This window comes from Phaseolus vulgaris, chromosome 7 (assembly GCF_051622355.1).
Source record: "Phaseolus vulgaris cultivar YP4 chromosome 7, ASM5162235v1, whole genome shotgun sequence".
Taxonomy (NCBI): domain Eukaryota; kingdom Viridiplantae; phylum Streptophyta; class Magnoliopsida; order Fabales; family Fabaceae; genus Phaseolus; species Phaseolus vulgaris.
In genome coordinates, this window is record NC_143504.1 from 6,446,836 (window position 1) to 6,510,300 (window position 63,465).

A 63,465-nucleotide genomic window follows, 5' to 3' on the forward strand; every position below is an offset into this window, starting at 1 on the left:
TTTCTTAGTTTCACAACTTAGTGTTAGATCACACATTTAATATTTTTATTATTTTTTATAATTATTTAACTTTTATTCAATTATTATTTGATAATTTTATTTTATATTTACACAACTTTCTTAATATTTTACATTAGAGAAAAATATTATATATTTTTCACTTAAATACTTTATATATCATACTTTATTTGGTGTGATTTTTATTTTTTTTTATAAAAAAATACTTAATTAATATTCATAATAATAAAATGATATGTACGTCATTACCTGTTTCTTGATGGGACGAAGGAAAACAAAAAAAAATCATGTCCATTGAAAAAGAGACGGAGATGACGGTAAAATTTTATTTTGAAAATGAGAAAGAGATAGTTACATTTCTCCTTAAGAAAGGTTTATAAAAGAAGTAAATAAAGTATGGTTGTTGTGAAATAGTAATTTTTTTGATATAGAGAGAGGTCTCCTTATCACAATGCAAGATTCTAAATGACTTCTCATAAATTTTTCATAATATTTTTTTAAATAATATTTCTACATATAACTAAAAGTGATTATTATAAATTGAAAAAAATAATATAGTAAAAATTGAGAACATTTTTGTTTAAATTTGTATTAAATATTTCTAAATTTGATTCATGAACATTAGTTTATACTACTAGAAAATAATTGAGTAGAAACTAATTTTAAAGACAAAAAATAATTAGTTACTATAATGACTAAATTATTAAAGAAGATTGGTAAAAAAAAAAAATGAAGATGTCTTTATTCTCGTGAGTATATTTACATAATTTCATGTAAAAGAAATATATACAAGAGTGTATGGATACTTTGACTCTTCAAATTAACACTAATCACGATATTCTATTGTTATTAAATTAATTGTATATAATTGCATACAATAACGTATGTGGATTTTAGTTAGTATGTATTTTATTCATATTTGTGGAATATGTATAATTATATTGTAAAATGTAAGGAGTTTGAAAGTAATTTTAGAGTAAAAAATTACAATTAAATAATACATAAATATTTTATTTTTAAAATGAAAAATTCATATAAATATAGAAAAAATAGGTTTAATTTTAAAATAATCATAATTTTTTCTAGAAACACTTTTTTTTTCTATGTCTTCTCTCTAAAATTTTAACTTCATCATTCATCATACTGACGATCAAAGACTATTTTTGGATTCCTGACAATGAATAAAATAAAACATGATTAATTTTTTGTTTAGAGTAAGTTCCTTTCTGTCATTTTTTTCTTTAAGTCAGTTTTGAGATTTTCTATTTTACCTAGGTAAACGTGTTTTATATGTGGTACTTGTAGCTTCAAGAATAGTCTTTGTTAATTCAAGATTCAGATCATTGATTAAAATTTTGTGATACATGTTAGGCTATTTTTGAGTCTTTTGGGAATTGGAACTCCTTTTTCTTAATCGTCTTTCTAATCAAGAAAGTATGGAAACTACTTTTACCTTTCAATAGTATAATAGACTAGAAGATATAAATGAGAAGGTGACATGGTCACAAGTTCCAAATGTTTCTCTTGCATGGTTTGTTATGTTGAGTAAAATAGGTGTTATTTTGGATTGATAGGTTAATATAAACTTGGTTGATTGTTTGAATTTCAATGTGAGATAAATTTTGAATTTTGAATTTTGAAGTTTGAAAGTCTTGAAATTATTTGTTAAATTGTGAGTTCAACGAGAATAAAGTTATATTTGAGCACTTTAAAACTATAGACATCTTTTGATTGTATAAAAGTTGCAAAATTTTATATTGATATTGGGTAAAGACTTTAAAATTGTTTTAGGCTTCAATTGGGTCTGTTGAATAAGACTAAGTTTATGATATTTTCGCTTAAAAGAAAATAGAACAAAAGTCCTTGCTTAATCTCAACCCTATTTTTGCTTAAGCAAATGAACTTTTGTTCAAACAAAGATATTACCACTACTAAGAATAATCTCGGTCTTATTTTTGCTCAAACAAAAATAATACTACAACTGATCTTTGTCCTGACTATATTTTCTCTAAAAAAAAATATTTTTGCCGAAAGGGATGTCATTTTCGCTCAAGTTAAAAAGAAAAAATGTTTGTTGCTTTAATTTATTTACTTTTTATAAAAAGTTTTCATATTAGGCATGCTACTTGACATCTCAGCTAGGCTGACACCTTAAGTAACAACAATCATTTGCCATCACATGAAAAAAGTATTATTAAAAAAAAGAAAAAGAAAGAAAATACAAAAATATGAGGAGATTAGACCAAAACTCATATGTTAACAAAAGCGATACATAGGTAAACTTTACCTATTAATAAATAATTTTAAGAACAAACTAGATGAAAGCCTATTATACCAATTAAAGGATTCTCTATGAATAAATCCTAAATTAATCAACTTATTAGCACACGCATTTCCTTCACAAAAAATATGAGTAACCTTAAACCTGATTTTTTCACAGTAATTAAGACAAGTATTTCATTGATTATGAAGCATCCAAAGAACATTTGTCCTAGTAGTACATGTATATATATAATTGAGTTTATGTGTTTATGAAATTTTTGTGATATTTTGTAATTGATTTAAAAATCTAAATTTATGTGTGGTATAGTTATGAAGTATGTGAAAGTGTGATTGAAATATAGTATTTTTTAAAAGATAAATTGTTTACTATATCTATTGAATTAAAGATTGTTATAAAAAGATATATTCTCACTCTACTCATATAGATAAAAATTATTAATGATTATTTTCTCTGATACAGCATGAGTTGTTGCAAACTGGTAGGGCTGTAGGGTATACCTCTCAAAATATTTCAATGTTCAAATCCATTTATCATGCTGTATATTAAATATTCACTTACATTTATGAGTCTAAAATAATTGAGTTGAATTCTAAAGAACAAGGCCTAAATCGTTTCAAGGGCCTCAAGCATAAAATTGAACAAATCGTATTGAAAAAAAAAAATGAGTCGCGTGTACTTTTCGTAAATGAAGGAGATAGTAGTTTAACTCTAGTAATTGAAAAGACATGATCTTATTATTAGGATTAAAAGTATTTTAATCTAAAATTCATTTAACCAACACAAAGTTGTTAGTATATTATATACTATAAATTGTTGTCACACTTTAATAGAAAATATAATTTGAATCAACTTTTTATTGTCGTTATTAGTGTGTGTATAGTTGTTGTACTATCTAATAACACTGAGAAATAAAATTAACTGGAGGGGTAGAAAACGGAATGCTTCGTACACACGAATAACATATGAACCATGCATTGGAACATGATGCATGCATGCTTTTCACTCTCAACCTCACTATATTTAATTATGAACAATATGTCATAACCGCGACAAGCATGTATGGGGACATTTGAAATCATGCCCAACTATTTCAACTAACGTAAACAAACACTCCGTCATTCTTAAACAATAAAAATTACTATATATATTGTTAAATTCCTATAATATTTTTATAATTGAACTAAAAATAAAATCATCGACACTTATGCAAATTGATTGTTTCTACCGATTATGTATGTCGTTAAATTACAATAATTTTTTTTTAAATCCATCAGATAAAAAATTATATACATGTAAAGATTATCAAATTATCATTTTTCTATAAACATTACAAATAGTTTTTGTAAAGATATATAGTGAGAGCGAAATCTTTTTTTTATAAAATTTTTCCATGTTAAGTATCATTATGCAACTTGACATCTCAGCAATTGACACCTCAAGTAACAACAATCATCTGTCATCACATGAAAAAAAATATTATTGAAAAAAAGAAAAAAAAAAAAGAAAATACAAAAATATGGGGGACTAGACCAAAACCCATATGTTAACAAAAACGATACATAGGTAGACAATACCTATTTATAAAGAATTCTAAGAACATACTAGATGAAAGTTTATTATACCAATGAAATGATTCTCTATGAATAAATCCTAAATTAGCTAACTTATCAGCACACACATTCCCTTCGCGAAAAATATGAGTAACTCTAAACTTGATTGTTCCACAGAAATTAAGACAAGTATTCCATCGATTATGAAGCATTCACGGAACATTAGTCCTAACAGTAAATGCATCACAAACTAAGGCAGAATCACATTCAAGCCAGACACTAGTAAGCCCCATTTTTTGAGCTTCCTCCATAACATGTATAACTCCATAAAACTCAGCAACCAAAGTAGTTTGAACTTCAAGAAACGTTGAAAAAACACCAATAAATTTTATCATACTCCCACGAAAAAATACTCCCACGAAAAATACATCCATAAGTAGCAAGGCAAAATCTTTTGTGAAATCTTTTGGAAAACGTGAAATTTTAGTTTCATGTTTAGAAAATTCTAATGTATGTGGACCCTTCTGCATTCTGCAGGTGGTGGAAATCAATTGTACACTTCCACACCTTGAGAGAAGGTTCCCTTCTCCCTAGCTACAATGGTAAGGTTATGTTTGGTTTACAAAAGAAAGGCAAAATAAGATGATTCCTTATATATCAAGGATGAACATCGACTCTAATTAGCTCTTGGCTTTTGGCTAGCTTACAGAAACATGCATAACTAACTATCCAAGGACAACCTTTGTCTGGGAACAACGTTAGCCCTTAATACAACAAAAAATGCACACTCTAAAAAGACCATGCTTTGCTTTCATTAGACTTGATTTTGACAATTCAAGAATGAAAAATATATGATATTTAAACCTTGCTCTTCTGATGTGGGCATGGCCTCACTTCACTACTGTACAAACAGTAGACTGCTGGTGGACGCTTCCACCCCTATCCAAAAGCGCGTGTTAGAGATCCCACATCGACTAGAGATTAGAACCTTTCATTGTATATAAGTAGGTGCAAACCTCAACTTCATGAACCGGTTTTATGGGGTTGAGTTAGACTTAAAGTCCACTTCTTAATAGCACGTTTACTGTTGGTGTTGGTGTTAATGTATCTTATATGCTCCGAATCGAAAGTTAGGGAATGATTACTTAATGTTTTTTAAATATTTTCAGGAAATAACTGATATACAAATAGACCTTATTTAAAAAGGTACATAATTATCTACAGCTATATATTCCCCCTTTCCCACCCAAAATCAGCTATAAAACCTCCCTGAAAAGCCTCTGTCCAACCCCTCTTACTCCCTCCCTTCACAATCCTCTCTCTCTCTCTTATATTGAATTCTACGTGTTCCCTAAACCACCACTCCTCTTGACACAAAAAGGCGATACCATGTGTCATCTAACTCCCCACCTTCCCTGCAAAGCCGACTCAAACCAAGAGTATCTAGTTTCAATGAAAGTCCAAGAGACAGAGGAAACGAACATGACGATCAGCAGCCCCTTGATTCAAAAGGGTATCGTCACAACACCCCAGGTAGAGAAGAACTCAGCAGCAATGCAAACCCATGTTTTTAAAGAAGTGATTTCCATAGCCAAAATTGCTCTCCCCATGATCCTCACCGGTCTCTTACTCTATTGCCGGTCAATGATCTCCATGCTCTTCCTCGGCCACCTCGGAGAGCTTGCCTTAGCCGGTGGCTCCCTCGCCGTTGGCTTCGCAAACATCACCGGATACTCAATCCTCTCCGGCCTAGCTGTCGGAATGGAACCCATTTGCGGGCAAGCTTACGGTGCCAAAAAGTTCACCCTCCTCGGTCTCTGCCTTCAAAGAACCGTTCTCCTCCTCCTCTTCACTTCTCTTCCAATCTCTCTCCTTTGGCTCTACATGAAGCATATCCTTCTCTTGTGTGGCCAGGACCAGGATATAGCCTCACAAGCACAATCCTATCTTCTCTACTCCATCCCCGACCTCTTAACGCAATCTTTTCTTCACCCTTTGCGAATTTACCTTCGAAGCCAATCCATTACCCTGCCTCTCACCCTTTGCGCCACTCTCTCAATTCTCCTCCACGTCCCCATCAACTACCTCCTCGTTTCCCACCTCAATTTGGGAATCAAAGGCGTGGCTCTCAGCGGGGTGTGGACCAACCTCAACCTCGTAGCTTCTTTGATTCTCTACGTAGTCTTCTCCGGCACGCATAAGAAAACATGGGGAGGTTTTTCTGTCGAGTGCTTCACGCAATGGAAGTCGCTTCTCAATTTGGCCATCCCGAGCTGCATTTCCGTGTGCCTCGAATGGTGGTGGTATGAGATCATGATTTTGTTATGTGGGTTGCTGGTAAATCCCAGAGCAACCGTGGCCTCCATGGGGATTTTGATCCAAACCACTTCCTTGCTCTACATTTTTCCATCGTCGATAAGCTTCAGCGTGTCTACGAGAGTTGGCAACAAACTGGGCGCCCAAAAGCCCTCCAAGGCAAGACTTTCTGCCATAGTTGGCCTCTCTTGCAGCTTCATATTGGGGGGTTTAGCTTTGGTTTTTACCATTATGGTTAGGAACATTTGGGCCAGCATGTTCACTCAAGACATGGAGATAATAAATTTGACCTCATTGGTGTTACCGATCATAGGACTTTGCGAGCTCGGAAACTGTCCTCAAACAACGGGGTGCGGGGTGCTGAGAGGCACAGCAAGGCCTAAAGTTGGTGCTAACATTAACTTAGGTTGTTTCTATCTTGTAGGAATGCCTGTGGCGGTTTGGCTTGGTTTCTTTGCTGGATTTGATTTTCAAGGGTTGTGGGTTGGGTTACTTGCGGCTCAGGGGTCTTGCGCAGTGACCATGTTGGTGGTTCTGAGTCGAACCGATTGGGATGCTGAGGCTCTAAGAGCCAAGAAACTAACCAGTGTTGTTGTTGTTGTCGATGATGATGATGTTGACAGCAAGGAGGTTGGTGCAGAGAAGCCACCCAAAGCTGAAATCAAGGAAGATTCTTTATCATCATTAGCTGAATCAGATGAAGATAAACAATCGTGTGTTTAACTTTTAGTAATCTCGGTTTTTTGGACAGAAACAAAAACCAAAAGGGAAAAATCAAAGAAGACAGAGGGAGAGAGAGAGATCTATAAGGGATTTGTCTTTAGCTGTATAGGGAAGGAGAAGTTAGTGACAGAGGATGACTTTTTTGTTTTTATATAATTTTAAGATCACATGGGTGGATCGAGGAATTTAAATACAATAATGTTAAAAAAAATTCACGTAATTATCGTCGCTACCTCTTTTATTCGTCAATTCAAATCACTTACAATCAGCTGTTTCAGTTAATTGACTTGCACGTTATATGCAACTAATATTGCTTATTTAACTCATGCTGTTTCCTAAATCTTTTGTCTTCTTTCCTATGTTTGGGGTAAATAAAAAGCACTATACTGACAGCTACAAGTACACTATACATACTTGTTCCTTAATCAAACTATTCTACGTACTTGTTGCTTAACGAAACTATTCTGTGTTCTTCTGTTTCTAATTAGCAAAGTACAATAATAAAAGGATTTCAAGAACACCCATACTTAAAATATGTCTTTCACTTCACCCAATATGAATTTATTAATGTGATAAAACTGATTTGTAATTTTTCACATACTTTTATCAATTTGATGAGTGCAAGCTCAAGCACAGCTTTCTGTATATGTTTGGTAGCGTCAAGAGCAAACTCAAGTTCATTCCTTTGAGGAATTAGTCTTGATTTTCGACTCTCGGAGATTCAAGGGTAGAAGAAAGGAATATATTATTTATATCCATGTAATCTACGCTAGTGTGCAAACGCGTTTCTCTATTTTAATTTATTCTTAACACTAGCAGCCACTTTTAAGGCATGAATCACTCTTTGTAGTCACCCTGCACGTCAGAGGATATGAAATAGTGCATTATCTTACCAATGTAAAGTACATCATTTTTTCACTTTTCTCAGTTTATCACCCATTCAACTACTGATTTATTTCTGCAAAAGATTAAAGGGAAAATGAATCTTTCATCTTTCTCCGTTTCACTCCATTTTCATTTATATAAATGACTGTGTTTTAAAGCTACGATGATGTGTCGATGTGATTTGTGATTACAATTTTGAAAGAGAAATAGCGATAAGAAAAAGTATAAAGTGAGTGTGATAAGTGTGAAAGAATTAGAACTCGGACTAAAATCTTTGGTCCTACCATCACAATGCCATGAAACTTTAAGCTTATACAGATTAGTGCATTATTACGTGTAAGAAACTTTTGAGAAAACTTTGCACCTATACACATGGTTGATGACAGAATCACATAGAAAGCACACCAAAAGATAGACATCGAATTCACATGATTCGGTACCTCACGTTTACTACCACAAAAACACTCCAAAAACAAAGATTTATTATCTCAAATAAAGGTTAAGGTTCTTTACAAGCTCCTTGAGGGAAATTAATTATTCTTCACAGTTTTAAGACATTAGAAAATTGACACCTCTTCATTAAAGAACCGAAAGTATTCTTTTCCAGGAAAGTCCCAAAAATATTAATATAACAATTATGTGTATAAGACGAAGAAGGCAACAAGTATCCTCCTTGTACATATTATTTGGAAATATTGGTTGCTTTTAACCCAACAGAGATCCGAGTGAAATAAATTATCACGGATTCTGAGTCATTTCTGATTTGCGCCATTTGGCATTGCACCCACAAATATCTCATCTGCCGAATCTCGTTGCCAAAAATAAGATGGGGTTCATAGCAGAAGTGGGATCACGGACAATGTAGACTCCTGGGGTAGAGAGTTTGACCAATTGATGTAAGAATTTTCTATTTGTTCAAGGCTCACCATGAAAATGACATTAAATGAAGCACAATATATGAAAATCTGTGTTTCAAAGCTCAAGAGGGAAAACTTTTGTCGCCAAGTTAACAAGTCCAACTAGTCTCCCTGAGTCATTTTAGAAAGATAAGATTGTTTTTGTAGAACAAAATGTTTAGAGAACTTCAAATTCAACTCTTCCTCATGGGTAGGTCAGCAACCAGCAGAGTATTCTAAGCACAAAATAGGGTAACCATTGCCGGACGCCGGCTGGTAAAGAGACTTCTGATCACTTACTTTCCTATCTATAATCTATGGTTAATTTACCTTATTTGTCTCATCTGGTGTTATACTATTATTAATAAATAGAATAAGATAGACATGATTTGCTGTTTTATCATTAAAATATAGAATAAGATGCATCAGAAAATCAGGGATTATACACAGATGAGATGGCAAACTTTGTGGAAATAGCAAACTTTGCAATTTTATTATAAGGCAGAAAAATTATGATCAAAAGGGGTTTTTTTGTTGGAGATCTAGCGATCTACATGTAGTGCTGGAATATGGGAATCAAATTTAACCTGCTGCTTTCTTTTATCTGTTACTTTCTGGTTCTGGAAAAGATAGTGAAGATTTGAAGTAGTGGATGATAGATTATGCTAATTCCTTTTCTACGGAGCTAATGAGAAAGGACAAGTATATATGCTTTCAATATACATTTGGTTAGGTTTGGTTTGTCGTCCCTTTTGTAACGCTTTTTTGTGAGCCAAGTATTTACAAAGCATCTAATTATAAAGGTAATGAAATTTTAGTGAGGTAAATTGTAAAAAGTACTATTACAGGGTATCAGCTAAAATTTGGTGTTAGCAGTGGTTCTGGACCATGTGCCATAAAAGCAGTCGTTGATTTTGTTTCACACAATTCATTTTCATATTATATATATGGTCTTGTTCCGCCATCAAACGACAACACTCGCATGTTGTTAATCACAAGTTTATCAGTCACATGAGACTGACAAGGTAATGACGTGGACATTTTCCCATTTTTTAAACATCCTAAATGTTATTATACAACTTATGTCTGAAATCATTTAGTAAGACATAAGATTTAGCTTTATGATTTAAAACAAAAGTTATTATAAATAATAAAAATATACTTAAAAAGACTATACTAGAGTGTAAGAAACTATTTGCTGCTTGGGAAGATTAAGAAACACGTAGAAATAGTTTATTTGTTGACTTCTTTTGGTCCCAATTTAATATATTACAGAATAATACGCGGTGCCTATATATAAAGGAGTCAATTAAAGTTATATCTATATAATATATTTATCAGATATATACGACGAAGAAATTCGGTCCAATGATTGCTTCGAGCGGGTTGAAAATTTACAAATTGATTATTAGATTATTTGTTATGATGGTGCATGCACATAATTTTAGTCATTTCGGCATGCTTCTGTGCAATTAAAAGCCTTCCAATTGAAATTATGAACATTGTGGCTAGATATTCTCACCCCTTTGAGCAAAACAACAAGGTATATATATATATATATATATGGAGTCCAATTTATAACTAAAATGTAATGTAAGCGTGTGTAAACATCATTTTAGTACTAATAAGTTGCTAATTTAAGATTTATTCATAAATAATCATTTCATTGATATAATAGATTTTCATTTAGTCTGTTCTTAGAATTCTTATTAATAGGTATAGTCTACCTATGTATTGTTTTTGTTAACATATGAGTTTTGGTCTAGTCCTCCCATATTTTTGTATACTTTTTTTAATAATACTTTTGCCATGTGATGACAAATGATTGTTATTACTTGAGATGTCAGCCTAGATGTTAAGTAGCATAGTTATGCCTAACATGAAAACTTTTTATAAAAAAAAACATCATTTTAGTGTAAATTAATTTCACATTTTTAAAAGGAAATTGATAATTTGAATTTAAGTTTTTTTTTATCTAAAATTAAACTATTTTTTTATGTATTCTAAAAGTGCAAAAAAAATGTAATATACGTTCGTGAACTTGTATGACATATAAATATATATTAAAAATAAATAATAAAAGGATAGAATAAATAACTTATGAATTAAATTTAAAATAGAAAAATTAAATGTTTTACTTGGTTTGAGTGAAAACAAACTTAAACACCTATTATTGAGGAATAGATGAAATATAATGTATGACTTTTATTTGAGCATATACCTATATCTTAAAATATCGTTAGTCCATATCTTCTAAGAGGGGTAAAGAACAAATTAATCAACATATAGTTGTGATTGATGTTGTGTGTGTTTAATCAACACATTAAAGAAGAGTCAACCAATTGTTAAGTAGATCTTAAACAAATTGTTTGTTGTTGTGTGTTTAATATTTATTTACAATACTTACAAGTCTAAATTTATTTAGTTCGAAACTAATATTATTATCTAAATTTCATTTTTTATCCTAATAAAAAATACAACAATAAAAGGTCAATTATTATTTATATTAATAATAAAATGGATGAACCAAATTTTTAATAAGAAAAAAAAGTATTTTTTTCTACCAAAATAAAAATCATACTACTTAATGTACAATTAGTTTAAGTTAACCAAAATGTATCACAAATTTATTTTCACTTTTATCTTAATCAAAAGATTAATTTCAATTTAAATTAAAAATTTAAATTCAAATTCTATGTAAAAAATGTAAAAAAAAATTAAAAGTAATATTTGTAAAGGCCCCTTTAATGTAAATTAAATTGCATTAATTTTTTTTTATATAATCACAACTTTAATGAAAAATAAATTACGCTAAAAGTTGTATTCACAAACATTTTTTACTTCAAAAATAATAAAAAATCTAAATTTGTGCTTAGATATACAATTTATACAACAACAAAATTTTAAAATCGTGTTTCAAACTATGACTTTAGCATTAAAAATAAAATCATATTTTTAGATACTACTTACCTATTCATGTAATTATTTTAAGAAAATGCCAAAATCAAATGAAATTATACCATTTTATTGATTTTAACCACTGTGTATTAAGAAGTGGATTTCAAGCTTAAGTCACTTTAATCTCTATGAGTGGTCCAATAGCGATGCGATAACAGGTGACCTGATAAGTCTAACAAATACTTAAAATGGCTCTATACCATATTAAGTAGTAAATTTTAAACTTAATTAAACCTCATAAAACTCACTTATGAAGTAAGATTTGCACTCACTTATAAATAATGAAATGTTCTAATATCTAGTTAATGTGTGATTTCCAACAATGTGGACGTGATCTAATTATGCACTTAGTAAAGAGAAAACCACATAGAAATTAAAGAGAAAGAGAAAACCGTCGTTAAAAACATAACATAATTACAAAATTGTCAATGTTTTTTTACAACAGTTTTCTACTAACCGTTTTTATGAGGTCGTGGCTTTCATCTTTTGTATTAGTGAATGTCGTGTAAGTATAAGAATTGTATTTGGATGGTTTGTGTATAAATACTTATAAAAGGACTTTTATTTTAAAGTAAAATTAAGTTACATATATAAAATTTAAAATAAACTCTCTGAAAAAGATAAATTATTTTTACTTCTTAAAAAAAATCAATTTTAGCATGTATAAACTAATGGTAGTTTATGAAATATTATAAAAGTTTTTGAGAGTTTCTATTCTTAAAAAAAAAAACTTATACTCTTAATAAAAAAACCCTTAATATTTTTAACTTCCAAAGACAATATATATATATATATATATATATATATATATATATATATATTTAGTGATGTCATGAACGGCAGAACGGCTTTAGCTGTTTTCCAACTGCCAAAAATAAGACATTCAACTTTTAAATTCATTTATTTGTACATTCATTTGTCTTGGACGGACTAAGTAATATGTTTATTGATACTAAAAACGGTCGAATTAATCAAATATAATATAATATTCCTTTCATTTTTTATGTATCATTTAAGGTCGTTTGTTATTCTTATTTTTTATTTTAAAGTTTAATGTAAGATTTTTTTATGAACTAAGAAATATAATATTTTTTTGACTTTAATAAAATATTTGCAATTTTTTCATTTTATCATTTTAATTTTTACACCACTATTTCTATTAATTAAAGATAAATGAAAGACAAAATTATAAATAATAAAAAATTAATTAATATTGTTTTTAATTTTGAAAATAAAAGTTAAATAAAAATAAAAAATAAAAAAAATTTGAAACTTAAAAAGAAATTGAAAAAGTAAATAGCAAATACCAATTTCAAAATTCCCCATGGCTAAAATCCATAAATTGTTGAACAGGGTAAATAACAAAAAAAACAAGTATTGAACTAAGCCTCCTTAAGATAGTGAAAATCCATGAGATTGTTTTGTCACAGCAATTAATTAGAACTTCACACAAATGCAAATCCTACTTTACTCATTGAAGTGAATTAACTCACATTTTGACAGATAAGAATTATCTACCTACTAATTTTGACAGATAACTCATATCAACAATAATACATTGGTTAATAGAGTTTTTAGCTTTTAGTTTTATGTATTATTGTTGACCCCAAACTAAAAACTACATGAGAAAACTAAAAACTAAAAACCTTAAACTAACCAATGTATTGTTGTTGTGATTGATGTATATTTAAAGAGGATGGTTGATAAGTTGATTATGGTGTAAATTATAATTAATTTGTTTATTGTTTGTGTTTAATGTTCATTTACATGATTTATAAAGATAATTTTTTTTTTCTACTTTAAAATCAAGATTACTAATTTCACTCTCAATCTTAATATATCACTATAACAATTAAGAAAATAAACTACCAATCACATTCATTATGAAATAAACGAATTAGTTCCATATAGGTCAAAAGAAATATTTTATCAAAACAAAAATTATAATAATGCTAATTATCCATAAGAAAAAAGAAGTGATAAACATTGACTTTCAATACGATTTGTTATTGCACACCAATGTCAATTTATGAATTGAATAAACTAATTAACATCAATCTTGATAACGTAATCCATATTTTATTACTTTGACCCCTATTTCTAAGTGTTTAATTTACATCAATCACATTACGGACTATTTTTATATTGTGAATTAATTAATGAATAATCATATTAAACGTTGACTTTTATATTAATTATCATAAGAAGTCAATAAAATTAGTATTGATAATTATTTGTGTTCAGTATCCTTGCATGTACTATTTTCTTTGGATTGAAGGTTTAGAAAACTAGAAGATGGATTAGGGAAGTAGTAGTACGTAAGGTATAAAGATACAGAGAGAAAAGTAGTAGAAGACGCAAATGTGTACGTAGATGAGGATCTGAGGTACCCTTTAAAGCTGAAACCAAAACGTGATGTTTTGACTTCTTTTTGCGAACTCGAATAGCCGCAATTGAGTTGTCAACTTGGACCTCTTGTGCTGATGAAAAGCCAAAATTTGTATCTCTATTTTTTTTTTCGACACAATTTCGTATTGTCAAACATTAAATACAAGCCTTTCTATTAAAACCTGAGTTTAACATGATGTGGTGGATGTGTCCCTGCTAGTTAGACACAATTGCCCCTTTATCTCTCTTCTTTCTGTCTGTCATCCTTTAACTTATTTTACTATGACTCTTTAACCCTAAAATTTTCAAGGAAATCATCACAATGTATAATCTTGAGTTTGATTATGTGTCTAATATAAATGGCCAGTTCTTCATCCTTCGACCATTTTTTATAAGTGAGTTTATTCGGTAAGAAAGTATGTGACGTGGTAAACATTGGTACTGTAATGATATGGCAAAAATAAGGAAGAGAAAAATAATTATATTATTAGTTGTTGTCTATAGATCAAACGTCTAGAAAGTATATACATAGACTAGACTATACATGAGATCATCTAACTCATAACTAACCATCATAATCGTTTAACCTATAATCAATAATTATGTTCATATATTATTCCTAACATTTCTTATAAATTAATGGTTAGATCGATAACAATCATAAATTTATCATGATCTATAAGGTCTCAAAAATAGGTTTATGAATAAATTAACAATTTAATGACGAGTTAAAAGATGAACTAATTTTACTTGTTTTTATTGAATATTATAACAAATAAAATGAATATCAAGTTTGAAATGTTTTTATCTCGAGTGTAATAGAGGATTAACAACAAACAAAACAACACTAAGCTTATCAGAGTAAATATTTGGAACAGAGGATGAAACATGTTACAATGAGAAACGAACAAAGTCATTTGATTTCAACAAGAGTCGCAACAATACTTCTACATTCTATCTCAGTATTGCTACGGGATATCACATTCTACTTATGATAAGACCAAGAGACAAGATTGAATCCAAAATAAATACAATAATCAGTAGTGCATTTGCAACCATCAACATCAGAACCCCAATCATCATCGTTAAAGCCAAGAATATGAAAATGTTTACTTTGGCAAATGAGAATACCATGATCTATGAATCCAACAATATAATATAAAGTATGTTTTAATACTTTCCAATGATGCTCCTACGGACAATGCATGTATTGATCCACTTTTTTAACAACATAGGCAAACTCTAGTGGCGTGATCAAAATGTACTATAAAGCTCCTACGAAAACACGATAAACGTGGTTGTTGCATGTAAATTTTCTCCTCTAAATCACCCTTTAGAAACACATTATCAATATCAATTTGCCGAATTGGCCAACGAGACAAAACAAAAAGTGTTAAAATTACACGAATGGTGGTAGACTTAACCAAAGGACTAAAAGTTTCATAACAATCGAAACATTTTGTCTGAATGACGTCCTTGGCAACCAACCTAACCTTATGCCTTTGAAAACTTTTATCGGTATTAAACTTGTTTTTAAATACTCATTTACAACCTATCATAGTTGCACTAGAGGAAAGAGGAGCAAGAGTCCAAGTATGATTTTTAAGGAAAGCTTCATGATGCATGGTTTTATACTAGTATAGTAAAGATAACGCTTACTTAACAGAAGTTGGTCCATAAGGAGAACAAGAAGTAGTTAACGTATAATGTTCCTGCTAGGGAGATGGGACCTAGAGAACTGTTGAAGTCTTCTTCTCCTTCCTTCGGTCGGGCAGGTGGCTGAGTGATGAACTGGGATCCTTCTCTTCCTTCTGCTTATCTTTCGGCACTCGGGACTCGGTCGTCGGGTGAACACCGGATGGTGGGGGTACCTGCGAAGGCACTCCGACGCTCAAGTCAGTAAAGCGGGTGGTTAGCTCTCAGGTAGGTGAACAGTAATAATGACATACCTTACTCCTTGAAATGCGTGCTATTTATATTATTCTAGTGGGCCTACCTTGTTGGGCCCGTTTATCGAGGTGGATACCGCTTAGGGTTGCATTACCTAATTCTTGATGATGGATTAACTTCACTGATCTCGGTCTGAGCGTTAATTGTAATGGGGTTCGGCCATCGGCCAAATTCCCACGGTGCGGGTCAGCCATCGGCCAAATCCCTGTGGTCTTTGGCGGTTTCGGCCAAGCCTTCTAAGGTCTCGGCCTCTCAGCATAAGTCTTCAAAGGCTTCGGCCTCTCGGCACAAGTCTTCAAAGGCTTCGGCCTCTCGGCACAAGTCTTCAAAGGTTTCTGCTCCGGCCGTTCGGCCAAGTCTTCAAAGGTTTCGGCCCCCGGCCGGTTGGCCAAGTCTTCATGGTCTCGGTCAGGCTGACACGGCATCGGGCAGCCGGGTGGGTCCCGATCTCTTCCCCGTACCGGTACATATAAAGTTTTGGTTTAAAAACACCAATATTAGCCCTAGTAACCATAGGGTGACTATTTAAAGTAATTTGAGGATTGATATCATCAGTATTGAGAGTTTCAGTAGGAGATTAATGATGCTATTAGTAAATCGAGGAGGTAAGATAACATAACAAGGACTATAATCAGCATTAGATATAAAATCAATTTGCAAGAAAAAAAAGTTAGTGGAAGTTAATATAACTATTGGAATTAATTTAATTAATGGAGGTTTTTTTAACCTTCGTTAAGTTCCAAAAGTTATTTTTTTAACCTTCGTTAAGTTCCAAAAGTTATTCTAAAACCTCAGCAAAATAATAAAGGTTTTTATAACCTTCGTTAAATTTCAAAGGTTTATTTTCAAACCTTAGCAAAATAACGAAAGTTTTTTTAACCTTCGTTAAATTCTAAAGGTTTATTTTAAAACTTCAGCAAAATAACAAAGGCCTTTTTAACCTTCATTAAATTCCAAAGGTTTATTCTAAAATCTCAGCAAAATAACGGAGGTTTTTTTAACCTTCGTTAAATTCCAAAGGTTTATTCTAAAACTCAGCAAAATAACAGAGATTTTTTAACCTTTGTTAAATTTCAAAGGTTTATTATAAAACCTCAACAAAATAACGGAAGTTTTTTTAACCTTAGTTAAATTCCAAAGGTTTATTTTAAAACCTCAGCAAAATAACGGAGGTTTTTTTTAACCTTCATTATATTCTAAAGGTTTATTCTAAAACCTCAGCAAAATAACGTTTATTCTAAAACTCAACAAAATAACGGAGATTTTTTTAACCTTTATTAATATTCAAAGGTTTATTCTAAAACCTCAACAAATTAACGGAAGTCTTTTTAACATTTGTTAAGTTTCAAAGGTTTACTCTAAAACCTCAACAAAATAATGAAAGTTTTTTAACCTTCGTTAAATTCCAAAGATCTATTGTTGAATCTCAATAAAACACTCCAGATTTTTCAAAATTCAATAAATAAATATAATTAAATTTATTTATAAATAAATAATTAAAAATTATATAATTTCAATATATTTTATAACTAAATTCTCTAAAATTTTGAAAGTGTAATTTTACATTACAAATAAGTTTTCTAAAGTTTCAAAAATATATTTTAAATTTCAGCAAAATAACCTTGGGTAATAAGTATTTCAACAACTAATCTTGGATTATAATTATTTCAACAATATTTACATATTTCTTATGATTGATGGTAGTTGGTTTATATAATTCCCAGTTTTTTTGTTACGAGCTCATACTTTAAAAAACATTACTTATTTTGTTTTAACTTTTGATGTACGTATATTTTATGTGCAATTTTAGTTTTAGTTATAATTGTTAATATTTAATTCTCATAATTTTGAAATATTTTAAATTAAGGTCTTATTTTAAAATGCATTCAATAATTAATTCACTGTGAAAGTGAAAAGTAATAAAGTTAATTTCTCCTTGCAATATGTTCTTGCAATTTTTGAAACCCTCCTAACTAAGAACACATATGACTTTGAAGCCACATCTAACAAATAATGCAATTATTTAGGATATATAAAGCAGTGATAAACACAAATTGTTGTCGAGTTAGGTAACGATGGCTTGTGACCCAAGTTGGGATAGTAAGGTGATGGAAGAAGCAATATTGGAATAGGAAGAAGATAATGTCTTACTTAGTGTTTCTTCTGCTTAGATATAATAGTGTGACTAAATTGTGATTCCTTGCTACGAATGCCATTGGCAGCCATTGAGCCTGTGCTGGAGAATAGTGTGTCTATGGTGGAAGAGAGAAGTCAGGATGATTGGAAATGGTGGGAAACGAGGTTGAACGTTATTTCAGACAACAAGTCATTCTATGAAAATTTTGAAACTCATGGTATTTAACGGAGGTTTTTAAATCCATAGTATTTTACGGAGAATTTTTAATTTATGGTATTTTACGAAGGTTTTTAAATCCATGGTATTTTACAGAGGTTTTGAAACTAATGATATTTTACATAGATTTTTAAACCCATGATATTTAACAGGAGTTTTGAAATACTTTTTTTGAGATTTAAAAAACTTAGGAGAAAAACTGTAATCCTAAATAAATAACTTAATAAATGTTTTAACTCTAAATAATATAAAAATAAAATCTCATTAAATTTTTTTTTTTATTGTATTGTTTACATACGTCAAAAGCTATATGTAAGTTTATCTAACTCCATAACCAATAACTAACTGAATTTATAAACTCATGTGTTTTCAAAATGTTATTAATATTACATTCATCTTAGTTATTAATTATAAAACATATATAATAAAACGAAAAATATATAATTAAAGAAAACTTAAAATATAGAAAAGAATTATTATTTTAAAATTTGTGGATTTAAATTATATAAAGATTGAGGGATACGTTGTGCATGTGAAGGATTCCGAACATAATGCCCTTATTTAGGAAAATAATATTATGAGTTAGTTTCTTATACGAGACGGTACACCTCAGAGTTATGCTTGCATTAAAGTAACACACGTGCAGAATGCAGTTATGTGGGCAAGCACATGCTCATTACTCATTGGTGTGTTAACTGCTCCATACCGCCCCAGTGTTAGTTCGTTATGAGTAGAATAAAGGAATCTGTCACTAATATTCTTGAAGACCATTATTATAAATAAATTTTCCAAATAAAACCAATGATTAATAGATTTTAATTTTTTTCATAATTAATTAGATATTAATTTAAAAAATATTTATTAATAAAAAAATATTTTAAATAATAATAATAATTTTAATATTTAAAATAATTTTTAATTTAACTAATATAATGATTAATTATTTTTTGTGTTTATATAATAACTTTTTTTTATATTTGTTAGCTTATTCTAATTTTTATGTTTGTTTTATAATTATGAAAAAAATCCATTAAAAAAATAAACAAATGACAATAATTTTAGAATTAGAAGTTTAAATAAGAGGGAGTGAATTATTTTTAAAAATAATTTATTTGAAAGTAATTTAAATTTATTAAAGTATCTTGTTCAACAAATACATAATTGAATTTTATATTATATATATATATATAATATAATATGAGATTTTTTTTATATATTTTCAAAACACATGTATTTTTGTTTTTCACTTTTATTTTATTTTAAGTAGTGGTAAGAGGTCATAAAAAGACAGTAAAACAATTATATTTAATATGATACATTCCCTTCACATTTCAATTAATATTTTTCTTGCATATTATAAAATAATAAATATATCATTTATCTAATTAATTTATATTATATATGATCCTACTATGTTCAATAGATATGCGGTAGTTGAAACAATATATGTCATATATATAGTATATGGATAAATTATTTTATTTTCAATTAATTATTTTATCATTGAAATAAATGAGTCACTCTAATTATTTATGAGATCTCATGAAATTATACAAATATCTGATTTTTTATCCTACACCTACTATCTTGATTATTTTTAAAAATTACACTAACACTTTTTTTTTTCAAAAACAGACTATAAATTCTTAAATATTTTGAAAAATATTACACTATAAATATTAATAAAATAAGTATTTATACAATTTGATGGAATTTTTTAAATTGTGAGAGTAATTTTTTTTTCTAAAAAAATAATTGGATCTCTTTCATCTCGGATTTATTAGAATTTTTCTCCCTCAATTGTACGGATAACAAGTTTCATTGTTCTATTATCATATTTGGAATTTCAACTGTCAACTTATTTCCGTTTTATTTAACTTTATATCCCTCTCTTTAAGTAATAAGATTATATTATTATAATATTAAAATAATTATTAAATAAAAATTAATTTTAAAAATAAATAAGAATTAGTTATTATATTTATTATATTAGATACTATTTTATATATTAAAAAATTACTAATATCTAAATTATTTATTATTAATAAAAATTACTTTACATATAATTCTTTTAATCTTTTAAATAATATGTAATGTAATCATTAACTAATTATTTTATCTTTAAAATATTGTTTTTAGTATAAATAAAAAAAACTTTAAAATGTCAGCTTTTTTCTAATGTATTCTATTTTTTAATCATAAATTATTATGTAAATTTTTTTTTCATGATGAATAACTTGAAAGCCAATCAAGAATAACTTTTTTAATGGTTAAAAGTAGTAAAAGTGATGCAAATTAAACTCATTTATGAAATGTCATGTTATTAATTTCATTTTTGTTTTTCAAGAATGGTTCAAGAACATTGGTGTGATTTGAGCAAAATACTTCTACTTTGCGTAATTGTTTGGCAAGTGTTGCTTATCTTGGAGACAACATAAGCATGAATTACAGCAAATTTGAAGTCATCATCATTAGGTCAGCCAAATTGATAGATACTAGATTTCACATACCTAGTTATCAATATTGATAACTATTATTAACTATAATAATCATATTTTTGCTTCTGCTTTATTCCTAGAATAATGCTATGTGCTATAGGTTTATAGGTAGTCTTAGGCACCTAATATATGTATACAATTAGGAAAAAAATAATAGGAACTGATATTGGAATTCTCCATGAAATAAGGCACATGCGCGAAGTCAAAGGATTACTAAAAATATAATTTCATATTAATTAAGTAAATTAGGTTAAAAAATTAATTTTAAGAAATATATTTGTTAATTAACTGTAATAATATTTTTTTTAAATAATGTTTAAATTTAAACATTAAAATATTCTTAAAATATGATAAATAAGATTAAGTTAATTAAAAACTTATCATACTTTAATGGATTAGTTACCTTTCTAGTCTCATTATTTATTTATTATATTCAACTTAATCTTATTATTTATAAAAGTTTCAATTAAAAATTTTAATATTTAAAAACACATTAAGTAAGATGTCTCCTTCATTCAATTACTTGTAAAATAGTCATCTACATTTTAATTTATAGATAGTTAATTTATAATAAAAAAAATTATAATTTATAAAATTAATATTAATTTCAATATATTTTTTTATCGGCAAAAAAAATAAAGAATAAATTAAAAAGATTACTTGGAGTGTGTTAATCCATGTACAAAAGAAAAGACTTCAGGCATAGCCCAATACAGAAAACCTATCAGGTGGTTTTAGAACGCCTATACATTCATCTTAGTATATTCCTCTTCTTGAAAACCCCTTACACTACAAGAAAATCATGAAATAGAAATCAATTTTTAAAGACCAAAATAATTAGTTACAATAGTAACTAAATTTGAGATCATCTTAGAAACTAAAAAAAAAATAGTTTATATTATTGTTAAATAATTTCTAAATTGGTATCTAATTAGCAACCAAGGTTTTAACCACCAATTATTTAGTTTCTAAATTTGGTAGCAAAAACCTTGGTTGCTTTATCAACTATTTAACAATAATACAAACTAATTTAAAAACATTTTTTTTTTAGTTTCTAAAATGGACTCTAATTTAGTTATTATTGCAATTAATTATTTTGGTATCTAAAAATTGGTTTTTAATTCATGATTTTCTTGTAGTGTTACTAAAGCTTTCTAGCTTACCAAAATAGTCACAAAACACTAAAATCAAATAGAAAGCTAGAGGACTATTCAACACTAAGACGCCCCTTCCTACTTTGATTTCCCTTACTACATGAATGTGATGAAATATGGCTACCAACTTTGTTAGCTAGCTACAACCTATGGTATGGAATTATCCTCAGTAGCCTTCTACGAATCCTGACTTTGTTAATGTTGCAAAAGTTTCCCTCCCCTCTTATATGCAATTCTTCATCCTTCCGATTTCCTGCAACATCAGAACATAACACCTTCCTCAACAAATAAAACTACAGCTTATTTTTCTTATAAGGACATATTAGTGAAAAAACAATTAGAAGTAAGAGGAGTAGCAACATTGGTAACTCACCTAAAAGAGTATCGTTTTTGGAGTTTTTAAGTATATGATTGGATTAAGAGACCAATTAGAAAAGAAAGTTAGAAAAGAAGAAGGTGATTGTTGTCAGCTTACTCTTCAACCATAATCAGTTTTTGAGTTGTGTCATATGTAGAATTTTCTCGGTATATACAATCTCATTGTTTGAATACAACAGACTTTCTATGATCTCCATTCGCTCATAATGTTTATAGGAATTATTATGTTCGACAAACTAAATACCTATCCATCTAAAACAAGAGTTTGAAGCAGCTAAAGTTATAACAAAATCAAGAAACAAGTGATTTACAATTTTTACATCTTGAAAATAATGAGGACATAAAGTACTTTCTAAATTAACCCCCTAAGGTTAACCCTCATATGAACTTTGCCTATAAATAGTCCACAAGTTAGGATCTGAGCATTGGGAGCAACTTTTACAGACCATAAGTTTTCAAAAAGTTTATTACTTTCGTCCTTAGTGTCATTCCTAAAGATTTTATAAATCCTTACATAAGTTTTTCAATAACTTATAAAAAGCGAATAAAATAGAATAAATCAAATTTTCACTATAATTTAAAGTTAACCTACTCACCTCATCAAATTTTGGAAAAGACAACTAAAGTATATATCTGATTTTAATTTATGGGTAAGGTGAAATTTATTTTACTTTATCTTAGCACTTGTTGAAAAACCTGTTCAAATCAAATCATAATTATTTTATCATTAAAAAGAAAAGGCAATATTTAGAGTTTGTGCATTGGACCACAAACCCAAGTAAGCCAAAATGTACCTAAATGTTCAGGTACTATTACATTTAGCAAGCTAGTTATGATTTCTTAAAAGCATTAATGTAGAATTATATTGTAATAAAATAAAAAGAAAAATCTGAAAAGCACTAAACCCTAATAAGCCAAAATGTACCTAAATATTTAGGTACTGTTTAACTTTAACCACCCTTGAAATCTGCTAAGAAAACTTACACGTTTATACCACTGTAGTGATTTATTTAATTATTAGTATAAGACTTTCCACCCTCATTCTCACCCATAGTTTCTGAGAGGCTACAAAGATAGTTGAAATAATTAATCCATGATTCTAGAATTAGAAGTGCATACGATGCATGTTGAATGTTGTAATGGATGGTGTTTTTCACCAGTGGAAAGGAGACACGACCCGAGCATTACGCGATAAGTGGCAACAACGTAGGTAGTGGCTTCCTTTGATGCAGACAAAGTTAGAGAGGTTTGGAACGTACATGGGCAACTAGGAATGGTGGTGGATAAGATAAGGAAGGAGTGGAGTGGATTAGGGTGAGTTGACCTCTGAATGTGAGACAGGTGCCCTTTTAGCCTTTTCATTTCGTGAACCAAGAATCCCGTGTCATCTTGAAAGCTGCCCTTAGCAGGGACGCACACACAACAACTAAACTCTTTCAACTTAACACCTTTCTGCTTTCTTTATGCGAGTTAGGTTATAGATTTTTTGTGTTTAAATAACTTCTATTCTTCATCTCTAACATACATATAAGTTTATTTATATTAGAAAATGTTTCACAAAAGGTGGTTTATCCTACCCTTTCTAGAAGCAAATAGTTACTGATAGTTAATATCAGTGAAAAAAAATAGGTTTTCTTTAATATTTCTTCTAAAAAAGTAAAGGACACTTTATTTGTTAAATATAAACAAATATTTTTCATGTCTTTTAAATTAAAAAATCCAGTTTACTTTAAATATTAAAAAGAGTAGAGTATGTTATTGTTTTGGAAAAACTGTATGCAAATATCTAATATAAATTAGAAATTATAATTAGTTAGTTTTTATAATTAAATGATAAAAATTAAAAGAGTTAAATATGTAAAATAATTATATTTCCTTAAAATATTAAAAAAAAATTTTATCCCATAAAGTGAGGATCTTAAGTTGGGATGACATCAAGAACAGGCGTGCATGTTTTAATATCTTCATCTTCATTACTTTTGTATAAAAAATTTGTCTTCACCGGATAAAAGATATATATTTGTACCGTGTTTGTATTGTCTTTTTAATGTTCTCAATATTAATTAGACAAACTTTTACAAAATAATAAAAATCACATGAAGTAAACATGATATTATCAGTTAACTAATATCAAAAAGATATATATTTTTTTCTTTAATATCAAATATCGAGAAAAAAATTATAATTATATAAATATTAAATTAAAATACTAAATAACAACTGGAATTTTTTTAAATAATTATATAAAAAGAGTAAAAATATCAAATGTCTTGATTTAATGAAATTGAGGATTTTATTTTATAAAATACATTAACAAACTGAAGAAAAAAAATGTAATCAAGAGAGGATCTAAGTAAATTTTGTGAATATAAAATGAATTGAACTGTTATGAGAGAATGTATATTTCTGAAAATGAAACAAAACTATAGGTTAAAGAGACTTTGCGGATAAAAAAAAAAACTATAGGTTAAAGAAAAAAAATATAAGTTTTTTTTATGTTACTCATTAAAGTATGAGTTTATGCAATTAAACACTTTAATTTGAGAGTCAAATATTTTTATTGTGAAAAAATAAACAATTATTAAAAATAAGTATAAATAATTAAATGTGTGTCTTGAAAACTATTTGATTTAATAAAATTGAAGTTTATAATTCTTGTAATACACCATTTGATTAAAATCAGATAAAGAAAAAAATGTGTAATTAAAATTATAATAAGAGAGGAAATACTTAAAAATATGAGTAAACTTTATAAATTTTGAATAAAAAAATGAGAGAGAATAAAAATAATTGTGTAATGGAAAAAAATGAGTTTTAGTAAACAATACACTACACGAAAATCATGAAATAGAAACTAATTTTTAAAAACCAAAATTTAACTATATTTTTATAATTGTTAAATAGTTTCTAAATTGATATTTAACTATAACAACCAAGGTTTTTACTACCAAATTTAGAAACTAAATAATTTGTAGTTAAAACCTTGGTTGTTTATTAGATACCAATTTAAAAACTATTTAACAATAATATAAATTAATTTAGAAACTATTTTTTTTTTAATTTCTAAAATGGTCTCTAATTTAGTTACTAATACAACTAATTATTTTGATCTTTAAAAATTGATTTCTATTTCATGATTTTCTTGTAGTAATAAATATTTTTTAATTAAAAATAAAGACAAGTAAATGAGGACAAAAGAATATTGAAACAAGGACGAGACATATATACATGCTTATTATCTTAACCTTTACACTCAAATCGAATATTATCCATAGTAATATTTATATACGATTACTATAAAAATTCACTGTTTAATCAAGACAGATTCGAACAACATTCATATTTATTTAATTTGCTTTAGACACCTTAATCACTCTGAATCTTAATTAAAAAAAAAAACCTATAATAACTTATTTTTGTAGATATTTTGGTCACTTTTGAAGAGGCATATTTTGACGTTTTGCATTGTTTTTCTTAGGAATTGATACGAGAATAATAGAAGGGTAGAAGCTTGGACTTCTTGCTTAACTTACAAAGATTATCTTCTCTGACCATCATCGAAAATTATATTATCAGATATATACAATTTTTTTACTACTTTGGACAACTTTTGGTCATCACTAACTAATCAAATGCCTTGTGTGTCATAAATTATCATCAATAGAGTTCATTGGATAAACTATATGTTTATCCATATAGATCCAACGTCATCAACTAGAGTTTATTGGATAAACTATATTCTTGTTATAAAAAATTGTAAGTGAAAAGAAAACAGTGAAAGGAAAAAATTATAAAAAAAATTGGGGTATAAAGTGAGACCTAAGGATAAGTTTTATTTGACTTCTCTTCAACTTATTGGGTTTAAAAGCATGATGATTAAAATAGTGGGTAAGCAAAGAAAGCATAAACTGACATTAGTTTTCATAATTTATTTCATACATACACATAAGGGATAAGGATATGTATTGAAAGTATTGGTTCAATGGTTGCAGAATTTGATCATACTCACGCACACTAGACATATTAGAAGGTTCCAACTTGAATATATAACTCGTGAGCATTGTGGAGTGGATTGTATATAGTTTCCCTATCAAGCAATAGTATTCAAATCATACTGTGAAGAGTCATGATCAACATGCTGGGTGTTCCCGCACATTCAACCAAATCTTAATCAGTTTTCTGTCGGCTGAACACGATGCATGCAATATTTTTTCTTTATTTTTGGTTGGAGATTCCACATCGACTAAAGATAAGAATATTTCATCGTAAGTGGGTATAAACTTCACCCCATGAACCGATTTTATGGAGTTGAGTTAGATTTAAAGTTCACTTCTCATTACATCAGAGTCATTTAAAGTCTATCCTAGCGTGTTTGTTAGACTTATTAGGTCACTAACATACAGTTATCGGATCACCCATAATATGTTATTCCACACACGAATTGTCACTCTCGACGTGAGGGATGTGTTGAAGATTCGACTAATAAACTTTATTAAGATGTATTTTAAATAATATTAAACTTTAAAACTAACTGACTTTATGAAATTAACTTTTAAAATAAAATTTGAACTTATTTATATATTTATGAAATGAATTATTGTTTTTTTTATATCTTTTAACGTTGTGAATACGAGTGTCTACAAGTTCTTTTTAACTTTTCAGTCAAATGGTCAGCATAACATGTGTTAGTTTTTTATTTATCTATCGTGTTGTATAAGTGACTTTAAATTAGAATCTAGAGAGGGTGTTTATCTTCTTTGAAAGATGTAACAAAAGCAGTGCTGCGTGTAACTTCTTGTTGATAACGTCCTAAGACTTTTGAGTTGAAGCATATTATCCATTGATAGATGCATGTCTGCAATACCAGCGGCAAAAAGTTACGTGTTCTGGTAATCAAATCAACATGCACCATCTTGTTTAGATCGATCAGAATATACGTTAGAATAAAGCAAGCACCATTTTTAAGAAAAAAAAAGAGCAACTAAAGGACTTCAAATTCCAATTCTACTTTTTCGTATGTTAACACGATGGATTTGGATTGGATCAATATTCAAATATAAAAAGTACTTGCAAGTTTTTTCTTCAGATCAAATATGTGGATCACTTATCTTGCATCTCCAGATAAAGATGAATTATGGTTAAAATAAAATTAAAGTTGCAGGTTAGATTCTTATATAGTTTTCCTTTTTGAAAAAATATTTTGACATTAGTTATACAGTTTGCCCGCTGATGATGGGCCTAAGATACAAAGTGGTTGGCAGATTCTCCTTGCACCATATCATTTTGGACTGCATCTAATATACACATAGAAAAAAACCAAAATATCCTTAATGAAATAAAAATTAGGGTTTAGGTAAAATGTGCACCCAACCCACCCAGCAGCCTTGCACCCTTAATTTTTCGGTGGTCAATGTGAGGCAGCCACAGAAGCTTGGAAACTTAAGCACCTCCATTCTTGTTCTTGTTGTGACTGTTGCAGCAACGGAATTCGAAACGAGCAGAGGCACCGCGACGACATCAATTGACATTCCCAAAGATTATCGCTGTGACATTCTTCTCATTTTACACTTTCAAGATAAAAGTGCGAAACAAACTGGCAACCTCAAAACTCACCTTCTGCGATTTGTCTCCTTCTCTGGTGGTTTCGCCGGTGGCTTCAATCCTTTTCCGGTGACTTCATCTCCTTCTCCGGTGGCTTCATTTGCTGTCGTCGTAGTGTCTCAATGTTGCTTCGAGTTCCGGCAGCCATAGTGACGGCAAGAATAAAAATGAAGGGTGCAAGGCTGCTGGGTGAGTTGGGTGTGGGTTGGGTGCACATATTATCTAAACCCTAATTTTCATTTCATTAAGGATATTTTAGTCTTTTTTTTGTGTATATTGGGTGCAATCCAAAATGATATGGTGTAGGGAGAATCTGCCAAAGTGCTTTAGTAAATCTTTTGTACATTTGTTTTGGACCCAGATGCTTGGGTTCCTGATTTTAGAATAGAGCAACTGCTATTTGCACCATGTAGTTTCTTCTTCACCTCTATTGAAGTGTTGGAAAAATAAAACATATTTATGTTTAGATTTTTCGATTGTATAATTGAAAAACATGTTTCATGTTTCACAATCATGGTAAATATATTTTTGGATCCAGAAATATATCTTAAATTACGTAATGAATTTTTGAATTATTTTTAGATAATATAATTTATAATATATTTTTGGAATGCGTAATTAAAAAAATATTTTTATGTACAATTTAAAATGTTTTTAGATTACACAGTTTGAAAATATACTTCAGATTGTATAACATTAAATGCATTATTGGATTAAGTAATTCATAAATGTATTTTAGACAACTTAAAATAAATTTATGGATCACCCATTCTAAAATATTTCCTACTTATTAATAATTGAGAGATTTCCCACAATTATGAGATGCAAGAGAGGTCGTAAAATAAATTGCTTATATAATGATAATAGGGTTTTTCCGTAACTATGGACCCAAGAATAACCCATTTATGAGTTTATTGTCGTGGCCTTTCTTACAAGAGTGCTTCTTCCTGCACCTCCATCCCTTCTTCAGCCACCCCCATAGTAAACGTGCTTTTACTATTATACCCCTCAGTAAAATAATATTAAAAATGTAAAACTAAACCTAATTTTACCCACCCACTTTACTATCTCTGGTTCCTTTATCAGCAGCAGAAGGGTGCGGCGGCACCCACCCCTCCATTCACGTTCTTTTTCTTCAAACAGCGGCACCCACCCCTCCCATTCACGTTCTTTTTCTTCAAACGCCCAGTAGCCTCCATTCTCGCCCAGCAGCCTCCATTCTCGTCCAGCAACCTCCATTGTAACTCCAAGCATTGAGCCTCTTCATCCAAGGTTAGTTCCAGATTGTTTTTAAAGGAATTGTATTAAAGCATGCACTGTTTTTTGGTCCGCATCACAGAAATCTCTAAAATCTGGTAGTGTAGTTAGGTTCTGTATTCAAGTAATCCGGTAGTATTTTTCAATTGTTCCAAATCCGGTAGTCTATTTTGAATAGTTCCGGATTACATAGGTTTCGGATTATATAATCCGGTAGTGATTAATTAGTTATATAATCCGGTATGTATTTTTTAATTGTTGGTTCCGGATTAGACAATCCGGTATGTGTTTTTTAATTGTTGCTTCCGCATTAGATAATCCGGTATGTGTTTTTTAATTGTTGGTTTCGGATTAGATAATCCGGTATGTGTTTTTTAATTGTTGGTTTCGGATTAGATAATCCGGTATCTGTTTTTTAATTGTTGGTTTCGGATTAGATAATCCGGTATGTGTTTTTTAATTGTTGGTTTCGGATTAGATAATCCGGTAGTATTAATTTTAGGCTAATCCGGTAATGACTTTTTTTGGAGTTTCACTTATGCAATCTTGTTTAGTTTATTTTGTTTCCAGTTGAAAAACTTTTTTTTAGATTATGTGCCATGGTTCACCTATGACAGATATGGCTAAAACAAGAGGTGGTGGATCTCAAGGTCATGATCGAACAAGACCAATGGCATCTGTCCGTAGAGGAGATCGAGGTGTTGTGGAGGAAAGAATTGGTGATGTTAATATTGATAATGACAATCAACAAGAATTACATGATGATAGGCAAATGGACCAGAGAGAAGGGTTTCCTGGAGGACCTTCTGATATGTCTTTGCTGGTAAATTTTGCTGACCATGTTGCTGTTAAGCTTTGGGATGGTGAGGTAAGAACAAAAAAACCTTCAATTAAATTGTTTTTGTTAATTATTGTTTAAATTGATTTAATTATATTAAATATATACAAATTTTGTATTAAGATCGGGGAGAACTTAAATTGGTATCCCACGGTAGGAAATTACGTAAATTTGGGATGCCTCATGCTGAGATTGAAGTTCTTATACAAAATTCTGGATTATTTAGTCTGTGCAATATAAGCTATGAGGTGGGGGACAGAGGGTTGATTTCAGCCTTTGTTGAAAGGTGGCATGCTGAGACAAACTCCTTCCACCTTCCTATAGGTGAGATGACCATCACACTTGATGATGTGTCATCTCTTTTACACCTCCCCATTTTGGGTCAATTCCCTACGTATGTGCCCTTAGAGTACAACGGAGTTGCAACTATTTTAACTGAGTTATTAGGGGTGGAGGAGACTTGTGGGAAGGCTGAGATGAGGCAGTGTCGAGGCGTCAACGTACGATTGAGTTGGCTTCGAGATATATATGCGGAATGTTGCGCTCAAGAGGCTTGGGAGTGTGCTGCTAGAGCTTACTTGTTGCATGTGGTTGGATGCACTATTTTTGCAGATAAAAGTGCCACATCTGTATCTGTTTCGTACTTGTTGTTATTCAACAATCTTCGTATGTGCGGTGGATACGCATGGGGAGCAGCAGCACTTACACATGTATATGAGCAGTTGAAGGATGCCTCCTACTTTAACAAAAAGCAGTTGGGCAGTTATGTGACACTTGTTCAGGTATGAAACCATACAAATAATTAGCAATCACATGTTACATTCCATAATTTTTTGTATTAAATATTTTATAATTAATATAATAGAATTACGCAAGCATGGATTTATGAGCACTTCTCGGGCATGGGAAGAAGGGATATTAATCCCTCATATGACGAGGTACATCCACGGGCAACACGATACATTGTTGCCCATCAGATTTGTGCGGTTGGTGATGTGCGGGTGCAGTTGGATGGGCTCACACACGATGACGTCATCTGGACTCCATATGAGGACCACAGATTGAGCAGGCCATTTGAGACCATTTATTTATTCTCGGGTCACCTACGATTGGGCAGCTTATCACAGAGACATATGCCCGAGCGTGTGTTGCGCCAATTTGGCTACGAGCAGAGCATTCCACCATCACCGATGCCGACTGAGAGTCCTGGTGCACATGTCATTGATCAAAGGTGGTTGCAATTTGATCACTACTTGGTGACAGGTTTGACAGCTGCTTCTAGTCCATCTACATGTGTTCCTGAGTACATGTCTTGGTTCAGGACGGTGTCACACCATACATTCGTAGAGGTAAGCTTGGAGATCAACCCAGTGTTGTACCACGTCATCGCCTTCGTAGTCCAAATGCTGAGCAGGCAGGTCTCTCGTCTCAAGATGAGCGTGCACATTCGGTAAGTTTTTTTTTATTGTTATGTGATTAAACAATATATTTGAGAAGTTTAATTTATTTTGAATTTGGTGCAGGGTATATTTAGGCGCATTGTTAGTATTCTCCAACGCATGATAGATTGTCGTCAGGTCACTGAAGGCACTGACGCATATGAGAGTACAGAGGCAGCACTGCATTTAGCCCAAAGCGTGACAGATGACGGGGCGGTGTACACTAGACGATCACGTAATGTTCGTGGACGTCGTTGATATTTTGTTTTATTACATGATTGTAATAATAATAACTTTGTATGTGTACAATATGGTTTAATTAATTTATGTTGTAGTGTTTGCTATTTTATTTTTATCTGACATAAACACCAATTCATTATGAATCAGAAATGAAGTAATAAATTATAAATCAAAAGTTAAGTAATAAATTATGAATAAGAACCTCACATTATAAATTATGTCTACATCAATCGTCTCCAAGGTTCACATATGTCGGACTAATACTAATTAATTGGGTAAAAGATTGCATCCTACCAACGTAATATGATGACCATAACCTTGCCTTTGGGTAACAATGTGTACACCATAAAATGTCAGCGGTAGGTATGGGACAATCATCAACCATTTTTACCTGCACAAAGTGTGAATCATATACATGACCAATACATAGTAATCGGTGTAGACCAACATCGGTAGGGGGTGCAGTACGTAATGGGAAAATAGTAATATTTTGTTTCAAAGACAAACAAACTAAGATAATATTGTATCTGCTTGCTATTAAGTATCCCATATCCGGTATTGTCATCCATTTGTCAACACTAGCCTGCAAAATACAATAATGAAATTAGATAGCATACAAGTTCAATTAATCAATGCACATGACTCCTATGAATATACACTTACCACTGACAACTCATCCACTAGTAGGGATCTCTTGATATGTTCTACCCGTTGATGACCACCTAATAATGTTGCATATTCTTCACGCCACTGAGATATTTCTTTAAATAAATCCATTCTGATAAGTGGCCATGACTCTTCACCCATCCCCAACAAAGAGGCAATAGCACGAAACCCACAATGTCCATCTGCTTTAACATCTATTACATCCAAAATATAAGGGTGACATTTCGGATGAAATTGATTAAGCATGGGAATTGCATTGGTGTTGGCCGTCACCTTAACCTTTCCCTTAGGAGTCTTCAAAGATGATGAGCTATCATTTACAATATGGATGCGATCTACATGCTCAAAATATGAAGGGATGCGTTTTGTAGACCTCTGAAATTTGTTTGTTTGACTCTTTTGGGATCCTTTTGTCTTGACTACATTAAGTGGTGCACATAATGTTGTCATGTCTGGGTAGGCAATTTCACGCAACTTATTTTTAATTGTCACTTTGCCACACAGGTCAACCTGTTTGAACCGGGATAGAATGACATCCCATTCTTGTTGAATTGACAACTCAGATGATGAATCACATTCAGATAAATCTGAAAAGCTTAGTCTCGTCCACATAACATGAACTTCACTAAGAGGAATGACACCCATAGCATATCTGGCTAATTGACAAGCACATGGTAATCCGTGAGTCCGTCTAAGTACACATCCACAACATTCACTATCAAACCCCACATCATTGACCCAATCAAACTCTTCAGCAATGAGAATCAAAGCATGTTTAGATACAAAGCCAACCAACATCTTGTACAACTGCACATTGAATGTGTGTCCTATCACATGTAGACTCATTTCAAAGGATGCCTTGATTTCATTATGTTGAAGTATAATAACATGCTTGATAGCATCCCAACATGAGCACAAGTCTCCCATGCTATTTTGTAATATTCGTTTCAAAGACCGATGAGCTGATTCAACCCTGTATAAGTATAAAACATAAAACAATTAGACGTTATAATGAATTAAACAAAGTAAAGGCATTGATATACCTGTTTGATGTTGTATTTCCCAAATGCATTAATGAATCTGTCCAACACTTTACAAATTTTTCTTTGTGCGGAATAATCCATGTGTTCTTCACATATTCAACAAGTAATGGCCACGGTGAACAAATAGTTTCAAAACTTTTAACAAACTCATCAAATTGAGCAATATCTGTACAATCAATGATAGTCCTCCATGAATCCATCACAACTTCCCAAGCCTCGACAGAATCAACCAACATTTTACACTTTGCTTTAACATTCTTATTGATATGAAACCGACAAAGAAGGTTTCTTGCTTTTAGGAAACACAATATTGATGGCATTCATCAAAGCAAGATCTCTATCACAAACAATGACTTCAGGCCCCACATGCGATGTCAAAAGTGACCCTCTAAATTTTTGTAGTGCCCATATGAAGTTCTTTTCCTTCTCGCTAGATAAGAATGCAAAACCAGCAGAAAAGGACAAACCTGTACAAGTCACACCAACAATCTCAAGCAAAGGCAGTCGATACTTGTTTGTTTTGTAAGTCGTATCCATCAAGAATACAATGTTAAATGCATTCAAAAGTTTCACACCATCAGGATGAGTCCAAAAAATATCACTAACAATATTGGAAGACTCATGACACGTACTCCAGTGAAGATAGTTGTCACGGTCTAACAACATCATTAATTGTTGTAATTCAGTTCGTGGTCCTCTAACTGATCTCTTGTATGAGTATCTTGCATTGTATACTTGCTTTATTGTTGTCATATTATCCTCATTATTCTCCTTCAAAGTACGTAGTATGCTACTCGGTTTAACCATGCTTTTAGTCATATCAACAAGCATGGAATGTTCATTCGCTTTTAATCTGCCCGCATATGGATGACCAACTAATGTATCATACAAATCATGATTATGAGTACCACATATTACCTTAAGTACCCAACCTTGACCCTTTCCAATAGGTTTACCTCGCAATTTAAAGGGACATTGACATTTTCGAGTACCAGTTACAGTAACCTCCAAACCATCCTTATACTTTCTATAACTACCCCCCCTTTCACAACCTAACAAGACATATGTTTTTCTCCCTTGCTTCCCATTTGCTATGTCAGACCTAATAATGACAATCACAAAACCAAGTCTATAAGCAACCCTACGGACCCATTCAAGTAAGTCTTCTCGCGAAGGAAAAACCTACACAAAGTTATTCCAACAATATTACAAAAACACTTCTTCAAATTATAAAGCAATAAACATAAATAGAATGAAATTTTATTCACCTCATCTGTTGTAAAATGAGTACCATAATCCTCTTCAACTAATTCATGTTGATGCACAGAATTCATTAATTCTTCCATATATATCATTTCTACTTCATCCGATCTTTTTGTAATCAATCCAACCTCCATGTCCATACTTACACCTTCATTCATAAAACATAAATTTCTATTTTATTCTAATTTTCATAAATTCAAACAAGTATGCAAAATAAAAACAACATTCAATTACCCTTCCGGATAGTGTAATACATAAGTAAAATAGTACCTTCCATATTAGATAATCCGTAATGCATTTCACAACTTCAAAGTGACTTCCGGATTATTTAATCCATAAGTCAAATTAAAACAGCAAATTGCATTCCGGATTACATAATCCGTAAGTCATATTTAAAGTTCTAAAATGACTTCCGGATTACGTAATCCATAGTTCATTTTAATGTACCGGATTATACAATCCGGAAAAGTGAATATCTTTGTTCCGGATCCGGTTTACCCCAGCTTTAATTAATCCGGAACAATTTAATATTGTCTTACGGATTGTGAAAACATTCCGGATTATAGGGGTGGATTCATTGCACGGATTATACAATCCGGTGATCTAGCGGATTAACCCATCCGGAGAAATGTGTTTAAAGCACGAAAGACTTACCTGAACGAAAGAGCGCAGGGAAGACCACCCACCACAGCAACAGCACCACCTTCACGGTTACCACCACCACCTCCACAGTTACCACCACAAGCACCACCACAAGCACCACCGGCAAGCACCAAGCACCAAACACCTTCGTTCTTCGTTTTCACTATGAGTAGAAAGTAAAACAAATTTTCTATTTTTATCTTTTTTTACTGAAGGATAAATTTGGAATTTTAAAAGTATATGGGGTGGCTGAAGAAGGGATGGAGGTGCAGGAAGAAGCACCCTTCTTACAAATGTAAAATGCTTTCCTTTCAACATGGGCTCAAGCATAAACTTAGAGAATCTCTAGGCTTTGAGTATTTCTTCCTGCACGCCCTATATTCTTTGAAATACCAGAATTATCCTTAATAATTTTGGATGATTATAGAATGGAGTTCATAAACAAAAGGTATTTCCAAAATAGAAGTTTCGTAAACAAAGTATGTTTCCTGAATAGAAAATCTAGAAGACAAAAAATCATTCTCGAACACATTTTTTTTAATTTTCAGAACAGTAAATCCAAAATTCATAAAATGTATTTAAAAAAAAAAATGTTACAAAAATATTCCAGAAAGAATAATCTAGAAATCATTTTTAAAAAAGTAAAATAGTCTTTTCCAAAAATGATGGGTGGAGGAAGCCATTTTTGTTGGGGGTGGAGGAAGAAACACCCATGGACTTTTATGTTTAGATGTCACCAAAAGATGAACTAAAAACTAATGCATTATTTTTTCAATGAAATATAATAAAATTTTACATTAAACATTAATAATGAAGAAATGAAAACATACATTAGGTAGTATTAAACTTTGCTTAAAAAAATGTTATTAAATTTTTTTTCCTGTCACAGTGGGCCATGAATGAATTGACCAGCATCAAGCTCGACCCAGAAACAACCATTCGAGAAGGAATGAAGCACCAACACCATAGCCACCCCATATCACCTCAAGTCACCCAACATTGCAACATTAAAGTTAATGAAATTTAAGTTATTAAAATTTAAATCAAACTTTAGGAGTATGGTAAAAAATATTTGATTAGAAAAATGAACTGTTTTCAATGAAATGGGAGAGCAGATTTTTTAGGTTTTTGTTTGAAGGTAAAGTCTAGTACAGTATGAAATTTGGTTTTTGTCATTTCATTCAAACATGGGCCCCTTGTCTGACAAGCATTTGTCACTATATCACCTCCAAATTAAGGGTCATAAAAAACCCAAACACCTTATCCATCAAAGCATTGCCATGATAATGCTGTACTATATTGTCATCAAATATATACTACTATCTTCTTTTGAGTAGCATGGCCTCCTTAAGCTGCCACTTTCATACAACCAACTTGTTGAATTCTAAGAATGTTAATACCAGGAAGAAGAAACGTTTCATTTCTTGCTCAGCGCAGCCTACACAAAGCAATATTAAGGTATGAGCTGAAATGTAATGCAATATCAAAATCCAGCTCTTTGATTCGATGCAGAAGTTAAACTACAAAGTGTTTGCATTGCAACACACCCTTTGTGGAAACAGGTTGTGATTAATGGAGCAACCAAGGAAATAGGAAGGGCAGCAGTAGTTGCAGTGACAAAGGCTAGAGGAATGGAGGTTGCAGGAGCTGTGGATACTAGTCATGTTGGGGAAGATATTGGAAAGGTTTTTGCCTTTGGTGTTTAGCCAAACCAACTCAACTCTTGAGTTTTTCTTTTACCTTTTTTAGATAGTTTTCAATTCTTCTAGGTCTGTGGCATGGAAGAGCCCCTTGAAATACCCATAATAAATGACCTTTCTTTGATTTTGGGCTCTATATCTCAGGTAATGTGAAGCAATAACTCACTTGCTATTTTTTTTTTCTTTTATCTCTTCTGCTTGAATGATGTTTTGAGTAGCAATGTGCAGTCCAAGGCAACGGGAGTTGTAGTTCATTTCACTGACCCTTCCTCAGTATATGACAACGTTAAACAGGTTTGATTTGTGGCTAGCTAGAAACTTAATTACATGTATAAATATGAGTGCGTTATTTCTACATTGTGATCTAAATGGTTCTTTTAAGTTTCGGCTAAATTCTTCTACAGAAGCAAAAGGGAAGTTTAAGGGCGATTACTAAATAGATAGCATGACTATATGATGTAGTTACATAAGCATTTATAAACGATTTACATAAGGAAAATCTTACATATCTTACTTTTACTATAGTAGATTTGTACTTTTAATAGCCAAAGTTGGAGAGCCAGTTAGGCAGCAGGACAAGATTCGTTGTGACTTGTAACATGAGAATTTATATTTTGATACTAGTTTCACATGTGTGCTGAACTTAACATTGATTCATTCTTCATTAGGCAACAGCATTTGGCATGAAAAGCATAGTTTACGTGCCCCGAATCAAATTAGACACGGTAGCTGCATTATCTGCACTCTGCGAGAAGGCCAGCATGGTGAGCACGGGGTGAGACATATGAGAACAACATCATATTTACTTGACATTGTTTCCTTTCTCTTTTCTATTTTATGGTGTCTTCACTTATTCCACACTCCATATTTGAATACCAAATGTTGCAACTTAAGTCTAAACTTGGTAGTAAGCCATTTGTTCTTATGTGGCTTATGATTAACTTTACATCAGGGTGTCTTGGTTGCTCCAACCCTTTCCATAGGATCAATATTATTGCAACAAGCTGCGATTACAGCTTCTTTCCATTACAGCAACGTCGAAATTGTTGAATCCAGGGCTAATGCAAAAGTAAGATTTCTTTTTATGTGTATAGTTGTAACAATGTTAAGCTTTTGCATCTTCTTTTGTATGGGTGGGAAAACAAAGCTTATGAGTAATGAAGAATGCCTATTGTTTGTGAAATGAGTTAAAAATAAAACGATGAAATTATCATCAAGATATAAAAAGGTAAAATAAGGGGACAAGACAGGGCAATCCACAAAAAAAGAAATCCTGACATAGTGCATGATCCGTACTCAAAATCTAGGGAATTATGTAAAGATCCACGGTAAATGTGAATGGTGTTATCCTGTTACTCCAACTTTATTAAAATACATTTCATTTCAGTTTAAGATCTATTATATTGTTCCATGAACCAAAATAATTAGTGAAAAAGGAAATATATACCTGCAAGAAGCACAAGTTCTAGGAAAAAAATAATGAAAAATCAAAGTACCAAAATGCACCTGATAAATTATATCTGCATTGGTTCATTGCAACACTTCTCATTTTGTCTACCTTCACTTTTATCACAGAATTAACAGTAGAAAGTGACATTAAGATAAAATGGTAGTTGGGAAAAGTAAAATCCTACTTCTTCTAATTACGAGAGGATGTGTTGGTTTTAGTAAAAAATAACATGGTGAAATGTTCATCCAAATGGACACATAGAAATCTCTAAAAGATTTAAAACCAATATACTGAATTGGTCTTGGTGAACAGGACCTTCCATCAGCAGATGCAAACCAAATTGCCAACAATCTCTCCAACATAGGTCAAATCTATAACAGAGAAGACCCTTCAACAGATGTCCTGGTAAGGATAAAAACAGCCGAAGTTTATGGTAGCAATTTATACAAAATCAAATACAACTAAGATTAGAGTTTACAGGCATAGTGAGATACATATCTAAGTTGTTATATAAATTTGTCACCCTAGGCAAGGGGTCAAGTCCTAGGAGATGGAATTCGTGTTCACAGCTTGGTCCTTCCAGGACTTCCTTCTAGTACAGCAGTTCACTTCTCTGGTCCAGGAGAGGTATGTATGTCCTCTATGAATTGAACTACTTTCGTTCAATCTTGGTCAGAAAGCATTAGTATTTTATTGATTTGATCATCAACTCAATTGGTGCAGGTTTACTGTATCAAGCATGATATCACAGATGTGCAGTGTCTCATGCCAGGCTTGCTATTAGCCATTAGAAAAGTAGTGCGTCTCAAGGTACTAATCACATTAAGTCTCATTCCTATTACTTTCTTTGTATCATTCAGCTTCATCTGGTTCAAGTTTTTTTACTGTCACTCTATGATCCTTGCAGAATTTGGTATATGGCCTGGAGAAGTTTATATGAAAATGATCCACCTCTTCAACCTCTTCAACTCAAGGGACATTCCACTCCAGCATGTTCACAACCATCACATATTTTTTTTATATCCTATTAGAATTCAGATCTATTGATGGCCGTTTATGTCAAAATGGTGTACCCATTTTAGTCTGCATTGCTTTTTAAATATAAAAAAAAATCTTCTTCGTTAAGAATATAATCAGAAATTTAATCTTTAAATATGCGTGTAGAAAAAAGTTTGTTGAATCTCTTAAATAACTTAATATTTTAAGAGATAAGTCATTGAAAAAAATATGTATCTGTGTAGATTTTAGGGTCAGAGTAATGTTGATCCACGTTAATACACAATTGTTGTCGTGCCAGCAGCTATCTAATTCTTCAAGTTCTTTCTCCTTCACGCATGTGTTCGTCCAGTCGGCGGGGTACTTGCGATTGCACTCCGACGCTCAAGTCAGTGCTAGTGATTAGTCTAGTCTCTCAGGATATTGAAAAAATGTACATTTCCCTCTTTCAGAAGTCCCTTTTATAAGTTGACTTGGGCTTTGATTCGTGTGGGTCACCTAACCGTTGCCAAAGACATGCGTAGTGGTCCTTAGATCATGTGTAGTGACTTCCTGATATTAAGGAAGTGCGTCTCGGAGTGTCTTTGACTCACTCAAAGTTAGTTGTAACAGTTTTCCTGCCACGTATTTATTATATTATATTACTTAATGCATACATTTGGTCGTCCGGGGACCGTACAAGATTCACATTGAATATTTCGTAAGTCAATATTTGTCCAAATTTTTAAATCGATAATAAAAAGAAATCTTATTTTTTAAAAATATAAATAAATTTTCAATAATACATCCAAATTATTGGTGTTGGCTTTATAAATATATACTTCTATAAATTCACAAGCTTATAAAGTTATTAAAATAATAAGATAAGATGTAATTCAAAGAATAAAAAAACTATGGGAAAATAGTATAATAATTCTTTGAATACGTCTTATTCAAAAATAGTGTTTGTGAATATAATTTGCGTTGAATTCAATTAGTTTTCTAATTTCGTGCTTAAAATTTGATTCAGATTCATCATGACTGAGAGAGAGAGCTTCTGGTGAGATATCTATAGACGTTAATTAAAAATGAATTGGGAAAATTTTTGCAGTCAAGTAATTACAAAATCATACTAAACATCACTTTAAAAATATTTATTAAAAAATCAATGCACTATGGCAATCTATAATGAAATAAAAATATAAAAAAAAATAGTTATTGTATTACAACTAAAACAAGGAACTGTCTTTAACTGCTCTAGTTAGCATCATTATTTGACATCAGTCATTCCTACACTTAATTTGCAAAACAACAACTATAATTCAGTACTTTCATCTAATACCAAATTTCTGTTAATAAATAAATAAAACAATGGCTCTTTTTTCCTTTTACACGTGTAAAATTAAACTGTGTAAATTATAATAATAATATTATTAACTAAGTTTTTTCGAGTCTTTCTTTAAACAGCGTTGGGCAGATGATGGCAGTATCTACGCAGAGTCCACCTTTGGTGTGAGTGCAATCAATTTGGGCCAATGAGAACTTGATACATGTTCGCTCATTGGGCTTTTCGACCACGAAATCTCCAACATGATAGTAGACCCATTCCCCAGGCCCATGCAAGTAACACTCTGACACTGAATGCTGGCCGTCAGATGTGGAGAGTTGGAATCGGACGGGATTGATGTCCCAACCATGAACTTGATCAACGTTGCACACGCGCCGGCCCAATCTCTTTGAGGCCTTGCCCAATTGGAGTCTGAAAACTAAGCTGTAACTCCCCACAGGGAATTCAAACTCTAGCTCCCCTACCACTTCAACCCACCACATTTGTTGCAGATATGCAACACTCTTGAACCTGCAAATACAAACACAATCACCTTATTTAATTATTTTTCCATTTTCATAATTGCTTACATTTATCTCTAAAAGCCATGAAATCACATGTTAGGTTGGGAATATTTATGAAGATATTTTGAATGGGGTCACAACATTTCCACAAAACAAATTGTACAGATTCCAGTAAAAGTGAAAACAACTTTTCAAGGAATATCATAATATAAGTTTTAGAGGAGGTTCTCATGCCACCAAAAAACAAGCATATATCCCAACCCATGTTTTTTAGAATTATTAATTTATGTGGAAAATGCTACTAGAGACAAATAAATAAATAAAAATGTGGAAAGAAACTTTTGTTTGAAGCAATGAAGCTAGTGACAGATACAATATGAAATTGCTTCTATGACTTAGACACAATATATGTATATTATTGAACATCACTTTCCCTTAACACACAAGTCATTTTCAGTAATTAGTGTAATATTTTTCTCAGCCTCATTTTTTTTTCTTCACTTCAATTACCTATAATAAGATATTAACGTTTGAGCACGAAACATTTTGTCTGCCAGAATATGGCATTACCCATATCCTTTTCCATTCTTTGAAAATTCCAATCTTAGAGAATCTAAACATGAGCTCATTGTCGCCCTCGTAATTTCTGCAAAATTTCATCTCTGCAACTAATTATGCAGTTTTTAGGCTGGATAATTAATTAAGCACAACGGTGACTACGAAATTGTTCAACACGCCAACCATTCATTTTTCTTTCTGCTTAAACTCAACACGTTTTACATTAAATAATTATTAATACCCTTCGTAAAATATTAAAATAGTTGATTTTTTCTTCAGGGATTTATTATAAAATAAGTTGACATTGTTTTCATTTTGAGCTCTTACATTTATTCAACTAAGTAACTATATATATATATATATATATATATATATATATATATATTTTACTCTTTACATTTTTTTGTTGCGTCATAGGCAATTTTCCTGCACTAAAAGATGTTTTTTAATTAGGAATTTTTCCTAAAGTGATATATTTCCACGATTTATTATTATTTTTTTGTTCATAAACGACTTTTACTTTCTATGACAAAAAAGTTATTTTTCGACGATAGTAAAAGACGTCTTATTTATATATACTAATAAACTTAATACCTTCAAACCTCATTAATCTGACCATAGTTAGTTTGCGAGGAGAATTTAATATAATTTAAATGCCCATGATTATTTTAGTAACATAAATATCAAATGGATTTTATATTTTAATATAGTACATGTTTTATTTTTATTAGAAAAAGAAAAGTTCAAGATCTCTTGCTAACCTCAAGCTATAAAACTTGGTCGTGTCATGAAAATAAGAAACAATAAATTTGAACCAAATTAAACAGGCAAAATATGAGAAAACAAGATAGTTTTCAACGAGCTAACAATTGTTCTGAAAACAGAAGCAATTCTAGGGAAAAGCAGACAACAGAAATGGTGTCTGAGTCAGGACACACGATTTGACCACAAACATTTGACGACCTCAAAATTCAATCCATGTTTCAACATAAATGAAGATCAAACAGAAGAGAGAGAAAAGAACAGGTTCAAAAATCATGTAAAAGTCAAAGAAACATTAAACTAATAAAAATATCCACTCATATCCCTGACCTGGATTCTTCAGTTGGAATATAATTCCAGTATCTTCTGTCGTCTATTCCTGTAATCTTCAAGGACTTGGATGACATGAACAAACAAACTAGTCCGCTACATTTATCCAACCAAACTTCCTACAGCAGTCATAAGAACCAAACAAACAAAAAATCATGAAGAATTAAATGAAAAAGACAGAGATAAACTCAAAATTAATATAGTTACTAATGAAGAAGGGATATGGATCCATAGCATGAAGCAACTTACTTTGGCGCCGCCATCAAAACGATTGGGTAGGGTAAGCTTTGCATAAATCTCTTTCTTGGTCATGGTAGCAGTATTTTCTTCACCAAGAACTTTATCAGCAAGAAACTTGTAACTTGGTGGGAGCTTTGATTCCCAGACAAAATCAACTGAGGAAGCTCGGTGAAAGGCCCTATTTACTCTTGCCAATTTGCATATATCGGGTGGATCAAGATTCATGAGCAAGGAGGAGATGCAGCTCTCTGGGATATCACCAAGACCAGGTCTTGATGATTGAGAAGTAGACCTTTCTTCATTTTCAGCTTTATCAGGTGAAGAAACAGCAGCCCCCATGACAAAAACAGGAAAATAAATATACAAGAGGGTGTATTGCTGTGATGAATTGTAAAAGTTGTTTATAGGTAAAGAAGGAGGAGATAAAAAAGGAGGGAGATTGAAGGAGAGAAGGGTGATGGAGAAGGTGCAAATTCTTCCATTTTGATGGTGTGATTAAGGAGAAGGGAGTGGCAAAGGTAGCATTTGGTTTATGCTTTTAAAAATGGTGCGCGTGTGTGCGTGTGAGGGAAAAGGGATAAAGTGAAATCTTCCATGTTCCAACTAAGAAAGGAATTTGTAATGAAAGGGAGACGTGGACAGAGTGTGCATGGACATTGTTAGGACAACCCTTTTCCACATTTCCTCACGTGTGGGATCACGCGCCTATTATTTGCCTTTTTTTTTTTTTTTGCATTTTTATAATCTTATTTTTTACTTTCTAGTTATAAATGATTGACAAATTAATCATACATAATACCTTAAACTCGTTATACTAGTGTTAGTCTTGGTCATTTCGATTATTCTTTTATTTTTTATCTTACGTGTCATTCTTTACTGGTAATTTACAGATACGTGATTGAAGGTTAACTTACAAAAGGTACTTTAACGATTAAGTAAAGTAAGTACTCAATATATGAAGTTTAGGGTTTAGGTTAAGAACTGGTTAAAAAAATATTTTACTCCTTTGTAGATGATTTATTATAGCGTTTAATCATAGATTATATTTTGTTGTTAGCTTAATTTTAGGGAGATTTTCTTATTTCTTAGGATGTTATCCGAATTTAGTGGAAAGTATCCCAAATTCTTAAAGTATTCTTACAATTGTTTTAATTATTGTTTATTGTAAATGTGTCTTAAAGTCGATCATTAAGACCAAATGTTAGACTCGTCCAATGCAATTCCAATGCAATTTATCAAAATATCATACCTCTTCAATTCCACTAATGCATATCCATATAAATTAAAATAATCCTTAAAAAATCTCAAATATTCTTACTTTCGTATAAATATAATAATAGTACAACTTGCTTAAAAACAAGATTTCATACTTATAATAATTTCCATCAATAATTCCTAATAATATTATAGTTATAAATATTATATAATAATTATCTAATCAATCATTTTATATCTACATTTGACCTTTATTTTTATCTACCATATCATTCATTCCTGATCTTTTTTATTACTTTTTCTTATGTCTTTACTTACTGCATGTATCTTACTTTTTTCCTTTATAATTTTAACAAAGTGTGATTTTTTGTTGTAACCACAAAAGATAAGCTCTTCTTACCAACAAAATATTTTATTTATTTTTAAGAAATATTCGAACTTAAAGGAAGTCAGCATCAAACCATGAACCCTCTGTTATACGGTTTCTTAGAAATACAAGATATTATTTCTTTTATGCGTTGGATAGAAATTAAGTGTCATTTCCATGTAAATTGATTATAAGAAAAATAACTCTATTCACTATCGTATCCTAGTTTTATGTTTAGTAGGCATAATTTATATATATATATATATATATATTAGAATTTAATTACTCAATTTTTTTTAATAAGACTTTAATTATAATTTCTATAAATTTATTTTTTTCATAATACTTTTATCTTCTTTTTTTAAATTGTAAAATAATTTTTCATATTTTCTCCAAAAAGTGAAAGTTTAGAAGATAAAATATATTAGGACAATCTGAACCAATCAAAATTTGTTTTTTAGCATTTTTTTCTTTTCCTTAGATTTTTAGTTTTTTTGTTTATATATATGGATTTTTCTGGATGCATGTGAGATGTGAGTGCTACTAGTTTGAGATTATAATAATATGTTATGTGTGTGAATTATGTGTGTGAATCATGTGTGTGAATCAGAATCTTTTGAATAAGTTAAGAATTCTTTAATTTTATTTGACGTTTGTTATCTTTCTTTGAGGAGCAAATGACCAAAAGCAAAGGGACTAATAAATTTATTTCATTTCAGTTTATTTGAATATTGATTTGTTGTTGGATTATTGAGCTTATACTAGTGATTGTTTGTTGGACTTATCAGGTCACTCGCTGTTTGATGAAAAAATCAACACAGTCAAATAATAATTCAACAAGAGCAATAAGCAGTGAATAATAATTTCCCAACTAACAAGAATATGTGAGGAGCAATAACAAATAATGACAGCAACCAAAACACACTGAACTGAACTGAAGGAAGACACAGAATTTTTAACATAGAAAACCTTCTCAATGTGAGAAGTAAAAACTCCGGACACAGGTCACTTAATCAAGCTCCACTATAATCAAATTAAGTTACAAGAGAATCTCAAATCACAACATAAATTGTGTTCAATGATCAGCTAAATAGCAAGACAACCGTGATGAAATAGAAAATAATAAACCAGAAAATTCACCAAACTGCAGCTACTCTATGCAGCCTATAGAAGACTAAATAATGATCTTAATGTTACTCTTTCCTTTAACCATGATAACTTAAAATCTTTATGACCCGTTTACTTCGAACGAAGGAGAAAAAGAAATATTCATTATGTTCACATAAAACATATATTAAGAAAATATAATAAGAATAACACACCAGAACATTTTTATTTTGAAACGTTTATCATTTATTTGGTTACTTTTTATTTTAAACTTGAATTATTATTTATTTTTATTTAAAATAAAATTACATAATTAAATATATATAATAATATTTAAAAAATAAAAATATTAAATGTTAAATAAACTTATGTCAGAAAAATATATAACAATTAATAATTATTATAAATTATAATTATTATTAATAATAAAAAAATAAATTTATATAATAATTATATTAATTATAAAAAATAGAGATACAAATAATAATGTTATTTAATATAAAAAAAATTATCAGATATTTATAATAATAAATATTTAAATATTTTTTATTAAATTTTATATTATTTTACATTTTTTATCATACAGTCCTAATATATTTAAATTAATTTTTTAACAATTTTTAAATATAAAAATAATTTTATAAACATACATTTTATCAATTAAAAATATTATTTTAATTATATTCATCACATTATTCAAAAAATTTCATAAACTTTCTTTTTCTCTACATTTTCTACCTTATTTATCTTAATCCAACAACATCAGCAGTTCCCTTCGAATTATGTGAAACCTACTCCTCAAATTCATTCTCATTCGAAACAAAGCATTAGTGACATAAAACTACTGACACTCCATTTTGCCTCCCCGTGTCTTCATCCCATTGATTTGATTTGAAAAATGACGGTTTTACTAACTTTTTCCCTACTACCGTATCATTGCCTTCTTCGTTTCACTTATTTACCTTGTGGTTTTCGCTTCCCATTTCCAAATTCACTTACACTCTTCATAGTGTTTAGCCTATATTTTATTTTTTAAGAATATATTAATAAGATTTTTTTTTCATAAATTTTTTAAATTATCTAAATAAATGAATTTTCCTCTTAAAATTATCTATTCGAACACACTGTTAACATCATTTCTTGTGACAGTGTCAACAATATAAAGATAGGAAATCAAATGTTTTTAAATTAAATAAAAATATTGATTAAATTTGTTTAGTTCTGTGCTACAACCCCCACACGACACACTTGAAAAAAAAAAATGAAAATGGAGATCTATGTATACTTTTGAATTCATCAGTTCGGGAATTCTCTGGAATCAGCTTTTACCATTACTTAACAGGTTTAAGATTTGAAAGATATCGAAGTGAAAGTTGTAGAACCTTGTTCATTGGAAAAGAAGAGTTCGATGTTCTTGCTCCTGATATGACCGAAAGCAAATGACCCAAAATGATGTTCCCTTTATTGTGCTGGGGTAGTGAATGTTCTTTTCAGATCTTTGATTCATTTTCCAAACCCTCCCAAGAATAACAGCAACAATATGCTTAATTTCCAACGAAGCCTATAAAGATTTTTCTCCTTGACCCACATAAATATTTATTCTGATCCAGTGGTTGGAGATATTAAAACTCATTTAATGATCTTAGATCAAAGGTTGAAGCATGATCCACTTACCCTGTTTTCTAATGTCTGGAATTCAAAAAAGTTTTGGTTTCTTGTCATGTCCATAACATAAATTACAAGTTGAGATGATGTTGATCGTGATGGTAGCTGGAAAATGGAGAATAACGTGGTTACCCTTTCTATTTTATAATTAGGGAATATTTAATAAGGCACCAGCACCACGTGAATCGTGATTAATACAATTTTTTTACATCAATTTAATAAGATGTTTTGTATTGTAACTAGTTGCAAAAAAATTCTGTAACTGATCATTTTCTTCCTTTAAAAAAATGGGTTATCAAATCACAGAACATACTAGTTAATGAACATGAAAAATTTAGGTATAATTACTTTATTGGTTTCTGCATTTTGGATCAATATTCAATTTTGGATCAATATTCAATTTAGTATAGTAGTTTTAAAAAAAATAATTATTTTTTAAAAAGTACTTAAATTGGTTCTTAGTTAATTTTCCTTTAACAACGTCAAATGTTGTTTATATAACAGAGAGAATTGTTGACGTGGATTGTGAATTAAAAGAAAAATGAAATTCAGTGTTGTGTGAGGTGACAAGTGAGGGCTTTGAGAGAGATTAGTAAAATTTGGGGTTAGGGTTTCTTCCATTCTTTCAATCATAATCCCAAAAGAACAAATATCATTGGAAACTAAAAAGTCACCTCCTTTTTTAGGAACTGCTGATGAGAAACACTTTGAGAACCATCCAGTTGTGTTGTTTCACACATCAATTGTTCAATTTTCTTGAATCAGATAACACAAGAACCAACCAAAGTGAGCAAAATGAGACCGATCCAGATGGGATTATTAAAGAAAAAGTGGGGAAAGAGATGCCCATATGCTCAAAATGAAAGCTTCCAAAAGAATCTAATGTCAAACACAATGACAAGCAATGAACACTTTTCTTCCTTAACAGTTAGAGAGAGAGAGAGAGAGAGGGAGAGAGATCACATTCATGTTAGTTTGTTTGGGGAGAAGGGAACAACATTTCTTGAATCAATCAATTCCATAATCTTCTCTCGCGCAATATTTGAGTCTATTTTTGCATGAGCACATGCAAATATCTAACTTTCACACATGCAAATATCTAACTTTCACTTCAGTGACAGTACTCACATATTCAAGAACCTTGTGCAACCTCTCACACTTCCAATCAAAGTGCAGTGGAACAAAATTCTCAATAACATGTTGTGAACGAAAGAAGAGTGGGAGTTGAAGAAACTAAAGATGTGGACATTGTTATGAACCATTGCACTTGCTAATCTTTTTTAAGAAATGAAAGAGGTTAAGGAATGGGAGAAAACCCTAACCCCCAAATTTTACTAATCTTTGTCAAAGCCCCCTACTTGCCACCTCACACAACACTAAATCTCATATGTCTTTTAATTCACAGCCACATCAATAATTCTCTCTGCCACATAACACTTGAGATTGTTGAGGAAAAGTTAACATAAATGACCAATTTAAATACCTTTTAAAAAAATAAAGGGATCAAATTGATTTTTTTAAAAACCATTATACTAAATTGAATATTGACCCTAAATGTAAGGATCAATAGGGTAATTATACCAAAAATTTACATGGAAGCAAACCATTACTTATGCAAGTGTGTAACGTGTTTGTTTTAAGGGATGTGAGTCGATAGATGTGAGCGGATATGCGAGTGTGAATTTGTGGGATTGAGAGAAGCAAGTTTCATTGCATACAACAAAGATGTGTGACGAAATTCACATAATTATATGTGTATTTATATTAAAAAATTTGATTTTCATTGTTGATAATTTGTTTAGTATAATGCATTTCCAAATTTTTCAACATACTTTTTACAATTTTGAATATTAAATTTTTTTATTGAAAAAAATAACTTTATGACAAATTTGCATTTATATAAGATATATTTTTTCCAAAAATAATTATTTAATAATATCATAAATAATGCACAAAATTTCAAATAACTAAAATCTATAAACAAATATCTCATGTTTCATTTTTTAAATATTTTTAAAGATAATGATAAATTTGTAAACTTACATTTTAATATTTTAAAAAAATTAAAAAATACTTTCACAAACTTTAATAAATTTTTCTCACAAATTCACTTTACATACCTTAATCCAAACAATCTCAATTTTTTCCTAAGAAGCCCAGACATGGATACGGTCACGGATACGACACGGACACGGACACGAGCACAGAGATACGGCTAAATTGAAAATTATAGGACACGGAACACGGCTATATATAAATTAAAATGTAGTAATATATTTTGTTATATGAAAAAAAAATCAAGAAAAAACATAATGTTTAATTTTTACTTCGGAGAATTTAATATTTTGTCTTAGATTTTGTTTGAGATTTAGTGTGAAAGAGAAGAGGTTTTTAAAACACTGGACCGCGTCTTTTTTCTAGCTTTTCCGGCGTGTCCAAGGAGGAGAATGTGTCTTCTCCAATGTGTCCAAGGAGGAGAATGTGTCTTCTCCAACGTGTCCACAAAAAAGACTGTTTCCGATCTAATAAAAAATGTCTGACACCACATCGTGCACGCTTCCGTCACATGTCTGTGTTCATGGTGTATCAGAAACACTAACGACGCCTTTTTAACCGTATCCGAAATTCTTAGATTTTTTTCTCAAATCACTTTAAATTGATTCCTCCAATTTCTCACGTATTCACTTCCTAGTTGAAACAAAACTTAATTATTTTAAACTAGAGGATACCAACACATAGTCCTGTGCGAAGTGTGGACACTGCCCAATTCTAATTTCCTATCATTAGTAATGGATGTTGACCTTCCACATGTGGTTCTAAATATTTCTTTTATGAATATATGTAATAAAATTTCAAACTGTGGGGCAGAGCAACATGTTAACTTTTGTTTTTGATTTCTTTTGGAATTTTGGATCCTCTTCATACAACCAATAGATTTTCTTTTTCTAACACATGCAATAAACACGAGCATTAAACTCAAACATCAATAATGCACTTAAGTCAAAATATCCTTTTCATGCTTCTCATGCTTTTATCCTTAAGGTAAAAAAAATAGTTATTGTGTCCAACAAAACATATATATTTTTAAAAAACCACAATCTAACTTGCCTTCTAAAATGAACATTACCGTTATTATAATTTATTCGAGATCAAATATTCTCTATCAAATTTTTTCGGTCTTTCTCTTCAATTCTGATTGCTCTTCTTCGATGTCCGAGAAGGAGGATACTTGTAAAAATACTCTAACGTTCAAATTAGATGGGGTTAACGTGAGTGATCTAGTTTAGAATTTAGAGTGACAGTACCTTTTACGATGGGATATCCTCTTATTTATACCGTTCTAGTGGACATTGTCCTATCAGAATGATTAAAATAGGTCCAATGAACGTGTAATCACCCTTTGTTGCTCCTATCAGGATTAATGCGTTTAACTTGAGAAGTGACGTGGACACTTTTTTGCCGAAAGGAAGTCATTGATGATAGACATTAGAACTTCAATGAATTGACTTACCTGTTGATCCGTGAAAACCGAAAATCTGACTTCCGCTGATCTTTAATATAACAATTACGCCTCATTAATGAAATTAAAGAGAACTATCTCTAGCTATGTTTATTGAATTGTCATCAACATTAACCAAATCATAACTGGTGCGTTTAACCAGTGGAAGCAAAGGTGAATGAACTGTTCATGTTCTCTCTTCTTAACATTGCTCATATCCTAGCCGATAAAAAAAATTTGCTCATATCCTAAATCAACCAGTAACTTTCCCATAGAAAGAGTTTCAAGGTTTGATGAATTTTAACATAAATTATTTGTTTGTTTAAAAGTATGGACAATTAGTTTTGATAAAATTAATTTAAATTTGGAATGTTTGTCTATATTAAAGTCAACAACATATTTTATATTGAAACATGTTTACAGCAAGAAGAATAGATTATTTGTGTGAAACAAGTAGTTCGTACTTTTCACAATTAGGGGTATAAGGGAGTTCAGCCAAATCAAGTTCCTAATATTTGAACTGGCATGTCAGATAAAAAGAGAGATTATTTTGGACCATTGAATTGTTTCATGAAAGCATATGCAAATCCAAATAGAAAATCCTCAAAGATAACTATTTTGAGGATATAGTTTTTCCATCCATTTAGGGAATATAGATGAAAAAATAAGACTCGGGCTAGAAACACGACTCTTGTTTTCCGGAAACTAAATTTCTCTCAATTTAGTGTGTGGGAAGTATGAGTAAATAAAAAAAATTATTTACTTTTTTATTCTTTACTTTTTTTTATTAGGGACAGTAATTTCAAAAATTGATTCCATATACGAGATTCTAATCAATATGAGAATATAATTAGAAATCATATTAAATACAAGAAAAAGTAGAGGAAATATTATTTAATATAAAAAGAAAAAAAGATTTAATCAAGAAAACAATTAAAAATTATTGTTTCTGTTCTAGAGATATTATTTGAATAGAACAGAAATAAATATTGTTTCATAATTAAGGTTCTACACCTCTCATCAAGTAAATGGAAAAGGTTGATTTATTTTTATTCTTCTAAAAAACATTAATAGAAGAGTTAATGAAAAAAGTTTATCCGAACATGTGTCAGTACTATTTTGTTAACTTCCCCTTGGGTGGGTGATACTTGTTGCTTAGAAAAAAATCAAATGAATAAAACCAATCACTTTTAAGATGTCAAAATATGACAGCAATATCAACTGTTCACACACTTTGGTTTTCGTTCATTTTCAAACCACAAAAATCTATTCTACACACAGTAACATAATGCATGTTACTAGTCTTCATTCGTTTTCTTTTGGTTAATTGTCATCTCAAGCAATAATACACAAAACATCAATCAAACCTCCATGGTTTCGTAATACTAAAAATACACAGTTTTCAAAATATGTGTGGCTTTTGTTTATGGGATTGCATTTTCTTAATTAATAGAATGCATGTATCGCATATGCACATCAAATTCGAATTCAAACCATAAAAGCCAAACAAATATATATAAGTCAGCATATATCATTTCGGTTGCTATTAACTATTAGCGATTGGGTCCTAAAAACTAATTAGTCGTAGTTATCGAAAGATTGGAATAGCTTCTACGAAACATATATTCTTCAAATTTTAATTATAATGAACCTGTATCTTTAATTTGTTTTTTCAAAATTGCTTCTGCAAAAGTTTTCCAAAAAGGATTTGGAAGAAAAAGGACTCAACTTAAAGAAACAGTTCATTACAGCATCTTCCTAACAATATATATGAATCAATGTTACACTGGTATATGGCTCCAATCTTTGAAGTGTCATTATATCACCGGCATCATATGTTTATATCTTTTGGCAAAATCTATAATATAAAAAAATTATATAAGAAGATGCTTAAAAAAATAAGATGCCTTTATTCTATTACGTATATTTACATCATTCCGTGAAAATATATATTTATATGAAAAATTTCTCACTAGGTAAGGATCCAGATTCTATAATTATTAAATTAATTATATATAATTATGTATAATATCGTATAACAATTACATATAATAATTATGTATAATTTGATAATTATTATTTTTTTAATACATAATCTTCATTTGTATCTTAAACTTAATTTCTGAAATCTTTATTTCTTAAAAAAAAACAGATATCTAACTATATTCGTGTACAGAAGAGAAAGGGTGATCTTTGAATTCCTTAAAACTTAAATTATAAAAAATTTAATTATAAAATCAGGAGTCCCACTGATTCATGGGTTAAAAATATTTAGAACATCGATGTTTGCTATGTTAAAGTATAGATTCTTTCTATATACAATTCTATCATTTGAAAATGATATTATTACGATTGACTTCTCATAATAACTTGTGGGTAAAAGGCATGACACAATAATTAAATATATAAAAAAAAATCATGACAATAATTACCATGTAATTTTTTTGTTTTTGTAAATATTGAGGTAACAGTTATGCAAAAAACGTGAATATAATATTAAAGAACTCTTAAATTCATACTTAGGTGAGAATGATACCTGTCGCAGTGTTGCCTCCATAACATTAATATTTTGCTTTGACTAAAGAGATGTTTCAACATATTTGTCACGTGTCTCTTCATTGTTGGCTTGAGTTTTACAAAACTCACTCATTATAATTATTTTAATATTTAAAGTTTTCATGACAACATGCATATCCAACCGTTATCAACAATGAACCACCGACGGTGTACGACCACCTTACACAATTGCCTTGTCTTTAAGTAATCACGTTTAATTATCCACTTGTAGAAGATGGAATATGCATTTGTGTAAACTTAATAATCCTGATGAATTCAAGTTTTAGAATTATATTATTTATATTTCGAAGCTAAGTTTAAGCTGTAGTTTGAGATGTGTTAACCTGATCTTGTACTTTATGTTCTTTATAGACTTATTTTAAAATAAAAATTGCATATTAATAAGATTTCGTAATCTAATTAGCAATGCGTTACATAATAATAAGATGTTATAGTTAATATAATTTAATTTTAATCTCGATAACTTAAATTCTTTTATTTAGTTATATACAATATTATAAATGATATATTGCGACAACAGATCATATTAATTCCATCTTATCTTGAATATAATCAAAATGTTGAGGAAATTATGTTCGTGGCTAAATAAAAATATTATCGTTAAAAAGTGTATTATAGGATTAAGATGAATTCATCTCAGTCCATGGGCACCATGCATAGGAAGTAACAGTACCCCATTGGTTCTCTTAGAAAAATTTAAGCCATACATTGTTCTTGGGAGAGTCTAGTGAAGAAATCTCTAACAATGATGTGATGTTTGCCACTACCATTGTTAGGCAAATGATCTGCACCCAACACTTTTGAACCTGCACCCAACATAATTTCAAAAATTCTAAAAATACCCTTTATTTCATAAATAAAAATTCGGAATTGAAAATAATGCATTCCAGAAAAATAAATCTGGAAGAGATTTTTGTCTTTTGGATATAAAAATCTGGAAAAAAAAAATCAAAATCCCATTCTGGATAAAAAATTCCGGAACTGAAAATAATATATTATGAAAAAATTTATCCAGAAAAAATTAGTGTGTTTCGAAAAAAGGGGTCCGAAATGTAATTTTATATGCATCCCATTTTTTTAAGGGTATTTTCGGTTTTTCCCCTATGATTGTATGGTGCAGGAAGCAATTGCCCCATTGTTATTTCTGATTCAGAGCATAGCTAATAATAACGGCTCAAAAGCCCAAGACACTGAAAAAAGCAAACTACATCAGGTGTTGGTTTCTAGCCCAATAACCTCAATACATCCTCATAGAGAGTACATGAGCTCCTCAATTTCATCACTTGCTTTCGCACTTGAAACTCCATACTTTCTCCCTACATCTTCATCTTTTTTTTTTAATTTCAATTTTACCTATATATGTTAGGATTTTTACGATATGTTAGAATTTTTATTTTGATGAAACTTGTAGTGATTTCTTCTTCATTATTTTTAAGTAGTATTCGTTGTTTGTAGTGATTAATGATTACTGGTGCTAACGTTGATAGTTAAAATAAATTTTGTTATGTTTTAACTAAACTGTTACTAAATCCAGAAACTATTACTAATCCAGGAATGAATTTTTTAATGAAAAAAATATATATTTCTGAATTATAATATTCTACAATCCAAAATGTTAAATAAAAAAAATAACATTTTCAGATTATAAAATCTAAAATATATTTTTTTAAATAAAATTTTCTTTTCGCTTTACATATGGTACCCGAAGAAGCTACGGATTTTTGTACTAAAAATTAATATTCCCTTTATCCTAAAATATTATTATTTGAGTCTTTAAGAAAAACATGTGAATTATAATATTCTACAATCCAAAATGTTAAATAAAAAAATAACATTTTCAGATTATAAAATCTAAAATATATTTTTTTAAATAAAATTTTCTTTTCGCTTTACATATGGTACCCGAAGAAGCTACGGAAGGGTTTTCGTACTAAAAATTAATATTCCCTTTATCCTAAAATATTATTATTTGAGTCTTTAAGAAAAACATGTGCACAAGTGTATCTCACTTATATAACACTTAATTAAGCTTAAATTCATTTTTTAATATTAAAATCATAATCTATTTTAATAAAATTTATTGAACATATTGTTTCACTGTTAGAACATTGTCTGACCACTCATAAATATTTAGTCTCATATTTTAAATGTCCAGTCCTTAACTTAAGAAAGATGTATCAAAGATTTCACATTACCTAGAAATAAAATAAAATTATAAAATATAAATGAGAGCAAACATGAGTTTTATAAACATGAAATTGAACTTTATCTTCATTGAACTTGATTGGAATGTGAGTTTTGTTGTCATTTATATTCTAGAAATTCATCTTATCTCTAGTATATGCAAGATCGATCTATCTATCTATATATCTATATATATATAATGTATAAGTTAAAACGAAAATTAGAACAAAGCTTAAAAGCATAAGCAGAAGGTGCCCAAAAACTAATACATCGTTATTAACAAGATTTTAAGGTGGGGAGTCAGATCAGTACCATCTATCAACCTTTACAAATCTAAGATAAAAGTTACGAGGACACAAAATCTAGTCTCTGTTACTCCTCCCCACGCCTCTGTCAGATCAACCATTAATCACCACCCACTTGCCTCTTCCATGAGTCTTCCACAATCAGTTCATCAACTCCCCAATCCTCGTAGCTGCAGAAATTGTGAAAAACAATAGTAAGTATGGCATAAAAGGAACTACCTAACTTGTATAATGGAGAGAATCTACCTTCCATCAGGCAAGTAACGCCGGATTGTAAAGGGTATTTTTCGCTCTCGGAGTTCTTTCATAGCAATCTGACATTGGGAGAACAAGATGTTACATGTTATATAGCAGAGTTAATAACAAAACATGTATAGTGCATGAATCAAACATTTGGGATAATTGGCACAAAAAGAAAAGAGTCAACGTGGCATATTGCTGGCAAGTAAATTGCTCAATATGTAAGCCCTAAAACAGACAATATTGGACAGGTTCTTATCAGTCTATAAAAATCAGAGACTATATATATAATCAACTTATTCCTAGAATGGTGCGCACAGTGCACTCTTCAGGAACCAAAGAACTTGAGAATCAAAAGACTTCACTGCCAAAGTACACTCTTGTCTAAAGGAGATTATGTAAATCCTAAATGAGCATATGACTGATTCAATATTTGAAGACTGAATCAGTCCATATAACTAGTTAGTTTAGGTTATAATGTAGGGCCTGAAGTGTAGATATTGTGCAGGTAGAGACTGAACAAATAATTAAACCAAATGTTAAAAAGAGTATGTCATTGTCAAACTAAATAACAAATCAATTTAAGTTATATCCAACACCCATAACTTTTTCATAAAGGGCGCAAGAGGCAAAGAAAGGCAAACTATAGTGGGGGAAAGTAATTTATTACAAGCAGATTAAAAAGTTATAAATATAACCTTCCAATGTAAATTGTTCTCCCCAGGTTAGGAATCTCTATTAAATATTAATTAAAAAGAATATAAAACAAGGACATAATTTATTCTGTTATTCATGCAGCACGTCGTGCAACTGCAGAGTTAGGTATAAACCAAATTTAAAAAACAACCCCTTCAATCAAGGAACCAGGAGATCACTAAAGTGGTTAAAGTGAAAGCTTCTTAAAGAAATATTTCTATATTTGAAAATTCAAAACTACATAACAAGTTTAGCAATGAAATAATCAGTGAGATCAAAAACAATAACTTCACCAACACAAGCTATCAAATTGCAAAGAGAACGAGAGGATCTATTACCTCAAGTGGATCAGTTTCCCCCTCCAATTCGACCATGACAGGAGCATTCATACTGCTCAACCATAAGAAAAGTAACAGGTTAGAAACAACTAATAAGTGGAATCTTAAGCTTACAAAGTCCTGAACCAAACCTGATTTGAAGAGCTCGGGTGCCCAGAATCCTAGCACGCTCATACTTAGTCATATATTTCGAGGTCTTTCGAGGGCGTTCCCCTTGTTGTTCCTCTTCCTTATCCTCAGTGTCAATAGGATCTCCAGTTAATTCTTCATTTTTGTTTTCCAAATCCTCCTCCGCACCTTCCTGCACATCAATCAACCACCAATCAATAATTCCATTAATTCATCCAACAACAGTAATACAAAACAAGGGCACAAGACAGAATTATTTACCTCAATCTCAGGCTCTGGTGGCTCATGCTCGTACCTGTATGAGCACACTTTAATCCATGAGAACTCATTCAATAAAAATACACAGGTTACTAAATAAACTCTAACTCTGCAATTGAAGCATGAAACATAATTTGTAGGCGGACTCTTGGAAGAAAAAGATTAATGCGATCATCAAACTCCGCAGATGAACATTTGAAAAGCTTTTTACAAAAAAACCACTAGAGTTTACCATAAACCCTACTTTCAATACACAAATTGAATTGGGAAAACCGTAGTTTTTCTGTGACTGTAAATGAGCGAGAGAGTAAAGTAGAGAGAAAGCGAGAGAACCCCATGTCCATGTCATCATAGTCTTCGTCAGCCATGGCGAGGAGCAGAGAACGGAAGATACCGTTTTCTCTAAGCTTAAACCTCTGGTGTCTGCTTAAAACCCTCACAGGAAGTCGCTGGTACCTAAAATTTCAACGATCAGTTACAATATGTAATAAAAGTTTTCACAAATATATATTCCTATCCTACCCTTATATTTATGTTATTAAGATATAACTATTTTCTCTTTTGGATATTTTTAATTTTAATATCAATTCCGTATTTTATCATCTTCATTTAAATTTACTTTTTTGAAATTTTATTTTCAATTTAAAAACCTCTATCTTTAAGTATACATTTATAATATTATTTTTAATATTTTAATAGTTATTAGTTTATATGTGTAATGTATACCCTAGTGGATTATAGTATTATTTTACTATCATGTTTTTAATATTTTATTACAATCAATTATATTTAATATTATTGTTGTTTTATTTATTTTAAAAGTGTCATAAATGTAATGTATAAATTTTATATTATAAATATTAGTCAACATTTTTATTACTATTTTAATATTAGTATGGAAATTAGTTTTCATATTTAAATATTTTTTAATATTAGTTGTATTGAAATATTTTTAATATTATTATACATAGTATAAATTTTAAAATAATTTGATTTGGAAATATAAAAAAAATGTAATCATTACCAAAAAGGTGAAAGATATTTAATCACTATACTAATTTATTGAGTTATATTTATAAATAGTTAATATAATGTTATCTTTTGCGTGTTAAAAATATTTAAAAGAAATATTTTCGAAACACAAAGTACACTACTCACAACACTAAAATTTAGTTTTTTTTCTATTTGATACCAGAAAAATCCAAAAATATTTTTTTTAATATTATGAATCCTAATCAATTATAATGATATTATTTCATAATCAAGATATTTTTTATTCATAAAAATGTCAATTATAGTGAAGGTTTTGAAATCAAATGTGAGCTAGGAGTAAATGTACTGGTGAGAGATTGATTCATGTACTTCCGCGCCTAAAATTAGTTATGATTATTTGTCATATTTTAGAATTAAATCAGAGTACTGTGTTTAGCCTTTACTTTATTTTTGTTTTCATTTTTTTTTCTATGGGTATTGTGTTTTTAACCATAATTCGTCTTTTTTTTTTAAATTATAGAGGAATAAAAAAATGTTTGGTAAGCTTTTATAATTAAAAGGATACTTTGATGTTAAAACATGCCAGATTTGTTTTGACGTTGGCATTAAAAAATTGGACTTGTTTTAGAAAGAAGCAATTCTTGGAATAGTGGTAAACGATTGTTTCTCTTTTAAAATGTTTTTTTTTTCTACACGCTATAAAAAATCTGCATATATGTTTAAAGTTATATATTTTTCTTTTGTATTTTACTGTGCTGTATATATATTATTATGGTATATTTGTATATATTATTACTTTGTTTTTTTAATATTATATACATAGTGTACGTGTAATTTCATGTATTGTTGTCTTTTTTCATGTTAATTTCATGTACGTGTAATATTATTTTGGAAAGTATTTTCTTAGCAGTGTTCATGCAGTATCTCTCCTTTTTCTGTTTTGAAAAAGTATTGCAATTTTGTGAGATACGTAGTATATACGTTCTCTTCTCATTCTCTGTGAATTAAGATACATTGTTGTGCCTTTCAATGTTCAATCACAAACTTCTTCTTCATTTTACTGTAATTAGATTTTTCTATTTAAATTTAACTCTCCATAAACACAAAATATATATATATATATATTTCATTGACACGTCACTTCATCTTCATTTTACTGTAATTACATTGTGGAAATCAACCCAAAAAATATTTGTATTGTTGTTGCAGTTTTCCAATTGTTTAAGAAAAAAATAAAAAATGGTAATAAATTTTGTGAAGAGGACAACACATTTGGATTATGCCTTTAATCTATTTTGTTGTTCAAGAGTTATTGCTTTATATTTTTTCATTGCTTTTTCGTCCACAATGAATACACTAGTTCATAAATGTAAAATAAATGTGGCTATTTTACATTTACAATTGCGACTATAGAACTGTATTTGATCAGCACGCATTCGTAAATCAGAAAGATACAAATGCGGCCATAGAACCGCATTTGTAAATTAGATTTACAAATGCGGTTATTTAAAATAATCACATTTGTATCTTCTTCTGAATGCGGGTTTAGGGTTTAGGGGTTTAAGATTTACGAATGCGGCTCTAGTAATAACCGCATTCGTAAATCACATTTACAAATGCGGCTTTGGTAATAGCCGCATTTGTAAATTTTATTTTTTGATTTACAAATACGGCTTTGGTAAATAACCGCATTTGTAAATAGTTTTTTTTTTTTTAAAGTGCAATTTGTATTGTCCCTAAACCATATAAATTAACCTGCATAATGATCATACCCAGCCAGACAAATACAGAAATATAGATATAAATTTGAGAGCATCAAAATGTACATTTACAAGTAATCAAATTACATATAATAAAACCACTATTGATTACCTATGCTAGAGTTATAAAAATTTATGAAATATGTGGACCAAGATTCTCTAACATATGAAATGCCTTCCGAATTCATTGGTGTTTCTTCTGTGAATAACTACATTGCAAAATATAGTTGACATAAATTAGTTTTTAGATATATATATGTTCAAGAATATAAAAATGATTTAACATATAGTACCTCTTTCCAACCAGTTTTAACACCTAGTCTTATAATGGTAATCATCCATTGCATAATGTAATAGCCACACTCATAGCTTCCTGGTTGTTTATTACACTATAATTCAATAAAAAGTAATATGTTAGTATATTGATAAACAATGATAATAGAGAAAGAAAAAAATTACAAACCTTTATTCTTTTTCCAGTTCAAATTATTTGAACTGGATCGACCTTTTAGGATGTTATATCCACGGCATGAACTGGTTAATACAAAAAACCTCGTTAGTAGATGGTTAATTAGTAACATATACAAAGTTAAGTTTATAATGTACTTACGTATCAATGATATCCTTAAATTTTGTGAGAATCTTCTTGTGTAGGGAACAGAACCACACAATAGTCTTATCAACCATTGATAAGACAAGTAACTGTCAATGATGCCTATATCATCCATGAAAAGAGTTAGTAAATATTTAAAACATGAAATAATAATAATTGATGACATATAATTAAACTTACTCATTAATATAAGGGCATAAATAAATTTGTTTTCCCTCTTTTTCCAAGGTGTTAGTGATGTATGCTTGAGTCTCAGATGAGTTTGGTCCAACGGGATTAGTATATGCAGGATCTAAGAATCCATACATATTTTCCTTCCCCTTAGTGATACAGACTCTATGCAAAAACCTACAAGTTTTTAGTTAAAGATTAATCAATAATAATTTAACATAAAGTAAATTGAATAATAGGTAAGGATACTTACATCATAAAAAATTGAATTATACTTATATTGAGCTCCTGATTCCCAAATATAAATTCTGATAAATCTGTGTTGTACATCAACAGTGGCAGTTCAGTGTTTATTTTAAAAAATGTATCATTCCACGGAACTGGAAAAGGTTCATTGCCAATCTGACTAGCAATGAGACGTAAGGAAGCTATAGGATCGTCAACTGGAACCTCACGCTTCTTTTCCGGACTTGGTGGCCGAAAAGGTTTCTACAAGATAAACAACATTTGTATTAAATTATATGTAATATATAAATATAAATAAAAAATAATATAATGAAATGAAATTATTACATGAGGTTTGGACATAGATCGAATGAGCTCTCTGGGCCAGGCAACGAATGTCTGAAATGCATCGGCCATAGTGGTTACCTCATCTGAAGGTAGTGGAACACGAGCATCAGGAAATCGTATTTTTTCAACTGTTACCTTCGCCACATCAGGGGAGAGAGGAACGTTATGTAAGGTGGTGGCGTTTTGATAGACTTTTCCAAGGGCCACCACCCGAGGAAGTTTGCCGCCCACTACCAGTAGCTCACAATCCTCCGTCTGCCCATTGATATCATCCCCTGATGTTGGAGGAGCCGCACAACTCCCCTTTGTACCAGAATTTTGAACTGTACTCTTTTCATCCATGGACTTCGTGTAAAATATACAATTATTCACTTCGTACGCTGTACATGAGATGACGTCAAACTTCAATCCAACAGCCAACCAGGTCAAGGTCTCTAATGCCGTTGAATCCTTGAACACCTCGTCTTTAAACCAAGGCATGAAAGTTCTATTATGTTTCATCAAGACCCATTTCTCTGCTTGTCTTGGGTTATTTGCCTTCACAATGGCTTTATGAGCTTCTATGTAAGGTACAACTTCATCTGTGTTATTCAATATGTACAAATGTGCTTGCAAGACTTCTGATCGAGATTTGCTTACAATATTCACACCACGTAAACATTTACTTGTAGAACGCCTGTGGTGCCATGAATTAGCTGGAACACCTATTGGATTTGCTTTTGTCATGTACTCTGAACAAAATTCAATACTTTCTTCAGCTATGTACCTTTCAATCATTGAAGCCTCTGGACGATAATGATTTTTCACATAACCTTTCAAAATTTTCATATACCGCTCAACAGGATACATCCATCTTAAGTACACTGGTCCACACAATCTAACCTCTCTTACCAGATGCACCACTAGATGAACCATGATGTCAAAAAAAGACGGAGGAAAAAACATCTCCAATTCACACAAGATAACAACAATTTCATTTTGAAGTTCATCTAGTTTTGAGGGATCAATGACTTTACAATAGATGGAAGAGAAGAATGAGCACAAACGGGTTATGGTATGCCTAACATTTTTTGGTAAGATCCCACGGATAGCTACCGGAAACAACTGTTGCATCAAGATGTGACAATCATGAGACTTCAACCCAATTAACTTCAAATCTTGCATTAACACTAGGTTCTTCACATTTGAGGAATGTCCTTGTGGCACTTTCACACCTTTTAGACATTGACAAAAAGTAATTTTTTCATCTTTTGACATTGTGTAACAGGATTGGGGCAAATATGTACGCTTACCCATTTCTATGGGTGCCAACTCGCCGCGTATGTTCATCTCAATCAAATTTAAACGAGCATTTAGACCATCCTTCGTCTTCCCGTTAATGTTAAGAAGTGTACCAATTAAGCTATCACACACATTCTTCTCAATATGCATTACATTTATACAATGTCTGACTTCTAACCTCGACCAGTACAGAAGATCAAAGAAGATTGATTTCTTCTTCCAAATATTTGTCACAGATGACTTTTTTTTTTACTTACCGAAGGTGTGGTCTATGTTATTTACCTTTTC

The 63,465-nt window shown here is 30.5% G+C and overlaps 4 protein-coding genes and 1 pseudogene across 6 annotated transcripts; 2 read left to right on the forward strand and 3 right to left on the reverse strand.

Annotated features, from left to right (window-relative positions):
• Positions 1-4,999: 4,999 nt before the first annotated feature.
• On the forward strand, positions 5,000-7,111 carry LOC137828862 (protein DETOXIFICATION 49). Its single transcript, XM_068635600.2, has one exon. It carries the CDS (start codon positions 5,242-5,244, stop codon positions 6,889-6,891), a length of 1,650 nt encoding a protein of 549 aa, XP_068491701.1. The 5' UTR covers positions 5,000-5,241; the 3' UTR covers positions 6,892-7,111.
• A 24,841-nt stretch (positions 7,112-31,952) lies between these two features.
• LOC137828028 (uncharacterized) lies at positions 31,953-36,307 on the reverse strand (annotated as a pseudogene).
• Positions 36,308-36,589: 282 nt separating this feature from the next.
• On the forward strand, positions 36,590-39,643 carry CRR1 (Dihydrodipicolinate reductase, bacterial/plant). 3 transcript variants are annotated; one of them, XR_016523527.1, is made up of 10 exons: positions 36,590-36,798; positions 36,903-37,025; positions 37,110-37,184; positions 37,269-37,334; positions 37,709-37,815; positions 37,993-38,109; positions 38,803-38,895; positions 39,019-39,117; positions 39,214-39,300; positions 39,398-39,643. XR_016523527.1 is itself a non-coding variant. In XM_068635369.1 (10 exons), exons 1-10 carry the CDS (start codon positions 36,679-36,681, stop codon positions 39,428-39,430), a joined length of 909 nt encoding a protein of 302 aa, XP_068491470.1. In that variant the 5' UTR covers positions 36,590-36,678; the 3' UTR covers positions 39,431-39,643. The 3 variants fall into 3 exon arrangements, 2 of the variants coding, with proteins under 2 accessions (XP_068491470.1, XP_090161498.1); XM_068635369.1 differs by having other exon boundaries at positions 37,709-37,804; XM_090305372.1 differs by lacking the exons at positions 36,590-36,798; positions 36,903-37,025 and having other exon boundaries at positions 37,126-37,184; positions 37,259-37,334; positions 37,709-37,804.
• Positions 39,644-40,584: 941 nt separating this feature from the next.
• Positions 40,585-43,885, reverse strand: LOC137828849 (F-box protein PP2-A13). The gene is made up of 3 exons (XM_068635588.2): positions 43,216-43,885; positions 42,967-43,085; positions 40,585-41,323 (listed from the first exon to the last, which is right to left on the reverse strand). The coding sequence occupies exons 1-3, from the start codon at positions 43,543-43,545 to the stop codon at positions 40,903-40,905; spliced, it is 870 nt and encodes a 289-aa protein (XP_068491689.1). The 5' UTR covers positions 43,546-43,885; the 3' UTR covers positions 40,585-40,902.
• A 12,187-nt stretch (positions 43,886-56,072) lies between these two features.
• Positions 56,073-58,287, reverse strand: LOC137828858 (DNA-directed RNA polymerases II, IV and V subunit 6A). The gene is made up of 6 exons (XM_068635595.1): positions 58,120-58,287; positions 57,790-57,823; positions 57,531-57,700; positions 57,400-57,451; positions 56,372-56,439; positions 56,073-56,295 (listed from the first exon to the last, which is right to left on the reverse strand). Exons 1-6 carry the CDS (start codon positions 58,152-58,154, stop codon positions 56,226-56,228), a joined length of 429 nt encoding a protein of 142 aa, XP_068491696.1. The 5' UTR covers positions 58,155-58,287; the 3' UTR covers positions 56,073-56,225.
• Positions 58,288-63,465: the final 5,178 nt, after the last annotated feature.

Bases quoted from the DNA above. Each gene is read 5' to 3' on its own strand.
- LOC137828862 (XM_068635600.2), top strand. From the start codon at position 5,242: ATGTGTCATCTAACTCCCCACCTTCCCTGCAAAGCCGACTCAAACCAA.
- CRR1 (XM_068635369.1), top strand. From the start codon at position 36,679: ATGGCCTCCTTAAGCTGCCACTTTCATACAACCAACTTGTTGAATTCT. The intron at 37,026-37,109 runs GTTTTTGCCTTT...CAATTCTTCTAG, and splicing joins TTGGGGAAGATATTGGAAAG to GTCTGTGGCATGGAAGAGCC. The intron at 37,805-37,992 runs GTGAGCACGGGG...ACTTTACATCAG, and splicing joins TCTGCGAGAAGGCCAGCATG to GGTGTCTTGGTTGCTCCAAC.
- LOC137828849 (XM_068635588.2), bottom strand. From the start codon at position 43,545: ATGGGGGCTGCTGTTTCTTCACCTGATAAAGCTGAAAATGAAGAAAGG. The intron at 43,086-43,215 runs GTAAGTTGCTTC...TGACTGCTGTAG, and splicing joins GTTTTGATGGCGGCGCCAAA to GAAGTTTGGTTGGATAAATG. The intron at 41,324-42,966 runs GTCAGGGATATG...TTGTATTTGCAG, and splicing joins ATTCCAACTGAAGAATCCAG to GTTCAAGAGTGTTGCATATC.
- LOC137828858 (XM_068635595.1), bottom strand. From the start codon at position 58,154: ATGGCTGACGAAGACTATGATGACATGGACATGGG. The intron at 57,824-58,119 runs GTTCTCTCGCTT...GTGCTCATACAG, and splicing joins TATGATGACATGGACATGGG to GTACGAGCATGAGCCACCAG. The intron at 57,701-57,789 runs GTAAATAATTCT...ATTGATGTGCAG, and splicing joins CACCAGAGCCTGAGATTGAG to GAAGGTGCGGAGGAGGATTT.